At 49.2% G+C, this 68,266-nt stretch overlaps 1 protein-coding gene and 5 pseudogenes across 1 annotated transcript; all 6 read right to left on the bottom strand.

Moving 5' to 3' along the window:
• Positions 1-15,185: 15,185 nt before the first annotated feature.
• On the bottom strand, positions 15,186-16,151 carry LOC140192270 (cytosolic iron-sulfur assembly component 2A pseudogene; annotated as a pseudogene).
• Positions 16,152-20,626: 4,475 nt separating this feature from the next.
• LOC140192264 (cytosolic iron-sulfur assembly component 2A-like) lies at positions 20,627-21,589 on the bottom strand. The gene is given in 2 exon segments (XM_072249936.1): positions 20,627-21,502; positions 21,505-21,589. Coding segments are annotated over 2 exon segments (483 nt in total). The 3' UTR covers positions 20,627-21,104.
• A 17,462-nt stretch (positions 21,590-39,051) lies between these two features.
• Positions 39,052-40,017, bottom strand: LOC140192267 (cytosolic iron-sulfur assembly component 2A pseudogene; annotated as a pseudogene).
• A 4,475-nt stretch (positions 40,018-44,492) lies between these two features.
• LOC140192266 (cytosolic iron-sulfur assembly component 2A pseudogene) lies at positions 44,493-45,458 on the bottom strand (annotated as a pseudogene).
• A 9,412-nt stretch (positions 45,459-54,870) lies between these two features.
• On the bottom strand, positions 54,871-55,836 carry LOC140192268 (cytosolic iron-sulfur assembly component 2A pseudogene; annotated as a pseudogene).
• A 9,409-nt stretch (positions 55,837-65,245) lies between these two features.
• LOC140192269 (cytosolic iron-sulfur assembly component 2A pseudogene) lies at positions 65,246-66,211 on the bottom strand (annotated as a pseudogene).
• Positions 66,212-68,266: the final 2,055 nt, after the last annotated feature.

The raw sequence follows: 68,266 nt of genomic DNA, 5'->3' as shown, positions 1-68,266 counted from the left end.
GTTTCTGAGGTGTGGATCAGACCTGTGTGTGAGTGTTTCTGAGGAGGTGACAGACCTGTGTGTGAGTGTTTCTGCGTTGGAGACAGACTTGTGTGTGAGTGTTTCTGAGGTGTGGATCAGACCTGTGTGTGAATGTTTCTGAGGTGTGGATCAGAGCTGTGTGTGAGTGTTTCTGAGGAGGTAACAGACATGTTTGTGAGTGTTTCTGAGGTGTTGATTAGACCTGCGTGTGAGTGTTTCTGAGGTGTGGATCAGACCTGTATGCGAGGTTTTCTGAGGAGTGGATCAGACCTGTGTGTGAGTGCTTCTGAGGAGCTGACAGATGAGTGTGTGAGAGTTTCTGAGGAGAGAACAGATCTGTGTCTGAGTGTTTCTGAGGTGTGGATCAGACCTGTGTGTGAGTGTTTCTGAGGTGTGGATCAGACCTGTGTGTGAGTGTTTCTGAGGAGGTGACAGACCTGTGCGTGAGTGTTTCTGAGGTGTGGATCAGACCTGTGTGTGAGTATTTCTGAGGTGTGGATCAGACCTGTGTGTGAGTGTTTCTGAGGTGTGGATGAGACCTGTGTGTGAGTGTTTCTGAGGTGGGGATCAGACCTGTGTGTGAGTGTTTCTGAGGTGTGGATCAGACCTGTGTGTGAGTGTTACTGAGGTGTGGATCTGATCTGTGTGTGAGTGTTTCTGAGGAGGTGAGGAACCTGTGTGTGAGTGTTTCTGAGGAGTGGATCAGACCTGTGTGTGAGTGTTTCTGAGGAGGTGACAGACCAGTGTGTGAGAGTTTCTGAGGTGTGGATCAGATCTTCGTGTGAGTGTTTCTGAGGAGTGGATCAGACCTGTGTGTGAGTGTTTCTGAGGTGTGTATCAGACCTGTGTGTGAGTGTTTCTGAGTAGGTGACAGACCTGTGTGTGAGTGTTTCTGACGTGTGGATCAGACCTGTGTGTGAGTATGTCTGAGGTGTGGATCAGACCTGTGTGTGAGTGTTTCTGAGGTGTGGATGAGACCTGTGTGTGAGTGTTTCTGAGGTGTGGATCAGACCTGTGTGTGAGTGTTTCTGAGGTGTGGATCAGACCTGTGTGTGAGTGTTTCTGAGGAGGTGACAGACCTGTGGGTGAGTGTTTCTGAGGAGTGGATGGATCAGTGTGTGAGTGTTTCTGAGGAGGTGACAGAACTGTGTGTGAGTGTTTTTGAGCTGTGGATCAGACCTGTGTCTGAGTGTTTCTGAGGAGGTGACCGACCTGTGTGTGAGTATTTCTGAGGTGTGGATCAGATGTGCGTGTGAGTGTGTCTGAGGTGTGTATCCGACCTGTGTGTGAGTGTTTCTGAGGAGGTGACAGACCTGTGTGTGAGTGTTTCTGAGGTGTGGATCAGACCTGTGTGTGTGTATTTCTGAGGTGTGGATCAGACCTGTGTGTGAGTGTTTCTGAGGTGTGGATGAGACCTGTGTGTGAGTGTTTCTGAGGTGGGGATCAGACCTGTGTGTGAGTGTTTCTGAGGTGTGGATCAGACCTGTGTGTTAGTGTTTCTGAGGAGGTAACAGACATGTGTGTGAGTGTTTCTGAGGTGTTGATTAGACCTGTGTGTGAGTGTTTCTGAGGTGTGGATCAGACCTGTATGCGAGGGTTTCTTAGGAGTGGATCAGACCTGTGTGTGAGTGCTTCTGCGGAGCTGACAGATGAGTGTGTGAGAGTTTCTGAGGAGAGAACAGACCTGTGTGTGAGTGTTTTTGAGGTGTGGATCAGACCTGTGTGTGAGTGTTTCTGAGGTGTGGATCAGACCTGTGTGTGAGTGTTTCTGAGGAGGTGACAGACCTGTGTGTGAGTGTTTCTAAAGAGGTGGCAGACCTGTGTATGAGAGTTTCTGAGGAGGTGAAAACCTGTGTGTGAGTGTTTCTGAGGTGTGGATCAGACCTGTGTGTGAGTGTTTCTCAGGAGCAGACAGACCAGTGTCTGAGTGTTTCTGAGGAGGTGACAGACCTGTGTGTGAGTGTTTCTGAGGAGTGGATGGATCAGTGTGTGAGTGCTTCTGAGGAGGTGACAGACCTGTGTGAGTGTTTCTGAGGTGTGCATCAGATCTGTGTGTGAGTGTTTCTGAGGAGTGGATCAGACCTGTGTGTGAGTGTATCTGAGGAGGTGACAGAACTGTGTGTGAGTGTTTTTGAGCTGTGGATCAGACCTGTGTCTGAGTGTTTCTGAGGAGGTGACAGCCCTGTGTGTGAGTGTTTCTGAGGAGGTGAGGGACCTGTGTGTGAGTGTTTCTGAGGAGTGGATCGGACCTGTGTGTGAGTGTTTCTGAGGAGGTGAGGGACCTGTGTGTGAGTGTTTCTGAGGAGTGGATCAGACATGTGTGTCAGTGTTTCTGAGGTGTGGATCAGACCTGTGTCTGAGTGTTTCTGAGGAGGTGAGGGACCTGTGTGTGAGGGTTTCTGAGGAGCTGACAGACGAGTGCGTGAGGGTTTCTGAGGAGAGAACAGATCTGTGTGTGAGTGTTTCTGAGGAATTGACAGACCTGTGTGTGAGTGTTTCTGAGGTGTGGATCAGACCTCTGTGTGAGTGTTTCTGAGGTGTGGATCAGACCTGTGTGTGAGTGTTTCTGAGGAGGTGACAGACCTGTGTGTGAGTGTTTCTGAGGAGGAGACAGACTTGTGTGTGAGTGTTTCTGAGGTGTGGATCAGACCTGTGTGTGAATGTTTCTGAGGTGTGGATCAGACCTGTGTGTGAGTGTTTCTGAGGAGGTAACAGACATGTGTGTGAGTGTTTCTGAGGTGTTGATTAGACCTGCGTGTGAGTGTTTCTGAGGTGTGGATCAGACCTGTATGCGAGGGTTTCTGAGGAGTGGATCAGACCTGTGTGTGAGTGCTTCTGAGGAGCTGACAGATGAGTGTGTGAGAGTTTCTGAGGAGAGAACAGATCTGTGTCTGAGTGTTTCTGAGGTGTGGATCAGACCTGTGTGTGAGTGTTTCTGAGGTGTGGATCAGACCTGTGTGTGAGTGTTTCTGAAGAGGTGACAGACCTGTGTACGAGTGTTTCTGAGGAGGTGAGGAACCTGTGTGTGAGTGTTTCTGAGGAGTGGATCAGACCTGTGTGTGAGTGTTTCTGAGGAGGTGACAGACCAGTGTGTGAGAGTTTCTGAGGTGTGGATCAGATCTGCGTGTGAGTGTTTCTGAGGAGTGGATCAGACCTGTGTGTGAGTGTTTCTGAGGAGGTGACAGACCTGTGTGTGAGTGTTTCTGAGGTGTGGATCAGACCTGTTTGTCAGTGTTTCTGAGGAGGAGACAGACAAGTGTCTGAGTGTTTCTGAGGAGGTGACAGACCTGTGTGTGAGTGTTTCTGAGCAGGTGACAGACCTGTGAGTGAGTGTTTCTGAGGAGGTGACAGACCTGTGTGTGAGTGTTTATGAGGAGTGGATGGATCAGTGTGTGAGTGTTTCTGAGGAGGTGACAGACCTGTGTGAGTGTTTCTGAGGTGTGCATCAGAACTGTGTGTGAGTGTTTCTGAGGAGTGGATCAGACCTGTGTGTGAGTGTTTCTGTGGAGGTGACAGAACTCTGTGTGAGTGTTTTTGAGCTGTGGATCAGACCTGTGTCTGAGTGTTTCTGAGGAGGTGACAGCCCTGTGTGTGAGTGTTTCTGAGGAGGTGAGGGACCTGTGTGTGAGTGTTTCTGAGGAGTGGATCAGACCTGTGTGTGAGCGTTTCTCAGGAAGTTACAGACCTGTGTGTGAGCGTTTCTGAGGTGTGGATCTGATCTGTGTGTGAGTGTTTCTGAGGTGTGGATCAGACCTGTGTGTGAGTGTTTCTGAGGTGTGGATCAGACCTGTGTGTGAGTGTTTCTGAAGAGGTGACAGACCTGTGTATGAGTGTTTCTGAGGAGGTGAGGAACCTGTGTGTGAGTGTTTCTGAGGAGTGGATCAGACCTGTGTGTGAGTGTTTCTGAGGAGGTGACAGACCAGTGTGTGAGAGTTTCTGAGGTGTGGATCAGATCTGCGTGTGAGTGTTTCTGAGGTGTGGATCAGACCTGTGTGTGAGTGTTTCTGAGGAGGTGACAGACCTGTGTGTGAGTGTTTCTGAGGTGTGGATCAGACCTGTTTGTCAGTGTTTCTGAGGAGGAGACAGACAAGTGTCTGAGTGTTTCTGAGGAGGTGACAGACCTGTGTGTGAGTGTTTCTGAGCAGGTGACAGACCTGTGAGTGAGTGTTTCTGAGGAGGTGACAGACCTGTGTGTGAGTGTTTATGAGGAGTGGATGGATCAGTGTGTGAGTGTTTCTGAGGAGGTGACAGGCCTGTGTGAGTGTTTCTGAGGTGTGCATCAGAACTGTGTGTGAGTGTTTCTGAGGAGTGGATCAGACCTGTGTGTGAGTGTTTCTGTGGAGGTGACAGAACTCTGTGTGAGTGTTTTTGAGCTGTGGATCAGACCTGTGTCTGAGTGTTTCTGAGGAGGTGACAGCCCTGTGTGTGAGTGTTTCTGAGGAGGTGAGGGACCTGTGTGTGAGTGTTTCTGAGGAGTGGATCAGCCCTGTGTGTGAGTGTTTCTGAGGAGTGGATCAGACCTGTGTGTGAGTGTTTCTGAGGAGGTGACAGACCAGTGTGTGAGAGTTTCTGAGGTGTGGATCAGATCTGCGTGTGAGTGTTTCTGAGGAGTGGATCAGACCTGTGTGTGAGTGTTTCTGAGGAGGTGACAGACCTGTGTGTGAGTGTTTCTGAGGTGTGGATCAGACCTGTTTGTCAGTGTTTCTGAGGAGGAGACAGACAAGTGTCTGAGTGTTTCTGAGGAGGTGACAGACCTGTGTGTGAGTGTTTCTGAGCAGGTGACAGACCTGTGAGTGAGTGTTTCTGAGGAGGTGACAGACCTGTGTGTGAGTGTTTATGAGGAGTGGATGGATCAGTGTGTGAGTGTTTCTGAGGAGGTGACAGACCTGTGTGAGTGTTTCTGAGGTGTGCATCAGAACTGTGTGTGAGTGTTTCTGAGGAGTGGATCAGACCTGTGTGTGAGTGTTTCTGTGGAGGTGACAGAACTCTGTGTGAGTGTTTTTGAGCTGTGGATCAGACCTGTGTCTGAGTGTTTCTGAGGAGGTGACAGCCCTGTGTGTGAGTGTTTCTGAGGAGGTGAGGGACCTGTGTGTGAGTGTTTCTGAGGAGTGGATCAGACCTGTGTGTGAGTGTTTCTGTGGAGGTGACAGAACTCTGTGTGAGTGTTTTTGAGCTGTGGATCAGACCTGTGTCTGAGTGTTTCTGAGGAGGTGACAGCCCTGTGTCTGAGTGTTTCTGAGGAGGTGAGGGACCTGTGTGTGAGGGTTTCTGAGGAGTGGATCAGACCTGTGCGTGAGTGCTTCTGAGGAGCTGACAGACGAGTGTGTGAGGGTTTCTGAGGAGAGAACAGATCTGTGTGTGAGTGTTTCTGAGGAATTGACAGACCTGTGTGTGAGTGTTTCTGAGGTGTGGATCAGACCTCTGTGTGAGTGTTTCTGAGGTGTGGATCAGACCTGTGTGTGAGTGTTTCTGAGGAGGTGACAGACCTGTGTGTGAGTGTTTCTGAGGAGGAGACAGACTTGTGTGTGAGTGTTTCTGAGGTGTGGATCAGACCTGTGTGTGAATGTTTCTGAGGTGTGGATCAGACCTGTGTGTGAGTGTTTCTGAGGAGGTAACAGACATGTGTGTGAGTGTTTCTGAGGTGTTGATTAGACCTGCGTGTGAGTGTTTCTGAGGTGTGGATCAGACCTGTATGCGAGGGTTTCTGAGGAGTGGATCAGACCTGTGTGTGAGTGCTTCTGAGGAGCTGACAGATGAGTGTGTGAGAGTTTCTGAGGAGAGAACAGATCTGTGTCTGAGTGTTTCTGAGGTGTGGATCAGACCTGTGTGTGAGTGTTTCTGAGGTGTGGATCAGACCTGTGTGTGAGTGTTTCTGAAGAGGTGACAGACCTGTGTATGAGTGTTTCTGAGGAGGTGAGGAACCTGTGTGTGAGTGTTTCTGAGGAGTGGATCAGACCTGTGTGTGAGTGTTTCTGAGGAGGTGACAGACCAGTGTGTGAGAGTTTCTGAGGTGTGGATCAGATCTGCGTGTGAGTGTTTCTGAGGAGTGGATCAGACCTGTGTGTGAGTGTTTCTGAGGAGGTGACAGACCCGTGTGTGAGTGTTTCTGAGGAGTGGCTGGATCAGTGTGTGAGTGTTTCTGAGGAGGTGACAGACCTGTGAGTGAGTGTTTCGGAGGAGGTGACAGAACTGTGTGGGAGTGTTTCTGAGGTTCGGATCAGACCTGTGTGTTAGTGTTTCTGAGGAGGTAACAGACATGTGTGTGAGTGTTTCTGAGGTGTTGATTGGACCTGTGTGTGCGTGTTTCTGAGGTGTTGATTAGACCTGTGTGTGAGTGTTTCTGAGGTGTGGATCAGACCTGTATGCGAGGGTTTCTGAGGAGTGGATCAGACCTGTGTGTGAGTGTTTCTGAGGAGGTGACAGACCTGTGTGGGACTGTTTCTGAAGAGGAGACAGACCTGTGTATGAGTGTTTCTGAGGAGGTGAGGAACCTGTGTGTGAGTGTTTCTGAGGAGTGCATCAGACCTGTGTATGAGTGTTTCTGAGGAGGTGACAGACCTGTGTGTGAGAGTTTCTGAGGTGTGGATCAAACCTGTGTGTGAGTGTTTCTGAGGAGTGGATCAGACCTGTGTGTGAGTGTTTTTGAGGAGGTGACAGAACTGTGTGTGAGTGTTTTTGAGCTGTGGATCAGACCTGTGTCTGAGTGTTTCCGAGGAGGTGACAGCCCTGTGTGTGAGTGTTTCTGAGGAGGTGTGGGATCTGTGAGTGAGTGTTTCTGAGGAGTGGATCAGACCTGTGTGTGAGTGCTTCTGAGGAGCTGACAGATGAGTGTGTGAGGGTTTCTGAGGGGAGAACTGATCTGTGTGTGAGTGTTTCTGAGGAGTGGATCAGACCTGTGTGTGAGCGTTTCTGAGGAAGTGACAGACCTGTGTGTGAGTGTGTCTGAGGTGTGGATCAGACCTGTGTGTGAGTGTTTTTGAGGTGTGGATCAGACCTGTGTGTGAGTGTTTCTGAGGTGTGAATCAGACCTGTGTGTGAGTGTTTCTGAGGAGGTGACAGACCTGTGTGTGAGTGTTTCTGAAGAGGTGACAGACCTGTGTATGAGAGTTTCTGAGGAGGTGAGGAACCTGTGTGTGAATGTTTCTGAGGTGTGGATCAGACCTGTGTGTGAGTGTTTCTGAGGAGGTGACAGACCTGTGAGTTAGTGTTTCGGAGGAGGTGACCGAACTGTGTGTGAGTGTTTGTGAGGTGTGGATCAGACCTGTGTGTGAGTGTTTCTGAGGTGTTGATTAGACCTGTGTGTGAGTGTTTCTGAGGTGTGGATCAGACCTGTATGCGAGGGTTTCTGAGGAGTAGATCAGACCTGTGTGTGAGTGTTTCTGAGGAGGTGACAGACCTGTGTGTGAGTGTTTCTGAAGAGGTGACAGAACTGTGTGTGAATTTTTCAGAGGTGTGGATCAGACCTGTGTGTGAGTGTTTCTGAGGAGGTGACAGACCTGTGTGTGAGTGTTTCTGAGGTGTGGATAAGACCTGTGTGTGAGTGTTTCTGAGGAGGTGACAGACCTGTGTGTGAGTGTTTCTGAGGAGGTGACAGACCTGTGTGTGAGTGTTTCTGAGGAGTGGATGGTTCAGTGTGTGAGTGTTTCTGAGGAGGTGACAGACCTGTGTGAGTGTTTCTGAGGTGTGCATCAGATCTGTGTGTGAGTGTTTCTGAGGAGTGGATCAGACCTGTGTGTGAGTGTTTCTGAGGAGGTGACAGACCTGTGTGTGAGTGTTTCTGAAATGTGGATCAGACCGCTGTGTGAGTGTTTCTGAGGAGGTGACAGACCTGTGTGTGAGTGTTTCTGAGGTGTGGATCAGACCTGTGTGTGAGTGTTTCTGAGGAGGTGACAGACCTGTGTGTGAGTGTTTCTGAGGAGTGGATGGATCAGTGTGTGAGTGTTTCTGAGGATGTGACAGACCTGTGAGTGAGTGTTTCGGAGGAGGTGACTGAACTGTGTGTGAGTGTTTCTGAGGTGTGGATCAGACCTGTGTGTGAGTGTTTCTCAGGAGCTGACAGACCAGTGTCTGAGTGTTTCTGTGGAGGTGACAGACCTGTGTGTGAGTGTTTCTGAGGAGGTGACAGACCTGTGAGTGAGTGTTTCGGAGGAGGTGACCGAACTGTGTGTGAGTGTTTGTGAGGTGTGGATCAGACCTGTGTGTGAGTGTTTCTGAGGTGTTGATTAGACCTGTGTGTGAGTGTTTCTGAGGTGTGGATCAGACCTGTATGCGAGGGTTTCTGAGGAGTGGATCAGACCTGTGTGTGAGTGTTTCTGAGGAGGTGACAGACCTGTGTGTGAGTGTTTCTGAAGAGGTGACAGAACTGTGCGTGAATTTTTCTGAGGTGTGGATCAGACCTGTGTGTGAGTGTTTCTGAGGAGGTGACAGACCTGTGTGTGAGTGTTTCTGAGGTGTGGATAAGACCTGTGTGTGAGTGTTTCTGAGGAGGTGACAGACCTGTGTGTGAGTGTTTCTGAGGAGGTGACAGACCTGTGTGTGAGTGTTTCTGAGGAGTTGATGGATCAGTGTGTGAGTGTTTCTGAGGAGGTGACAGACCTGTGTGAGTGTTTCTGAGGTGTGCATCAGATCTGTGTGTGAGTGTTTCTGAGGAGTGGATCAGACCTGTGTGTGAGTGTTTCTGAGGAGGTGACAGACCTGTGTGTGAGTGTTTCTGAAATGTGGATCAGACCGCTGTGTGAGTGTTTCTGAGGAGGTGACAGACCTGTGTGTGAGTGTTTCTGAGGTGTGGATCAGACCTGTGTGTGAGTGTTTCTGAGGAGGTGACAGACCTGTGTGTGAGTGTTTCTGAGGAGTGGATGGATCAGTGTGTGAGTGTTTCTGAGGATGTGACAGACCTGTGAGTGAGTGTTTCGGAGGAGGTGACTGAACTGTGTGTGAGTGTTTCTGAGGTGTGGATCAGACCTGTGTGTGAGTGTTTCTGAGGAGTGGATCACCCCTGTGTGTGAGTGTTTCTGAGCAGGTGACAGACCAGTGTGTGAGAGTTTCTCAGGAGGGAAGAGATCTGTGTGTGAGTGTTTCTGAGGTGTGGATGAGACCTGTGTGTGAGTGTTTCTGAGGAGGTGACAGACCTGTGTGTGAGAGTTTCTGAGGTGTGGATCAAACCTGTGTGTGAGTGTTTCTGAGGAGTGGATCAGACCTGTGTGTGAGTGTTTCTGAGGAAGTGACAGAACTGTGTGTGAGTGTTTTTGAGCTGTGGATCTGACCTGTGTCTGAGTGTTTCTGAGGAGGTGACAGCCCTGTGTGTGAGTGTTTCTGAGGAGGTGAGGGATCTGTGTGTGAGTGTTTCTGAAGTGGTGACAGACCTGTGTATGAGAGTTTCTGAGGAGGTGAAGAACCTGTGTGTGAGTGTTTCTGAGGTGTGGATCAGACCTGTGTGTGAGTGTTTCTCAGGAGCAGACAGACCAGTGTCTGAGTGTTTCTGAGGAGGTGACAGCCCTGTGTGTGAGTGTTTCTGAGGATGTGACAGACCTGTGAGTGAGTGTTTCGGAGGAGGTGACAGAACTGTGTGTGAGTGTTTCTGAGGTGTGGATCAGACCTCTGTGTGAATGTTTCTGAGGTGTGGATCAGACCTGTGTGTGAGTGTTTCTGAGGAGGTAACAGACATGTGTGTGAGTGTTTCTGAGGTGTGGATCAGATCTGTATGCGAGGGTTTCTGAGGAGTGGATCAGACCTGTGTGTGAGTGTTTCTGAGGAGGTGACAGACCTGTGTGTGAGTGTTTCTGAGGTGTTGATTAGACCTGTGTGTGAGTGTTTCTGAGGTGTGGATCAGACCTGTATGCGAGGGTTTCTGAGGAGTGGATCAGACCTGTGTGTGCGTGTTTCTGAGGAGGTGACACACCTGTGTGTGAGTGTTTCTGAAGAGCTGACAGACCTGTGTATGAGTGTTTCTGAGGAGGTGAGGAACCTGTGTGTGAGTGTTTCTGAGGAGTGGATCAGACCTGTGTGTGAGTGTTTCTGAGGAGGTGACAGACCTGTGTGTGAGAGTTTCTGAGGTGTGGATCAAACCTGTGTGTGAGTGTTTCTGAGGAGTGGATTAGACCTGTGTGTGAGTGTTTCTGAGGAAGTGACAGAACTGTGTGTGAGTGTTTTTGAGCTGTGGATCAGACCTGTGTCTGAGTGTTTCTGAGGAGGTGACAGCCCTGTGTGTGAGTGTTTCTGAGGAGGTGAGGGATCTGTGTGTGAGTGTTTCTGTGGAGTGGATCAGACCTGTGTGTGAGTGCTTCTGAGGAGCTGACAGATGAGTGTGTGAGGGTTTCTGAGGAGAGAACAGATCTGTGTGTCAGTGTTTCTGAGGAGTGGATCAGACCTGTGTGTGAGCGTTTCTGAGGAAGTGACAGACCTGTGTGTGAGTGTGTCTGAGGTGTGGATCAGACCTGTGTGTGAGTGCTTTTGAGGTGTGGATCAGACCTATGTGTGAGTGTTTCTGAGGTGTGGATCAGACCTGTGTGTGAGTGTTTCTGAGGAGGTGACAGACCTGTGTGTGAGTGTTTCTGAAGAGGTGACAGACCTGTGTATGAGAGTTTCTGAGGAGGTGAGGAACCTGTGTGTGAGTGTTTCTGAGGTGTGGATCAGACCTGTGTGTGAGTGTTTCTCAGGAGCAGACAGACCAGTGTCTGAGTGTTTCTGAGGAGGTGACAGCCTTGTGTGTGAGTGTTTCTGAGGATGTGACAGACCTGTGAGTGAGTGTTTCGGAGGAGGTGACAGAACTGTGTGTGAGTGTTTCTGAGGTGTGGATCAGACCTCTGTGTGAATGTTTCTGAGGTGTGGATCAGACCTGTGTGTGAGTGTTTCTGAGGAGGTAACAGACATGTGTGTGAGTGTTTCTGAGGTGTGGATCAGACCTGTATGCGAGGGTTTCTGAGGAGTGGATCAGACCTGTGTGTGAGTGTTTCTGAGGAGGTGACAGACCTGTGTGTGAGTGTTTCTGAGGTGTTGATTAGACCTGTGTGTGAGTGTTTCTGAGGTGTGGATCAGACCTGTATGCGAGGGTTTCTGAGGAGTGGATCAGACCTGTGTGTGCGTGTTTCTGAGGAGGTGACACACCTGTGTGTGAGTGTTTCTGAAGAGCTGACAGACCTGTGTATGAGTGTTTCTGAGGAGGTGAGGAACCTGTGTGTGAGTGTTTCTGAGGAGTGGATCAGACCTGTGTGTGAGTGTTTCTGAGGAGGTGACAGACCTGTGTGTGAGAGTTTCTGAGGTGTGGATCAAACCTGTGTGTGAGTGTTTCTGAGGAGTGGATTAGACCTGTGTGTGAGTGTTTCTGAGGAAGTGACAGAACTGTGTGTGAGTGTTTTTGAGCTGTGGATCAGACCTGTGTCTGAGTGTTTCTGAGGAGGTGACAGCCCTGTGTGTGAGTGTTTCTGAGGAGGTGAGGGATCTGTGTGTGAGTGTTTCTGTGGAGTGGATCAGACCTGTGTGTGAGTGCTTCTGAGGAGCTGACAGATGAGTGTGTGAGGGTTTCTGAGGAGAGAACAGATCTGTGTGTCAGTGTTTCTGAGGAGTGGATCAGACCTGTGTGTGAGCGTTTCTGAGGAAGTGACAGACCTGTGTGTGAGTGTGTCTGAGGTGTGGATCAGACCTTTGTGTGAGTGCTTTTGAGGTGTGGATCAGACCTATGTGTGAGTGTTTCTGAGGTGTGGATCAGACCTGTGTGTGAGTGTTTCTGAGGAGGTGACAGACCTGTGTGTGAGTGTTTCTGAAGAGGTGACAGACCTGTGTATGAGAGTTTCTGAGGAGGTGAGGAACCTGTGTGTGAGTGTTTCTGAGGTGTGGATCAGACCTGTGTGTGAGTGTTTTTCAGGAGCAGACAGACCAGTGTCTGAGTGTTTCTGAGGAGGTGACAGACCTGTGTGTGAGTGTTTCTGAGGAGGTGACAGACCTGCGAGTGAGTGTTTCGGAGTAGGTGACAGAACTGTGAGTGAGTGTTTCTGAGCTGTGGATCAGACCTGTGTGTGAATGTTTCTGAGGTGTGGATCAGACCTGTGTGTGAGTGTTTCTGAGGAGGTAACAGACATGTGTGTGAGTGTTTCTGAGGACGTGACAGAACTGTGTGTGAGTGTTTTTGAGCTTTGGATCAGACCTGTGTCTGAGTGTTTCTGAGGAGGTGACAGCCCTGTGTGTGGGTGTTTCTGAGGAGGTGAGGGATCTATGTGTGAGTGTTTCTGAGGAGTGGATGAGACCTGTGTGTGAGCGCTTCTGAGGTGCTGACAGATGAGTGTGTGAGGGTTTCTGAGGAGAGAACAGATCTGTGTGTGAGTGTTTCTGAGGAGTGGATCAGACCTGTGTGTTGGAGTTTCTGAGGAAGTGACAGACCTGTGTGTGAGTGTGTCTGAGGTGTGGATCAGACCTGTGTGTGATTGTTTCTCAGGAGCAGACAGACCAGTGTCTGTGTGTTTCTGAGGAGGTGACAGACCTGTGTGTGAGTGTTTCTGAGGAGGTGACAGACCTGTGAGTGATTGTTTCGGAGGAGGTGACAGAACTGTGTGTGAGTGTTTCTGAGGTGTGGATCAGACATGTGTGTGAATGTTTCTGAGGTGTGGATCAGACCTGTGTGTGAGTGTTTCTGAGGAGGTAACAGACATTTGTGTGAGTGTTTCTGAGGTGTTGATTAGACCTGTGTGTGAGTGTTTCTGAGGTGTGGATCAGACCTGTATGCGAGGGTTTCTGAGGAGTGGATCAGACCTGTGTGTGAGTGCTTCTGAGGAGCTGACAGATGAGTCTGTGAGAGTTTCTGAGGAGAGAACAGATCTGTGTGTGAATGTTTCTGAGGTGTGGATCAGACCTGTGTGTGAGTGTTTCTGAGGAGGTGACAGACCTGTGTGTGAGTGTTTCTGAGGTGTGGATCAGACCTGTGTGTGAGTGTTTCTGAGGAGGTGACAGACCTGTGTGAGAGTGTTTCTGAGGTGTGGATCAGACCTGTGTGTGAGTGTTTCTGAGGAGGTGACAGACCTGTGTGTGAGTGTTTCTGAGGAGTGGATGGATCAGTGTGTGAGTGTTTCTGAGGAGGTGACAGACCTGTGTGAGTGTTTCTGAGGTGTGCATCAGATCTGTGTGTGAGTGTTTCTTAGGAGTGGATCAGACCTGTGAGTGAGTGTTTCTGAGGAGGTGACAGCCCTGTGTGTGAGTGTTTCTGAGGAGGTGAGGGACCTGTGTGTCAGTGTTTCTGAGGAGTGGAGCAGACCTGTGTGTGAGTGTTTCTGAGGAGGAGACAGACCAGTGTCTGAGTGTTTCTGAGGAGGTGACAGACCTGTGTGTGAGTGTTTCTGAGGAGGTGACAGACCTGTGAGTGAGTGTTTCGGAGGAGGTGACAGACCTGTGTGTGAGTGTTTCTGAGGTGTGGATCAGACCTGTGTGTGAATGTTTCTGAGATGTGGATCAGACCTGTGTGTGAGTGTTTCTGAGGAGGCAACAGACATGTGTGTGAACGCTTCTGAGGTGTTGATTAGACCTGCGTGTGAGTGTTTCTGAGGTGTGGATCAGACCTGTATGCGAGGGTTTCTGAGGAGTGGAACAGACCTGTGTGTGAGTGCTTCTGAGGAGCTGACAGATGAGTGTGTGAGAGTTTCTGAGGAGAGAACAGATCTGTGTCTGAGTGTTTCTGAGGTGTGGATCAGACCTGTGTGTGAGTGTTTCTGAGGTGTGGATCAGACCTGTGTGTGAGTGTTTCTGAAGAGGTGACAGACCTGTGTATGAGTGTTTCTGAGGAGGTGAGGAACCTGTGTGTGAGTGTTTCTGAGGAGTGGATCAGACCTGTGTGTGAGTGTTTCTGAGGAGGTGACAGACCAGTGTGTGAGAGTTTCTGAGGTGTGGATCAGATCTGCGTGTGAGTGTTTCTGAGGAGTGGATCAGACCTGTGTGTGAGTGTTTCTGAGGAGGTGACAGACCTGTGTGTGAGTGTTTCTGAGGTGTGGATCAGACCTGTGTGTCAGTGTTTCTGAGGAGGAGACAGACAAGTGTCTGAGTGTTTCTGAGGAGGTGACAGACCTGTGTGTGAGTGTTTCTGAGCAGGTGACAGACCTGTGAGTGAGTGTTTCTGAGGAGGTGACAGACCTGTGTGTGAGTGTTTATGAGGAGTGGATGGATCAGTGTGTGAGTGTTTCTGAGGAGGTGACAGACCTGTGTGAGTGTTTCTGAGGTGTGCATCAGAACTGTGTGTGAGTGTTTCTGAGGAGTGGATCAGACCTGTGTGTGAGTGTTTCTGAGGAGGTGACAGAACTCTGTGTGAGTGTTTTTGAGCTGTGGATCAGACCTGTGTCTGAGTGTTTCTGAGGAGGTGACAGCCCTGTGTGTGAGTGTTTCTGAGGAGGTGAGGGACCTGTGTGTGAGTGTTTCTGAGGAGTGGATCAGACCTGTGTGTGAGCGTTTCTGAGGAAGTGACAGACCTGTGTGTGCGTGTTTCTGAGGTGTGGATCAGACCTGTGTGTGAGTGTTTCTGAGGTGTGGATCTGATCTGTGTGTGAGAGTTTCTGAGGTGTGGATCAGACCTGCGTGTGAGTGTTTCTCAGGAGGTGACAGACCTGTGTGTGAGTGTTTCTGAAGAGGTGACAGACCTGTGTATGAGTGTTTCTGAGGAGGTGAGGAACCTGTGTGTGAGTGTTTCTGAGGTGTGGATCAGACCTGTGTGTGAGTGTTTCTCAGGAGGAGACAGACCAGTGTCTGAGTGTTTCTGAGGAGCTGACAGACCTGTGTGTGAGTGTTTCTGAGGAGGTGACAGACCTGTGAATGAGTGTTTCGGAGGAGGTGACAGACCCGTGTATGAGTGTTTCTGAGGTGTGGATCAGACCTGTGTGTGAATGTTTCTGAGGAGTGGTTCAGACCTGTGTGTGAGTGTTTCTGAGGAGGTAACAGACATGTGTGTGAGTGTTTCTGAGGTGTGGATCAGACCTGTATGCGAGGGTTTCTTAGGAGTGGATCAGACCTGTGTGTGAGTGCTTCTGAGCAGCTGACAGATGAGTGTGTGAGAGTTTCTGAGCAGAGAACAGACCTGTGTGTGAGTGTTTTTGAGGTGTGGATCAGACCTGTGTGTGAGTGTTTCTGAGGTGTGCATCAGACCTGTGTGTGAGTGTCTCTGAGGAGGTGACAGACCTTTTTTTTTTTTTTACAAGGAACACATTTTATTTTTCAAAAATCACAGTACAGGAATTGCATGTATACAACAATTCTGATCTTTTTCAGTTTCCACAGATACCTTCCCTCTCTCACAGACAGGGACCACCACAATTGGGATCAGTAGTCACCATTCCTCAGTGTTATCTTTTGTGCTCTCCTTAAGAATAATGTTTTAACAATTGGATACTAAAGCAATTCAGAGTAAAATTCTGAAGTACTGCTGGTTATTTTTTCATGCTTCAAGTCCTGTGACGATATATTAAAAAGACTCTTGTTCAGAGCGAAATTCTCAGCGTAAAACGATAGAAGTAACAGAGTAATCTCAGCATATACAACAAGGGTGTGTTTCTATAAATGATTGCCACCGCATTATTATTATTGTTCATTGCACAGAGTGGAGGCGATCCCTGCGTGTCCTATTTCAGACAGGCAGTCCTGGTGCCAGAGTCCCATCTCCTGCAGGCCCGGGGGTCGTTAGTCATCGGGCTCCACAACGCACTGCTCCACAATCTCCCGCAAATTTGGGTTCTCCATAGCTGCTGCCACACGTTCCTTATCGTTGATCTGCTTGTTAATATCTTCCTCGGTGGTGTGAGACCCCTCAGCAATGTAGATCTCTAACTTGTGTTTAAAAGGTAAACATCGTTGTAACTTGACCCGTAGACAGAGACCAATCAGAGTGGCTAAAGAGCAGTGAGGGACGGTCGGTGTGAATCGAATAATGATGAGATATTCGTCATCAGCGAGTAATTTCACATCGATACACTCTTCAGTGACCACGTCCAACTCCTCCAGGGTGTTTGGCTTTTCTGGGTCACGAATTGTACGAATAATGTCATAGACTTCTAGCGTTTTCTCTTCCATTTTCCTGATTTTTTCCGCATCTTCTTTAACCGACAGCCGCGAAAGAAGGAGGAACTTTGCCAGGGCATAGGACGCGAGCCCAGAGACTATCTCCATTCCTCTGTGTGTGAGAGTTTCTGAGGTGTGGATCAGACCTGCGTGTGAGTGTTTCTGAGGAGGTGACAGACCTGTGTGTGAGTGTTTCTGAAGAGGTGACAGACCTGTGTACGAGTGTTTCTGAGGACGTGAGGAACCTGTGTGTGAGTGTTTCTGAGGTGTGGATCAGACCTGTGTGTGAGTGTTTCTCAGGAGGAGACAGACCAGTGTCTGAGTGTTTCTGAGGAGCTGACAGACCTGTGTGTGAGTGTTTCTGAGGAGGTGACAGACCTGTGAATGAGTGTTTCGGAGGAGGTGACAGACCCGTGTATGAGTGTTTCTGAGGTGTGGATCAGACCTGTGTGTGAATGTTTCTGAGGAGTGGATCAGACCTGTGTGTGAGTGTTTCTGAGGAGGTAACAGACATGTGTGTGAGTGTTTCTGAGGTGTTGATTAGACCTGTGTGTGAGTGTTTCTGAGGTGTGGATCAGACCTGTATGCGAGGGTTTCTTAGGAGTGGATCAGAACTGTGTGTGAGTGCTTCTGAAGAGCTGACAGATGAGTGTGTGAGAGTTTCTGAGCAGAGAACAGACCTGTGTGTGAGTGTTTTTGAGGTGTGGATCAGACCTGTGTGTGAGTGTTTCTGATGTGTGCATCAGACCTGTGTGTGAGTGTCTCTGAGGAGGTGAGGGACCTGTGTGTGAGTGTTTCTGAGGAGTGGATCAGACCTGTGTGTGAGTGCTTCTGAGGAGCTGACAGACGAGTGTGTGAGGGTTTCTGAGGAGAGAACAGATCTGCGTGTGAGTGTTTCTGAGGAGTGGATCAGACCTGTGTGTGAGTGTTTCTGAGGAATTGACAGACCTGTGTGTGAGTGTTTCTGAGGTGTGGATCAGACCTCTGTGTGAGTGTTTCTGAGGTGTGGATCAGACCTGTGTGTGAGTGTTTCTGAGGAGGTGACAGACCTGTGTGTGAGTGTTTCTGAGGAGGAGACAGACTTGTGTGTGAGTGTTTCTGAGGTGTGGATCAGACCTGTGTGTGAATGTTTCTGAGGTGTGGATCAGACCTGTGTGTGAGTGTTTCTGAGGAGGTAACAGACATGTGTGTGAGTGTTTCTGAGGTGTTGATTAGACCTGCGTGTGAGTGTTTCTGAGGTGTGGATCAGACCTGTATGCGAGGGTTTCTGAGGAGTGGATCAGACCTGTGTGTGAGTGCTTCTGAGGAGCTGACAGATGAGTGTGTGAGAGTTTCTGAGGAGAGAACAGATCTGTGTCTGAGTGTTTCTGAGGTGTGGATCAGACCTGTGTGTGAGTGTTTCTGAGGTGTGGATCAGACCTGTGTGTGAGTGTTTCTGAAGAGGTGACAGACCTGTGTATGAGTGTTTCTGAGGAGGTGAGGAACCTGTGTGTGAGTGTTTCTGAGGAGTGGATCAGACCTGTGTGTGAGTGTTTCTGAGGAGGTGACAGACCAGTGTGTGAGAGTTTCTGAGGTGTGGATCAGATCTGCGTGTGAGTGTTTCTGAGGAGTGGATCAGAACTGTGTGTGAGTGTTTCTGAGGAGGTGACAGACCCGTGTGTGAGTGTTTCTGAGGAGTGGCTGGATCAGTGTGTGAGTGTTTCTGAGGAGGTGACAGACCTGTGAGTGAGTGTTTCGGAGGAGGTGACAGAACTGTGTGGGAGTGTTTCTGAGGTTTGGATCAGACCTGTGTGTTAGTGTTTCTGAGGAGGTAACAGACATGTGTGTGAGTGTTTCTGAGGTGTTGATTGGACCTGTGTGTGCGTGTTTCTGAGGTGTTGATTAGACCTGTGTGTGAGTGTTTCTGAGGTGTGGATCAGACCTGTATGCGAGGGTTTCTGAGGAGTGGATCAGACCTGTGTGTGAGTGTTTCTGAGGAGGTGACAGACCTGTGTGGGACTGTTTCTGAAGAGGAGACAGACCTGTGTATGAGTGTTTCTGAGGAGGTGAGGAACCTGTGTGTGAGTGTTTCTGAGGAGTGCATCAGACCTGTGTATGAGTGTTTCTGAGGAGGTGACAGACCTGTGTGTGAGAGTTTCTGAGGTGTGGATCAAACCTGTGTGTGAGTGTTTCTGAGGAGTGGATCAGACCTGTGTGTGAGTGTTTTTGAGGAGGTGACAGAACTGTGTGTGAGTGTTTTTGAGCTGTGGATCAGACCTGTGTCTGAGTGTTTCCGAGGAGGTGACAGCCCTGTGTGTGAGTGTTTCTGAGGAGGTGTGGGATCTGTGAGTGAGTGTTTCTGAGGAGTGGATCAGACCTGTGTGTGAGTGCTTCTGAGGAGCTGACAGATGAGTGTGTGAGGGTTTCTGAGGAGAGAACTGATCTGTGTGTGAGTGTTTCTGAGGAGTGGATCAGACCTGTGTGTGAGCGTTTCTGAGGAAGTGACAGACCTGTGTGTGAGTGTGTCTGAGGTGTGGATCAGACCTGTGTGTGAGTGTTTTTGAGGTGTGGATCAGACCTGTGTGTGAGTGTTTCTGAGGTGTGAATCAGACCTGTGTGTGAGTGTTTCTGAGGAGGTGACAGACCTGTGTGTGAGTGTTTCTGAAGAGGTGACAGACCTGTGTATGAGAGTTTCTGAGGAGGTGAGGAACCTGTGTGTGAATGTTTCTGAGGTGTGGATCAGACCTGTGTGTGAGTGTTTCTGAGGAGGTGACAGACCTGTGAGTTAGTGTTTCGGAGGAGGTGACCGAACTGTGTGTGAGTGTTTGTGAGGTGTGGATCAGACCTGTGTGTGAGTGTTTCTGAGGTGTTGATTAGACCTGTGTGTGAGTGTTTCTGAGGTGTGGATCAGACCTGTATGCGAGGGTTTCTGAGGAGTAGATCAGACCTGCGTGTGAGTGTTTCTGAGGTGTGGATCAGACCTGTATGCGAGGGTTTCTGAGGAGTGGAACAGACCTGTGTGTGAGTGCTTCTGAGGAGCTGACAGATGAGTGTGTGAGAGTTTCTGAGGAGAGAACAGATCTGTGTCTGAGTGTTTCTGAGGTGTGGATCAGACCTGTGTGTGAGTGTTTCTGAGGTGTGGATCAGACCTGTGTGTGAGTGTTTCTGAAGAGGTGACAGACCTGTGTATGAGTGTTTCTGAGGAGGTGAGGAACCTGTGTGTGAGTGTTTCTGAGGAGTGGATCAGACCTGTGTGTGAGTGTTTCTGAGGAGGTGACAGACCAGTGTGTGAGAGTTTCTGAGGTGTGGATCAGATCTGCGTGTGAGTGTTTCTGAGGAGTGGATCAGACCTGTGTGTGAGTGTTTCTGAGGAGGTGACAGACCTGTGTGTGAGTGTTTCTGAGGTGTGGATCAGACCTGTGTGTCAGTGTTTCTGAGGAGGAGACAGACAAGTGTCTGAGTGTTTCTGAGGAGGTGACAGACCTGTGTGTGAGTGTTTCTGAGCAGGTGACAGACCTGTGAGTGAGTGTTTCTGAGGAGGTGACAGACCTGTGTGTGAGTGTTTATGAGGAGTGGATGGATCAGTGTGTGAGTGTTTCTGAGGAGGTGACAGACCTGTGTGAGTGTTTCTGAGGTGTGCATCAGAACTGTGTGTGAGTGTTTCTGAGGAGTGGATCAGACCTGTGTGTGAGTGTTTCTGAGGAGGTGACAGAACTCTGTGTGAGTGTTTTTGAGCTGTGGATCAGACCTGTGTCTGAGTGTTTCTGAGGAGGTGACAGCCCTGTGTGTGAGTGTTTCTGAGGAGGTGAGGGACCTGTGTGTGAGTGTTTCTGAGGAGTGGATCAGACCTGTGTGTGAGCGTTTCTGAGGAAGTGACAGACCTGTGTGTGCGTGTTTCTGAGGTGTGGATCAGACCTGTGTGTGAGTGTTTCTGAGGTGTGGATCTGATCTGTGTGTGAGAGTTTCTGAGGTGTGGATCAGACCTGCGTGTGAGTGTTTCTCAGGAGGTGACAGACCTGTGTGTGAGTGTTTCTGAAGAGGTGACAGACCTGTGTATGAGTGTTTCTGAGGAGGTGAGGAACCTGTGTGTGAGTGTTTCTGAGGTGTGGATCAGACCTGTGTGTGAGTGTTTCTCAGGAGGAGACAGACCAGTGTCTGAGTGTTTCTGAGGAGCTGACAGACCTGTGTGTGAGTGTTTCTGAGGAGGTGACAGACCTGTGAATGAGTGTTTCGGAGGAGGTGACAGACCCGTGTATGAGTGTTTCTGAGGTGTGGATCAGACCTGTGTGTGAATGTTTCTGAGGAGTGGTTCAGACCTGTGTGTGAGTGTTTCTGAGGAGGTAACAGACATGTGTGTGAGTGTTTCTGAGGTGTGGATCAGACCTGTATGCGAGGGTTTCTTAGGAGTGGATCAGACCTGTGTGTGAGTGCTTCTGAGCAGCTGACAGATGAGTGTGTGAGAGTTTCTGAGCAGAGAACAGACCTGTGTGTGAGTGTTTTTGAGGTGTGGATCAGACCTGTGTGTGAGTGTTTCTGAGGTGTGCATCAGACCTGTGTGTGAGTGTCTCTGAGGAGGTGACAGACCTTTTTTTTTTTTTTTTACAAGGAACACATTTTATTTTTCAAAAATCACAGTACAGGAATTGCATGTATACAACAATTCTGATCTTTTTCAGTTTCCACAGATACCTTCCCTCTCTCACAGACAGGGACCACCACAATTGGGATCAGTAGTCACCATTCCTCAGTGTTATCTTTTGTGCTCTCCTTAAGAATAATGTTTTAACAATTGGATACTAAAGCAATTCAGAGTAAAATTCTGAAGTACTGCTGGTTATTTTTTCATGCTTCAAGTCCTGTGACGATATATTAAAAAGACTCTTGTTCAGAGCGAAATTCTCAGCGTAAAACGATAGAAGTAACAGAGTAATCTCAGCATATACAACAAGGGTGTGTTTCTATAAATGATTGCCACCGCATTATTATTATTGTTCATTGCACAGAGTGGAGGCGATCCCTGCGTGTCCTATTTCAGACAGGCAGTCCTGGTGCCAGAGTCCCATCTCCTGCAGGCCCGGGGGTCGTTAGTCATCGGGCTCCACAACGCACTGCTCCACAATCTCCCGCAAATTTGGGTTCTCCATAGCTGCTGCCACACGTTCCTTATCGTTGATCTGCTTGTTAATATCTTCCTCGGTGGTGTGAGACCCCTCAGCAATGTAGATCTCTAACTTGTGTTTAAAAGGTAAACATCGTTGTAACTTGACCCGTAGACAGAGACCAATCAGAGTGGCTAAAGAGCAGTGAGGGACGGTCGGTGTGAATCGAATAATGATGAGATATTCGTCATCAGCGAGTAATTTCACATCGATACACTCTTCAGTGACCACGTCCAACTCCTCCAGGGTGTTTGGCTTTTCTGGGTCACGAATTGTACGAATAATGTCATAGACTTCTAGCGTTTTCTCTTCCATTTTCCTGATTTTTCCGCATCTTCTTTAACCGACAGCCGCGAAAGAAGGAGGAACTTTGCCAGGGCATAGGACGCGAGCCCAGAGACTATCTCCATTCCTCTGTGTGTGAGAGTTTCTGAGGTGTGGATCAGACCTGCGTGTGAGTGTTTCTGAGGAGGTGACAGACCTGTGTGTGAGTGTTTCTGAAGAGGTGACAGACCTGTGTACGAGTGTTTCTGAGGACGTGAGGAACCTGTGTGTGAGTGTTTCTGAGGTGTGGATCAGACCTGTGTGTGAGTGTTTCTCAGGAGGAGACAGACCAGTGTCTGAGTGTTTCTGAGGAGCTGACAGACCTGTGTGTGAGTGTTTCTGAGGATGGTGACAGACCTGTGAATGAGTGTTTCGGAGGAGGTGACAGACCCGTGTATGAGTGTTTCTGAGGTGTGGATCAGACCTGTGTGTGAATGTTTCTGAGGAGTGGATCAGACCTGTGTGTGAGTGTTTCTGAGGAGGTAACAGACATGTGTGTGAGTGTTTCTGAGGTGTTGATTAGACCTGTGTGTGAGTGTTTCTGAGGTGTGGATCAGACCTGTATGCGAGGGTTTCTTAGGAGTGGATCAGAACTGTGTGTGAGTGCTTCTGAAGAGCTGACAGATGAGTGTGTGAGAGTTTCTGAGCAGAGAACAGACCTGTGTGTGAGTGTTTTTGAGGTGTGGATCAGACCTGTGTGTGAGTGTTTCTGATGTGTGCATCAGACCTGTGTGTGAGTGTCTCTGAGGAGGTGAGGGACCTGTGTGTGAGTGTTTCTGAGGAGTGGATCAGACCTGTGTGTGAGTGCTTCTGAGGAGCTGACAGACGAGTGTGTGAGGGTTTCTGAGGAGAGAACAGATCTGCGTGTGAGTGTTTCTGAGGAGTGGATCAGACCTGTGTGTGAGTGTTTCTGAGGAATTGACAGACCTGTGTGTGAGTGTTTCTGAGGTGTGGATCAGACCTCTGTGTGAGTGTTTCTGAGGTGTGGATCAGACCTGTGTGTGAGTGTTTCTGAGGAGGTGACAGACCTGTGTGTGAGTGTTTCTGAGGAGGAGACAGACTTGTGTGTGAGTGTTTCTGAGGTGTGGATCAGACCTGTGTGTGAATGTTTCTGAGGTGTGGATCAGACCTGTGTGTGAGTGTTTCTGAGGAGGTAACAGACATGTGTGTGAGTGTTTCTGAGGTGTTGATTAGACCTGCGTGTGAGTGTTTCTGAGGTGTGGATCAGACCTGTATGCGAGGGTTTCTGAGGAGTGGATCAGACCTGTGTGTGAGTGCTTCTGAGGAGCTGACAGATGAGTGTGTGAGAGTTTCTGAGGAGAGAACAGATCTGTGTCTGAGTGTTTCTGAGGTGTGGATCAGACCTGTGTGTGAGTGTTTCTGAGGTGTGGATCAGACCTGTGTGTGAGTGTTTCTGAAGAGGTGACAGACCTGTGTATGAGTGTTTCTGAGGAGGTGAGGAACCTGTGTGTGAGTGTTTCTGAGGAGTGGATCAGACCTGTGTGTGAGTGTTTCTGAGGAGGTGACAGACCAGTGTGTGAGAGTTTCTGAGGTGTGGATCAGATCTGCGTGTGAGTGTTTCTGAGGAGTGGATCAGAACTGTGTGTGAGTGTTTCTGAGGAGGTGACAGACCCGTGTGTGAGTGTTTCTGAGGAGTGGCTGGATCAGTGTGTGAGTGTTTCTGAGGAGGTGACAGACCTGTGAGTGAGTGTTTCGGAGGAGGTGACAGAACTGTGTGGGAGTGTTTCTGAGGTTTGGATCAGACCTGTGTGTTAGTGTTTCTGAGGAGGTAACAGACATGTGTGTGAGTGTTTCTGAGGTGTTGATTGGACCTGTGTGTGCGTGTTTCTGAGGTGTTGATTAGACCTGTGTGTGAGTGTTTCTGAGGTGTGGATCAGACCTGTATGCGAGGGTTTCTGAGGAGTGGATCAGACCTGTGTGTGAGTGTTTCTGAGGAGGTGACAGACCTGTGTGGGACTGTTTCTGAAGAGGAGACAGACCTGTGTATGAGTGTTTCTGAGGAGGTGAGGAACCTGTGTGTGAGTGTTTCTGAGGAGTGCATCAGACCTGTGTATGAGTGTTTCTGAGGAGGTGACAGACCTGTGTGTGAGAGTTTCTGAGGTGTGGATCAAACCTGTGTGTGAGTGTTTCTGAGGAGTGGATCAGACCTGTGTGTGAGTGTTTTTGAGGAGGTGACAGAACTGTGTGTGAGTGTTTTTGAGCTGTGGATCAGACCTGTGTCTGAGTGTTTCCGAGGAGGTGACAGCCCTGTGTGTGAGTGTTTCTGAGGAGGTGTGGGATCTGTGAGTGAGTGTTTCTGAGGAGTGGATCAGACCTGTGTGTGAGTGCTTCTGAGGAGCTGACAGATGAGTGTGTGAGGGTTTCTGAGGAGAGAACTGATCTGTGTGTGAGTGTTTCTGAGGAGTGGATCAGACCTGTGTGTGAGCGTTTCTGAGGAAGTGACAGACCTGTGTGTGAGTGTGTCTGAGGTGTGGATCAGACCTGTGTGTGAGTGTTTTTGAGGTGTGGATCAGACCTGTGTGTGAGTGTTTCTGAGGTGTGAATCAGACCTGTGTGTGAGTGTTTCTGAGGAGGTGACAGACCTGTGTGTGAGTGTTTCTGAAGAGGTGACAGACCTGTGTATGAGAGTTTCTGAGGAGGTGAGGAACCTGTGTGTGAATGTTTCTGAGGTGTGGATCAGACCTGTGTGTGAGTGTTTCTGAGGAGGTGACAGGCCTGTGAGTTAGTGTTTCGGAGGAGGTGACCGAACTGTGTGTGAGTGTTTGTGAGGTGTGGATCAGACCTGTGTGTGAGTGTTTCTGAGGTGTTGATTAGACCTGTGTGTGAGTGTTTCTGAGGTGTGGATCAGACCTGTATGCGAGGGTTTCTGAGGAGTAGATCAGACCTGTGTGTGAGTGTTTCTGAGGAGGTGACAGACCTGTGTGTGAGTGTTTCTGAAGAGGTGACAGAACTGTGTGTGAATTTTTCAGAGGTGTGGATCAGACCTGTGTGTGAGTGTTTCTGAGGAGGTGACAGACCTGTGTGTGAGTGTTTCTGAGGTGTGGATAAGACCTGTGTGTGAGTGTTTCTGAGGAGGTGACAGACCTGTGTGTGAGTGTTTCTGAGGAGGTGACAGACCTGTGTGTGAGTGTTTCTGAGGAGTGGATGGTTCAGTGTGTGAGTGTTTCTGAGGAGGTGACAGACCTGTGTGAGTGTTTCTGAGGTGTGCATCAGATCTGTGTGTGAGTGTTTCTGAGGAGTGGATCAGACCTGTGTGTGAGTGTTTCTGAGGAGGTGACAGACCTGTGTGTGAGTGTTTCTGAAATGTGGATCAGACCGCTGTGTGAGTGTTTCTGAGGAGGTGACAGACCTGTGTGTGAGTGTTTCTGAGGTGTGGATCAGACCTGTGTGTGAGTGTTTCTGAGGAGGTGACAGACCTGTGTGTGAGTGTTTCTGAGGAGTGGATGGATCAGTGTGTGAGTGTTTCTGAGGATGTGACAGACCTGTGAGTGAGTGTTTCGGAGGAGGTGACTGAACTGTGTGTGAGTGTTTCTGAGGTGTGGATCAGACCTGTGTGTGAGTGTTTCTCAGGAGCTGACAGACCAGTGTCTGAGTGTTTCTGTGGAGGTGACAGACCTGTGTGTGAGTGTTTCTGAGGAGGTGACAGACCTGTGAGTGAGTGTTTCGGAGGAGGTGACCGAACTGTGTGTGAGTGTTTGTGAGGTGTGGATCAGACCTGTGTGTGAGTGTTTCTGAGGTGTTGATTAGACCTGTGTGTGAGTGTTTCTGAGGTGTGGATCAGACCTGTATGCGAGGGTTTCTGAGGAGTGGATCAGACCTGTGTGTGAGTGTTTCTGAGGAGGTGACAGACCTGTGTGTGAGTGTTTCTGAAGAGGTGACAGAACTGTGCGTGAATTTTTCTGAGGTGTGGATCAGACCTGTGTGTGAGTGTTTCTGAGGAGGTGACAGACCTGTGTGTGAGTGTTTCTGAGGTGTGGATAAGACCTGTGTGTGAGTGTTTCTGAGGAGGTGACAGACCTGTGTGTGAGTGTTTCTGAGGAGGTGACAGACCTGTGTGTGAGTGTTTCTGAGGAGTTGATGGATCAGTGTGTGAGTGTTTCTGAGGAGGTGACAGACCTGTGTGAGTGTTTCTGAGGTGTGCATCAGATCTGTGTGTGAGTGTTTCTGAGGAGTGGATCAGACCTGTGTGTGAGTGTTTCTGAGGAGGTGACAGACCTGTGTGTGAGTGTTTCTGAAATGTGGATCAGACCGCTGTGTGAGTGTTTCTGAGGAGGTGACAGACCTGTGTGTGAGTGTTTCTGAGGTGTGGATCAGACCTGTGTGTGAGTGTTTCTGAGGAGGTGACAGACCTGTGTGTGAGTGTTTCTGAGGAGTGGATGGATCAGTGTGTGAGTGTTTCTGAGGATGTGACAGACCTGTGAGTGAGTGTTTCGGAGGAGGTGACTGAACTGTGTGTGAGTGTTTCTGAGGTGTGGATCAGACCTGTGTGTGAGTGTTTCTGAGGAGTGGATCACCCCTGTGTGTGAGTGTTTCTGAGCAGGTGACAGACCAGTGTGTGAGAGTTTCTCAGGAGGGAAGAGATCTGTGTGTGAGTGTTTCTGAGGTGTGGATGAGACCTGTGTGTGAGTGTTTCTGAGGAGGTGACAGACCTGTGTGTGAGAGTTTCTGAGGTGTGGATCAAACCTGTGTGTGAGTGTTTCTGAGGAGTGGATCAGACCTGTGTGTGAGTGTTTCTGAGGAAGTGACAGAACTGTGTGTGAGTGTTTTTGAGCTGTGGATCTGACCTGTGTCTGAGTGTTTCTGAGGAGGTGACAGCCCTGTGTGTGAGTATTTCTGAGGAGGTGAGGGATCTGTGTGTGAGTGTTTCTGAAGTGGTGACAGACCTGTGTATGAGAGTTTCTGAGGAGGTGAAGAACCTGTGTGTGAGTGTTTCTGAGGTGTGGATCAGACCTGTGTGTGAGTGTTTCTCAGGAGCAGACAGACCAGTGTCTGAGTGTTTCTGAGGAGGTGACAGCCCTGTGTGTGAGTGTTTCTGAGGATGTGACAGACCTGTGAGTGAGTGTTTCGGAGGAGGTGACAGAACTGTGTGTGAGTGTTTCTGAGGTGTGGATCAGACCTCTGTGTGAATGTTTCTGAGGTGTGGATCAGACCTGTGTGTGAGTGTTTCTGAGGAGGTAACAGACATGTGTGTGAGTGTTTCTGAGGTGTGGATCAGACCTGTATGCGAGGGTTTCTGAGGAGTGGATCAGACCTGTGTGTGAGTGTTTCTGAGGAGGTGACAGACCTGTGTGTGAGTGTTTCTGAGGTGTTGATTAGACCTGTGTGTGAGTGTTTCTGAGGTGTGGATCAGACCTGTATGCGAGGGTTTCTGAGGAGTGGATCAGACCTGTGTGTGCGTGTTTCTGAGGAGGTGACACACCTGTGTGTGAGTGTTTCTGAAGAGCTGACAGACCTGTGTATGAGTGTTTCTGAGGAGGTGAGGAACCTGTGTGTGAGTGTTTCTGAGGAGTGGATCAGACCTGTGTGTGAGTGTTTCTGAGGAGGTGACAGACCTGTGTGTGAGAGTTTCTGAGGTGTGGATCAAACCTGTGTGTGAGTGTTTCTGAGGAGTGGATTAGACCTGTGTGTGAGTGTTTCTGAGGAAGTGACAGAACTGTGTGTGAGTGTTTTTGAGCTGTGGATCAGACCTGTGTCTGAGTGTTTCTGAGGAGGTGACAGCCCTGTGTGTGAGTGTTTCTGAGGAGGTGAGGGATCTGTGTGTGAGTGTTTCTGTGGAGTGGATCAGACCTGTGTGTGAGTGCTTCTGAGGAGCTGACAGATGAGTGTGTGAGGGTTTCTGAGGAGAGAACAGATCTGTGTGTCAGTGTTTCTGAGGAGTGGATCAGACCTGTGTGTGAGCGTTTCTGAGGAAGTGACAGACCTGTGTGTGAGTGTGTCTGAGGTGTGGATCAGACCTTTGTGTGAGTGCTTTTGAGGTGTGGATCAGACCTATGTGTGAGTGTTTCTGAGGTGTGGATCAGACCTGTGTGTGAGTGTTTCTGAGGAGGTGACAGACCTGTGTGTGAGTGTTTCTGAAGAGGTGACAGACCTGTGTATGAGAGTTTCTGAGGAGGTGAGGAACCTGTGTGTGAGTGTTTCTGAGGTGTGGATCAGACCTGTGTGTGAGTGTTTTTCAGGAGCAGACAGACCAGTGTCTGAGTGTTTCTGAGGAGGTGACAGACCTGTGTGTGAGTGTTTCTGAGGAGGTGACAGACCTGCGAGTGAGTGTTTCGGAGTAGGTGACAGAACTGTGAGTGAGTGTTTCTGAGCTGTGGATCAGACCTGTGTGTGAATGTTTCTGAGGTGTGGATCAGACCTGTGTGTGAGTGTTTCTGAGGAGGTAACAGACATGTGTGTGAGTGTTTCTGAGGACGTGACAGAACTGTGTGTGAGTGTTTTTGAGCTTTGGATCAGACCTGTGTCTGAGTGTTTCTGAGGAGGTGACAGCCCTGTGTGTGGGTGTTTCTGAGGAGGTGAGGGATCTATGTGTGAGTGTTTCTGAGGAGTGGATGAGACCTGTGTGTGAGCGCTTCTGAGGTGCTGACAGATGAGTGTGTGAGGGTTTCTGAGGAGAGAACAGATCTGTGTGTGAGTGTTTCTGAGGAGTGGATCAGACCTGTGTGTTGGAGTTTCTGAGGAAGTGACAGACCTGTGTGTGAGTGTGTCTGAGGTGTGGATCAGACCTGTGTGTGATTGTTTCTCAGGAGCAGACAGACCAGTGTCTGTGTGTTTCTGAGGAGGTGACAGACCTGTGTGTGAGTGTTTCTGAGGAGGTGACAGACCTGTGAGTGATTGTTTCGGAGGAGGTGACAGAACTGTGTGTGAGTGTTTCTGAGGTGTGGATCAGACATGTGTGTGAATGTTTCTGAGGTGTGGATCAGACCTGTGTGTGAGTGTTTCTGAGGAGGTAACAGACATTTGTGTGAGTGTTTCTGAGGTGTTGATTAGACCTGTGTGTGAGTGTTTCTGAGGTGTGGATCAGACCTGTATGCGAGGGTTTCTGAGGAGTGGATCAGACCTGTGTGTGAGTGCTTCTGAGGAGCTGACAGATGAGTCTGTGAGAGTTTCTGAGGAGAGAACAGATCTGTGTGTGAATGTTTCTGAGGTGTGGATCAGACCTGTGTGTGAGTGTTTCTGAGGAGGTGACAGACCTGTGTGTGAGTGTTTCTGAGGTGTGGATCAGACCTGTGTGTGAGTGTTTCTGAGGAGGTGACAGACCTGTGTGAGAGTGTTTCTGAGGTGTGGATCAGACCTGTGTGTGAGTGTTTCTGAGGAGGTGACAGACCTGTGTGTGAGTGTTTCTGAGGAGTGGATGGATCAGTGTGTGAGTGTTTCTGAGGAGGTGACAGACCTGTGTGAGTGTTTCTGAGGTGTGCATCAGATCTGTGTGTGAGTGTTTCTTAGGAGTGGATCAGACCTGTGAGTGAGTGTTTCTGAGGAGGTGACAGCCCTGTGTGTGAGTGTTTCTGAGGAGGTGAGGGACCTGTGTGTCAGTGTTTCTGAGGAGTGGAGCAGACCTGTGTGTGAGTGTTTCTGAGGAGGAGACAGACCAGTGTCTGAGTGTTTCTGAGGAGGTGACAGACCTGTGTGTGAGTGTTTCTGAGGAGGTGACAGACCTGTGAGTGAGTGTTTCGGAGGAGGTGACAGACCTGTGTGTGAGTGTTTCTGAGGTGTGGATCAGACCTGTGTGTGAATGTTTCTGAGATGTGGATCAGACCTGTGTGTGAGTGTTTCTGAGGAGGCAACAGACATGTGTGTGAACGCTTCTGAGGTGTTGATTAGACCTGCGTGTGAGTGTTTCTGAGGTGTGGATCAGACCTGTATGCGAGGGTTTCTGAGGAGTGGAACAGACCTGTGTGTGAGTGCTTCTGAGGAGCTGACAGATGAGTGTGTGAGAGTTTCTGAGGAGAGAACAGATCTGTGTCTGAGTGTTTCTGAGGTGTGGATCAGACCTGTGTGTGAGTGTTTCTGAGGTGTGGATCAGACCTGTGTGTGAGTGTTTCTGAAGAGGTGACAGACCTGTGTATGAGTGTTTCTGAGGAGGTGAGGAACCTGTGTGTGAGTGTTTCTGAGGAGTGGATCAGACCTGTGTGTGAGTGTTTCTGAGGAGGTGACAGACCAGTGTGTGAGAGTTTCTGAGGTGTGGATCAGATCTGCGTGTGAGTGTTTCTGAGGAGTGGATCAGACCTGTGTGTGAGTGTTTCTGAGGAGGTGACAGACCTGTGTGTGAGTGTTTCTGAGGTGTGGATCAGACCTGTGTGTCAGTGTTTCTGAGGAGGAGACAGACAAGTGTCTGAGTGTTTCTGAGGAGGTGACAGACCTGTGTGTGAGTGTTTCTGAGCAGGTGACAGACCTGTGAGTGAGTGTTTCTGAGGAGGTGACAGACCTGTGTGTGAGTGTTTATGAGGAGTGGATGGATCAGTGTGTGAGTGTTTCTGAGGAGGTGACAGACCTGTGTGAGTGTTTCTGAGGTGTGCATCAGAACTGTGTGTGAGTGTTTCTGAGGAGTGGATCAGACCTGTGTGTGAGTGTTTCTGAGGAGGTGACAGAACTCTGTGTGAGTGTTTTTGAGCTGTGGATCAGACCTGTGTCTGAGTGTTTCTGAGGAGGTGACAGCCCTGTGTGTGAGTGTTTCTGAGGAGGTGAGGGACCTGTGTGTGAGTGTTTCTGAGGAGTGGATCAGACCTGTGTGTGAGCGTTTCTGAGGAAGTGACAGACCTGTGTGTGCGTGTTTCTGAGGTGTGGATCAGACCTGTGTGTGAGTGTTTCTGAGGTGTGGATCTGATCTGTGTGTGAGAGTTTCTGAGGTGTGGATCAGACCTGCGTGTGAGTGTTTCTCAGGAGGTGACAGACCTGTGTGTGAGTGTTTCTGAAGAGGTGACAGACCTGTGTATGAGTGTTTCTGACGAGGTGAGGAACCTGTGTGTGAGTGTTTCTGAGGTGTGGATCAGACCTGTGTGTGAGTGTTTCTCAGGAGGAGACAGACCAGTGTCTGAGTGTTTCTGAGGAGCTGACAGAGCTGTGTGTGAGTGTTTCTGAGGAGGTGACAGACCTGTGAATGAGTGTTTCGGAGGAGGTGACAGACCCGTGTATGAGTGTTTCTGAGGTGTGGATCAGACCTGTGTGTGAATGTTTCTGAGGAGTGGTTCAGACCTGTGTGTGAGTGTTTCTGAGGAGGTAACAGACATGTGTGTGAGTGTTTCTGAGGTGTGGATCAGACCTGTATGCGAGGGTTTCTTAGGAGTGGATCAGACCTGTGTGTGAGTGCTTCTGAGCAGCTGACAGATGAGTGTGTGAGAGTTTCTGAGCAGAGAACAGACCTGTGTGTGAGTGTTTTTGAGGTGTGGATCAGACCTGTGTGTGAGTGTTTCTGAGGTGTGGATCAGACCTGTGTGTGAGTGTTTCTGAAGAGGTGACAGACCTGTGTATGAGTGTTTCTGAGGAGGTGAGGAACCTGTGTGTGAGTGTTTCTGAGGAGTGGATCAGACCTGTGTGTGAGTGTTTCTGAGGAGGTGACAGACCAGTGTGTGAGAGTTTCTGAGGTGTGGATCAGATCTGCGTGTGAGTGTTTCTGAGGAGTGGATCAGAACTGTGTGTGAGTGTTTCTGAGGAGGTGACAGACCCGTGTGTGAGTGTTTCTGAGGAGTGGCTGGATCAGTGTGTGAGTGTTTCTGAGGAGGTGACAGACCTGTGAGTGAGTGTTTCGGAGGAGGTGACAGAACTGTGTGGGAGTGTTTCTGAGGTTTGGATCAGACCTGTGTGTTAGTGTTTCTGAGGAGGTAACAGACATGTGTGTGAGTGTTTCTGAGGTGTTGATTGGACCTGTGTGTGCGTGTTTCTGAGGTGTTGATTAGACCTGTGTGTGAGTGTTTCTGAGGTGTGGATCAGACCTGTATGCGAGGGTTTCTGAGGAGTGGATCAGACCTGTGTGTGAGTGTTTCTGAGGAGGTGACAGACCTGTGTGGGACTGTTTCTGAAGAGGAGACAGACCTGTGTATGAGTGTTTCTGAGGAGGTGAGGAACCTGTGTGTGAGTGTTTCTGAGGAGTGCATCAGACCTGTGTATGAGTGTTTCTGAGGAGGTGACAGACCTGTGTGTGAGAGTTTCTGAGGTGTGGATCAAACCTGTGTGTGAGTGTTTCTGAGGAGTGGATCAGACCTGTGTGTGAGTGTTTTTGAGGAGGTGACAGAACTGTGTGTGAGTGTTTTTGAGCTGTGGATCAGACCTGTGTCTGAGTGTTTCCGAGGAGGTGACAGCCCTGTGTGTGAGTGTTTCTGAGGAGGTGTGGGATCTGTGAGTGAGTGTTTCTGAGGAGTGGATCAGACCTGTGTGTGAGTGCTTCTGAGGAGCTGACAGATGAGTGTGTGAGGGTTTCTGAGGAGAGAACTGATCTGTGTGTGAGTGTTTCTGAGGAGTGGATCAGACCTGTGTGTGAGCGTTTCTGAGGAAGTGACAGACCTGTGTGTGAGTGTGTCTGAGGTGTGGATCAGACCTGTGTGTGAGTGTTTTTGAGGTGTGGATCAGACCTGTGTGTGAGTGTTTCTGAGGTGTGAATCAGACCTGTGTGTGAGTGTTTCTGAGGAGGTGACAGACCTGTGTGTGAGTGTTTCTGAAGAGGTGACAGACCTGTGTATGAGAGTTTCTGAGGAGGTGAGGAACCTGTGTGTGAATGTTTCTGAGGTGTGGATCAGACCTGTGTGTGAGTGTTTCTGAGGAGGTGACAGGCCTGTGAGTTAGTGTTTCGGAGGAGGTGACCGAACTGTGTGTGAGTGTTTGTGAGGTGTGGATCAGACCTGTGTGTGAGTGTTTCTGAGGTGTTGATTAGACCTGTGTGTGAGTGTTTCTGAGGTGTGGATCAGACCTGTATGCGAGGGTTTCTGAGGAGTAGATCAGACCTGTGTGTGAGTGTTTCTGAGGAGGTGACAGACCTGTGTGTGAGTGTTTCTGAAGAGGTGACAGAACTGTGTGTGAATTTTTCAGAGGTGTGGATCAGACCTGTGTGTGAGTGTTTCTGAGGAGGTGACAGACCTGTGTGTGAGTGTTTCTGAGGTGTGGATAAGACCTGTGTGTGAGTGTTTCTGAGGAGGTGACAGACCTGTGTGTGAGTGTTTCTGAGGAGGTGACAGACCTGTGTGTGAGTGTTTCTGAGGAGTGGATGGTTCAGTGTGTGAGTGTTTCTGAGGAGGTGACAGACCTGTGTGAGTGTTTCTGAGGTGTGCATCAGATCTGTGTGTGAGTGTTTCTGAGGAGTGGATCAGACCTGTGTGTGAGTGTTTCTGAGGAGGTGACAGACCTGTGTGTGAGTGTTTCTGAAATGTGGATCAGACCGCTGTGTGAGTGTTTCTGAGGAGGTGACAGACCTGTGTGTGAGTGTTTCTGAGGTGTGGATCAGACCTGTGTGTGAGTGTTTCTGAGGAGGTGACAGACCTGTGTGTGAGTGTTTCTGAGGAGTGGATGGATCAGTGTGTGAGTGTTTCTGAGGATGTGACAGACCTGTGAGTGAGTGTTTCGGAGGAGGTGACTGAACTGTGTGTGAGTGTTTCTGAGGTGTGGATCAGACCTGTGTGTGAGTGTTTCTCAGGAGCTGACAGACCAGTGTCTGAGTGTTTCTGTGGAGGTGACAGACCTGTGTGTGAGTGTTTCTGAGGAGGTGACAGACCTGTGAGTGAGTGTTTCGGAGGAGGTGACCGAACTGTGTGTGAGTGTTTGTGAGGTGTGGATCAGACCTGTGTGTGAGTGTTTCTGAGGTGTTGATTAGACCTGTGTGTGAGTGTTTCTGAGGTGTGGATCAGACCTGTATGCGAGGGTTTCTGAGGAGTGGATCAGACCTGTGTGTGAGTGTTTCTGAGGAGGTGACAGACCTGTGTGTGAGTGTTTCTGAAGAGGTGACAGAACTGTGCGTGAATTTTTCTGAGGTGTGGATCAGACCTGTGTGTGAGTGTTTCTGAGGAGGTGACAGACCTGTGTGTGAGTGTTTCTGAGGTGTGGATAAGACCTGTGTGTGAGTGTTTCTGAGGAGGTGACAGACCTGTGTGTGAGTGTTTCTGAGGAGGTGACAGACCTGTGTGTGAGTGTTTCTGAGGAGTTGATGGATCAGTGTGTGAGTGTTTCTGAGGAGGTGACAGACCTGTGTGAGTGTTTCTGAGGTGTGCATCAGATCTGTGTGTGAGTGTTTCTGAGGAGTGGATCAGACCTGTGTGTGAGTGTTTCTGAGGAGGTGACAGACCTGTGTGTGAGTGTTTCTGAAATGTGGATCAGACCGCTGTGTGAGTGTTTCTGAGGAGGTGACAGACCTGTGTGTGAGTGTTTCTGAGGTGTGGATCAGACCTGTGTGTGAGTGTTTCTGAGGAGGTGACAGACCTGTGTGTGAGTGTTTCTGAGGAGTGGATGGATCAGTGTGTGAGTGTTTCTGAGGATGTGACAGACCTGTGAGTGAGTGTTTCGGAGGAGGTGACTGAACTGTGTGTGAGTGTTTCTGAGGTGTGGATCAGACCTGTGTGTGAGTGTTTCTGAGGAGTGGATCACCCCTGTGTGTGAGTGTTTCTGAGCAGGTGACAGACCAGTGTGTGAGAGTTTCTCAGGAGGGAAGAGATCTGTGTGTGAGTGTTTCTGAGGTGTGGATGAGACCTGTGTGTGAGTGTTTCTGAGGAGGTGACAGACCTGTGTGTGAGAGTTTCTGAGGTGTGGATCAAACCTGTGTGTGAGTGTTTCTGAGGAGTGGATCAGACCTGTGTGTGAGTGTTTCTGAGGAAGTGACAGAACTGTGTGTGAGTGTTTTTGAGCTGTGGATCTGACCTGTGTCTGAGTGTTTCTGAGGAGGTGACAGCCCTGTGTGTGAGTATTTCTGAGGAGGTGAGGGATCTGTGTGTGAGTGTTTCTGAAGTGGTGACAGACCTGTGTATGAGAGTTTCTGAGGAGGTGAAGAACCTGTGTGTGAGTGTTTCTGAGGTGTGGATCAGACCTGTGTGTGAGTGTTTCTCAGGAGCAGACAGACCAGTGTCTGAGTGTTTCTGAGGAGGTGACAGCCCTGTGTGTGAGTGTTTCTGAGGATGTGACAGACCTGTGAGTGAGTGTTTCGGAGGAGGTGACAGAACTGTGTGTGAGTGTTTCTGAGGTGTGGATCAGACCTCTGTGTGAATGTTTCTGAGGTGTGGATCAGACCTGTGTGTGAGTGTTTCTGAGGAGGTAACAGACATGTGTGTGAGTGTTTCTGAGGTGTGGATCAGACCTGTATGCGAGGGTTTCTGAGGAGTGGATCAGACCTGTGTGTGAGTGTTTCTGAGGAGGTGACAGACCTGTGTGTGAGTGTTTCTGAGGTGTTGATTAGACCTGTGTGTGAGTGTTTCTGAGGTGTGGATCAGACCTGTATGCGAGGGTTTCTGAGGAGTGGATCAGACCTGTGTGTGCGTGTTTCTGAGGAGGTGACACACCTGTGTGTGAGTGTTTCTGAAGAGCTGACAGACCTGTGTATGAGTGTTTCTGAGGAGGTGAGGAACCTGTGTGTGAGTGTTTCTGAGGAGTGGATCAGACCTGTGTGTGAGTGTTTCTGAGGAGGTGACAGACCTGTGTGTGAGAGTTTCTGAGGTGTGGATCAAACCTGTGTGTGAGTGTTTCTGAGGAGTGGATTAGACCTGTGTGTGAGTGTTTCTGAGGAAGTGACAGAACTGTGTGTGAGTGTTTTTGAGCTGTGGATCAGACCTGTGTCTGAGTGTTTCTGAGGAGGTGACAGCCCTGTGTGTGAGTGTTTCTGAGGAGGTGAGGGATCTGTGTGTGAGTGTTTCTGTGGAGTGGATCAGACCTGTGTGTGAGTGCTTCTGAGGAGCTGACAGATGAGTGTGTGAGGGTTTCTGAGGAGAGAACAGATCTGTGTGTCAGTGTTTCTGAGGAGTGGATCAGACCTGTGTGTGAGCGTTTCTGAGGAAGTGACAGACCTGTGTGTGAGTGTGTCTGAGGTGTGGATCAGACCTTTGTGTGAGTGCTTTTGAGGTGTGGATCAGACCTATGTGTGAGTGTTTCTGAGGTGTGGATCAGACCTGTGTGTGAGTGTTTCTGAGGAGGTGACAGACCTGTGTGTGAGTGTTTCTGAAGAGGTGACAGACCTGTGTATGAGAGTTTCTGAGGAGGTGAGGAACCTGTGTGTGAGTGTTTCTGAGGTGTGGATCAGACCTGTGTGTGAGTGTTTTTCAGGAGCAGACAGACCAGTGTCTGAGTGTTTCTGAGGAGGTGACAGACCTGTGTGTGAGTGTTTCTGAGGAGGTGACAGACCTGCGAGTGAGTGTTTCGGAGTAGGTGACAGAACTGTGAGTGAGTGTTTCTGAGCTGTGGATCAGACCTGTGTGTGAATGTTTCTGAGGTGTGGATCAGACCTGTGTGTGAGTGTTTCTGAGGAGGTAACAGACATGTGTGTGAGTGTTTCTGAGGACGTGACAGAACTGTGTGTGAGTGTTTTTGAGCTTTGGATCAGACCTGTGTCTGAGTGTTTCTGAGGAGGTGACAGCCCTGTGTGTGGGTGTTTCTGAGGAGGTGAGGGATCTATGTGTGAGTGTTTCTGAGGAGTGGATGAGACCTGTGTGTGAGCGCTTCTGAGGTGCTGACAGATGAGTGTGTGAGGGTTTCTGAGGAGAGAACAGATCTGTGTGTGAGTGTTTCTGAGGAGTGGATCAGACCTGTGTGTTGGAGTTTCTGAGGAAGTGACAGACCTGTGTGTGAGTGTGTCTGAGGTGTGGATCAGACCTGTGTGTGATTGTTTCTCAGGAGCAGACAGACCAGTGTCTGTGTGTTTCTGAGGAGGTGACAGACCTGTGTGTGAGTGTTTCTGAGGAGGTGACAGACCTGTGAGTGATTGTTTCGGAGGAGGTGACAGAACTGTGTGTGAGTGTTTCTGAGGTGTGGATCAGACATGTGTGTGAATGTTTCTGAGGTGTGGATCAGACCTGTGTGTGAGTGTTTCTGAGGAGGTAACAGACATTTGTGTGAGTGTTTCTGAGGTGTTGATTAGACCTGTGTGTGAGTGTTTCTGAGGTGTGGATCAGACCTGTATGCGAGGGTTTCTGAGGAGTGGATCAGACCTGTGTGTGAGTGCTTCTGAGGAGCTGACAGATGAGTCTGTGAGAGTTTCTGAGGAGAGAACAGATCTGTGTGTGAATGTTTCTGAGGTGTGGATCAGACCTGTGTGTGAGTGTTTCTGAGGAGGTGACAGACCTGTGTGTGAGTGTTTCTGAGGTGTGGATCAGACCTGTGTGTGAGTGTTTCTGAGGAGGTGACAGACCTGTGTGAGAGTGTTTCTGAGGTGTGGATCAGACCTGTGTGTGAGTGTTTCTGAGGAGGTGACAGACCTGTGTGTGAGTGTTTCTGAGGAGTGGATGGATCAGTGTGTGAGTGTTTCTGAGGAGGTGACAGACCTGTGTGAGTGTTTCTGAGGTGTGCATCAGATCTGTGTGTGAGTGTTTCTTAGGAGTGGATCAGACCTGTGAGTGAGTGTTTCTGAGGAGGTGACAGCCCTGTGTGTGAGTGTTTCTGAGGAGGTGAGGGACCTGTGTGTCAGTGTTTCTGAGGAGTGGAGCAGACCTGTGTGTGAGTGTTTCTGAGGAGGAGACAGACCAGTGTCTGAGTGTTTCTGAGGAGGTGACAGACCTGTGTGTGAGTGTTTCTGAGGAGGTGACAGACCTGTGAGTGAGTGTTTCGGAGGAGGTGACAGACCTGTGTGTGAGTGTTTCTGAGGTGTGGATCAGACCTGTGTGTGAATGTTTCTGAGATGTGGATCAGACCTGTGTGTGAGTGTTTCTGAGGAGGCAACAGACATGTGTGTGAACGCTTCTGAGGTGTTGATTAGACCTGCGTGTGAGTGTTTCTGAGGTGTGGATCAGACCTGTATGCGAGGGTTTCTGAGGAGTGGAACAGACCTGTGTGTGAGTGCTTCTGAGGAGCTGACAGATGAGTGTGTGAGAGTTTCTGAGGAGAGAACAGATCTGTGTCTGAGTGTTTCTGAGGTGTGGATCAGACCTGTGTGTGAGTGTTTCTGAGGTGTGGATCAGACCTGTGTGTGAGTGTTTCTGAAGAGGTGACAGACCTGTGTATGAGTGTTTCTGAGGAGGTGAGGAACCTGTGTGTGAGTGTTTCTGAGGAGTGGATCAGACCTGTGTGTGAGTGTTTCTGAGGAGGTGACAGACCAGTGTGTGAGAGTTTCTGAGGTGTGGATCAGATCTGCGTGTGAGTGTTTCTGAGGAGTGGATCAGACCTGTGTGTGAGTGTTTCTGAGGAGGTGACAGACCTGTGTGTGAGTGTTTCTGAGGTGTGGATCAGACCTGTGTGTCAGTGTTTCTGAGGAGGAGACAGACAAGTGTCTGAGTGTTTCTGAGGAGGTGACAGACCTGTGTGTGAGTGTTTCTGAGCAGGTGACAGACCTGTGAGTGAGTGTTTCTGAGGAGGTGACAGACCTGTGTGTGAGTGTTTATGAGGAGTGGATGGATCAGTGTGTGAGTGTTTCTGAGGAGGTGACAGACCTGTGTGAGTGTTTCTGAGGTGTGCATCAGAACTGTGTGTGAGTGTTTCTGAGGAGTGGATCAGACCTGTGTGTGAGTGTTTCTGAGGAGGTGACAGAACTCTGTGTGAGTGTTTTTGAGCTGTGGATCAGACCTGTGTCTGAGTGTTTCTGAGGAGGTGACAGCCCTGTGTGTGAGTGTTTCTGAGGAGGTGAGGGACCTGTGTGTGAGTGTTTCTGAGGAGTGGATCAGACCTGTGTGTGAGCGTTTCTGAGGAAGTGACAGACCTGTGTGTGCGTGTTTCTGAGGTGTGGATCAGACCTGTGTGTGAGTGTTTCTGAGGTGTGGATCTGATCTGTGTGTGAGAGTTTCTGAGGTGTGGATCAGACCTGCGTGTGAGTGTTTCTCAGGAGGTGACAGACCTGTGTGTGAGTGTTTCTGAAGAGGTGACAGACCTGTGTATGAGTGTTTCTGAGGAGGTGAGGAACCTGTGTGTGAGTGTTTCTGAGGTGTGGATCAGACCTGTGTGTGAGTGTTTCTCAGGAGGAGACAGACCAGTGTCTGAGTGTTTCTGAGGAGCTGACAGAGCTGTGTGTGAGTGTTTCTGAGGAGGTGACAGACCTGTGAATGAGTGTTTCGGAGGAGGTGACAGACCCGTGTATGAGTGTTTCTGAGGTGTGGATCAGACCTGTGTGTGAATGTTTCTGAGGAGTGGTTCAGACCTGTGTGTGAGTGTTTCTGAGGAGGTAACAGACATGTGTGTGAGTGTTTCTGAGGTGTGGATCAGACCTGTATGCGAGGGTTTCTTAGGAGTGGATCAGACCTGTGTGTGAGTGCTTCTGAGCAGCTGACAGATGAGTGTGTGAGAGTTTCTGAGCAGAGAACAGACCTGTGTGTGAGTGTTTTTGAGGTGTGGATCAGACCTGTGTGTGAGTGTTTCTGAGGTGTGCATCAGACCTGTGTGTGAGTGTCTCTGAGGAGGTGACAGACCTTTTTTTTTTTACAAGGAACACATTTTATTTTTCAAAAATCACAGTACAGGAATTGCATGTATACAACAATTCTGATCTTTTTCAGTTTCCACAGATACCTTCCCTCTCTCACAGACAGGGACCACCACAATTGGGATCAGTAGTCACCATTCCTCAGTGTTATCTTTTGTGCTCTCCTTAAGAATAATGTTTTAACAATTGGATACTAAAGCAATTCAGAGTAAAATTCTGAAGTACTGCTGGTTATTTTTTCATGCTTCAAGTCCTGTGACGATATATTAAAAAGACTCTTGTTCAGAGCGAAATTCTCAGCGTAAAACGATAGAAGTAACAGAGTAATCTCAGCATATACAACAAGGGTGTGTTTCTATAAATGATTGCCACCGCATTATTATTATTGTTCATTGCACAGAGTGGAGGCGATCCCTGCGTGTCCTATTTCAGACAGGCAGTCCTGGTGCCAGAGTCCCATCTCCTGCAGGCCCGGGGGTCGTTAGTCATCGGGCTCCACAACGCACTGCTCCACAATCTCCCGCAAATTTGGGTTCTCCATAGCTGCTGCCACACGTTCCTTATCGTTGATCTGCTTGTTAATATCTTCCTCGGTGGTGTGAGACCCCTCAGCAATGTAGATCTCTAACTTGTGTTTAAAAGGTAAACATCGTTGTAACTTGACCCGTAGACAGAGACCAATCAGAGTGGCTAAAGAGCAGTGAGGGACGGTCGGTGTGAATCGAATAATGATGAGATATTCGTCATCAGCGAGTAATTTCACATCGATACACTCTTCAGTGACCACGTCCAACTCCTCCAGGGTGTTTGGCTTTTCTGGGTCACGAATTGTACGAATAATGTCATAGACTTCTAGCGTTTTCTCTTCCATTTTCCTGATTTTTTCCGCATCTTCTTTAACCGACAGCCGCGAAAGAAGGAGGAACTTTGCCAGGGCATAGGACGCGAGCCCAGAGACTATCTCCATTCCTCTGTGTGTGAGAGTTTCTGAGGTGTGGATCAGACCTGCGTGTGAGTGTTTCTGAGGAGGTGACAGACCTGTGTGTGAGTGTTTCTGAAGAGGTGACAGACCTGTGTACGAGTGTTTCTGAGGACGTGAGGAACCTGTGTGTGAGTGTTTCTGAGGTGTGGATCAGACCTGTGTGTGAGTGTTTCTCAGGAGGAGACAGACCAGTGTCTGAGTGTTTCTGAGGAGCTGACAGACCTGTGTGTGAGTGTTTCTGAGGAGGTGACAGACCTGTGAATGAGTGTTTCGGAGGAGGTGACAGACCCGTGTATGAGTGTTTCTGAGGTGTGGATCAGACCTGTGTGTGAATGTTTCTGAGGAGTGGATCAGACCTGTGTGTGAGTGTTTCTGAGGAGGTAACAGACATGTGTGTGAGTGTTTCTGAGGTGTTGATTAGACCTGTGTGTGAGTGTTTCTGAGGTGTGGATCAGACCTGTATGCGAGGGTTTCTTAGGAGTGGATCAGAACTGTGTGTGAGTGCTTCTGAAGAGCTGACAGATGAGTGTGTGAGAGTTTCTGAGCAGAGAACAGACCTGTGTGTGAGTGTTTTTGAGGTGTGGATCAGACCTGTGTGTGAGTGTTTCTGATGTGTGCATCAGACCTGTGTGTGAGTGTCTCTGAGGAGGTGAGGGACCTGTGTGTGAGTGTTTCTGAGGAATTGACAGACCTGTGTGTGAGTGTTTCTGAGGTGTGGATCAGACCTCTGTGTGAGTGTTTCTGAGGTGTGGATCAGACCTGTGTGTGAGTGTTTCTGAGGAGGTGACAGACCTGTGTGTGAGTGTTTCTGAGGAGGAGACAGACTTGTGTGTGAGTGTTTCTGAGGTGTGGATCAGACCTGTGTGTGAATGTTTCTGAGGTGTGGATCAGACCTGTGTGTGAGTGTTTCTGAGGAGGTAACAGACATGTGTGTGAGTGTTTCTGAGGTGTTGATTAGACCTGCGTGTGAGTGTTTCTGAGGTGTGGATCAGACCTGTATGCGAGGGTTTCTGAGGAGTGGATCAGACCTGTGTGTGAGTGCTTCTGAGGAGCTGACAGATGAGTGTGTGAGAGTTTCTGAGGAGAGAACAGATCTGTGTCTGAGTGTTTCTGAGGTGTGGATCAGACCTGTGTGTGAGTGTTTCTGAGGTGTGGATCAGACCTGTGTGTGAGTGTTTCTGAAGAGGTGACAGACCTGTGTATGAGTGTTTCTGAGGAGGTGAGGAACCTGTGTGTGAGTGTTTCTGAGGAGTGGATCAGACCTGTGTGTGAGTGTTTCTGAGGAGGTGACAGACCAGTGTGTGAGAGTTTCTGAGGTGTGGATCAGATCTGCGTGTGAGTGTTTCTGAGGAGTGGATCAGAACTGTGTGTGAGTGTTTCTGAGGAGGTGACAGACCCGTGTGTGAGTGTTTCTGAGGAGTGGCTGGATCAGTGTGTGAGTGTTTCTGAGGAGGTGACAGACCTGTGAGTGAGTGTTTCGGAGGAGGTGGATCAGAACTGTGTGTGAGTGTTTCTGAGGAGGTGACAGACCCGTGTGTGAGTGTTTCTGAGGAGTGGCTGGATCAGTGTGTGAGTGTTTCTGAGGAGGTGACAGACCTGTGAGTGAGTGTTTCGGAGGAGGTGACAGAACTGTGTGGGAGTGTTTCTGAGGTTTGGATCAGACCTGTGTGTTAGTGTTTCTGAGGAGGTAACAGACATGTGTGTGAGTGTTTCTGAGGTGTTGATTGGACCTGTGTGTGCGTGTTTCTGAGGTGTTGATTAGACCTGTGTGTGAGTGTTTCTGAGGTGTGGATCAGACCTGTATGCGAGGGTTTCTGAGGAGTGGATCAGACCTGTGTGTGAGTGTTTCTGAGGAGGTGACAGACCTGTGTGGGACTGTTTCTGAAGAGGAGACAGACCTGTGTATGAGTGTTTCTGAGGAGGTGAGGAACCTGTGTGTGAGTGTTTCTGAGGAGTGCATCAGACCTGTGTATGAGTGTTTCTGAGGAGGTGACAGACCTGTGTGTGAGAGTTTCTGAGGTGTGGATCAAACCTGTGTGTGAGTGTTTCTGAGGAGTGGATCAGACCTGTGTGTGAGTGTTTTTGAGGAGGTGACAGAACTGTGTGTGAGTGTTTTTGAGCTGTGGATCAGACCTGTGTCTGAGTGTTTCCGAGGAGGTGACAGCCCTGTGTGTGAGTGTTTCTGAGGAGGTGTGGGATCTGTGAGTGAGTGTTTCTGAGGAGTGGATCAGACCTGTGTGTGAGTGCTTCTGAGGAGCTGACAGATGAGTGTGTGAGGGTTTCTGAGGAGAGAACTGATCTGTGTGTGAGTGTTTCTGAGGAGTGGATCAGACCTGTGTGTGAGCGTTTCTGAGGAAGTGACAGACCTGTGTGTGAGTGTGTCTGAGGTGTGGATCAGACCTGTGTGTGAGTGTTTTTGAGGTGTGGATCAGACCTGTGTGTGAGTGTTTCTGAGGTGTGAATCAGACCTGTGTGTGAGTGTTTCTGAGGAGGTGACAGACCTGTGTGTGAGTGTTTCTGAAGAGGTGACAGACCTGTGTATGAGAGTTTCTGAGGAGGTGAGGAACCTGTGTGTGAATGTTTCTGAGGTGTGGATCAGACCTGTGTGTGAGTGTTTCTGAGGAGGTGACAGACCTGTGAGTTAGTGTTTCGGAGGAGGTGACCGAACTGTGTGTGAGTGTTTGTGAGGTGTGGATCAGACCTGTGTGTGAGTGTTTCTGAGGTGTTGATTAGACCTGTGTGTGAGTGTTTCTGAGGTGTGGATCAGACCTGTATGCGAGGGTTTCTGAGGAGTAGATCAGACCTGCGTGTGAGTGTTTCTGAGGTGTGGATCAGACCTGTATGCGAGGGTTTCTGAGGAGTGGAACAGACCTGTGTGTGAGTGCTTCTGAGGAGCTGACAGATGAGTGTGTGAGAGTTTCTGAGGAGAGAACAGATCTGTGTCTGAGTGTTTCTGAGGTGTGGATCAGACCTGTGTGTGAGTGTTTCTGAGGTGTGGATCAGACCTGTGTGTGAGTGTTTCTGAAGAGGTGACAGACCTGTGTATGAGTGTTTCTGAGGAGGTGAGGAACCTGTGTGTGAGTGTTTCTGAGGAGTGGATCAGACCTGTGTGTGAGTGTTTCTGAGGAGGTGACAGACCAGTGTGTGAGAGTTTCTGAGGTGTGGATCAGATCTGCGTGTGAGTGTTTCTGAGGAGTGGATCAGACCTGTGTGTGAGTGTTTCTGAGGAGGTGACAGACCTGTGTGTGAGTGTTTCTGAGGTGTGGATCAGACCTGTGTGTCAGTGTTTCTGAGGAGGAGACAGACAAGTGTCTGAGTGTTTCTGAGGAGGTGACAGACCTGTGTGTGAGTGTTTCTGAGCAGGTGACAGACCTGTGAGTGAGTGTTTCTGAGGAGGTGACAGACCTGTGTGTGAGTGTTTATGAGGAGTGGATGGATCAGTGTGTGAGTGTTTCTGAGGAGGTGACAGACCTGTGTGAGTGTTTCTGAGGTGTGCATCAGAACTGTGTGTGAGTGTTTCTGAGGAGTGGATCAGACCTGTGTGTGAGTGTTTCTGAGGAGGTGACAGAACTCTGTGTGAGTGTTTTTGAGCTGTGGATCAGACCTGTGTCTGAGTGTTTCTGAGGAGGTGACAGCCCTGTGTGTGAGTGTTTCTGAGGAGGTGAGGGACCTGTGTGTGAGTGTTTCTGAGGAGTGGATCAGACCTGTGTGTGAGCGTTTCTGAGGAAGTGACAGACCTGTGTGTGCGTGTTTCTGAGGTGTGGATCAGACCTGTGTGTGAGTGTTTCTGAGGTGTGGATCTGATCTGTGTGTGAGAGTTTCTGAGGTGTGGATCAGACCTGCGTGTGAGTGTTTCTCAGGAGGTGACAGACCTGTGTGTGAGTGTTTCTGAAGAGGTGACAGACCTGTGTATGAGTGTTTCTGAGGAGGTGAGGAACCTGTGTGTGAGTGTTTCTGAGGTGTGGATCAGACCTGTGTGTGAGTGTTTCTCAGGAGGAGACAGACCAGTGTCTGAGTGTTTCTGAGGAGCTGACAGACCTGTGTGTGAGTGTTTCTGAGGAGGTGACAGACCTGTGAATGAGTGTTTCGGAGGAGGTGACAGACCCGTGTATGAGTGTTTCTGAGGTGTGGATCAGACCTGTGTGTGAATGTTTCTGAGGAGTGGTTCAGACCTGTGTGTGAGTGTTTCTGAGGAGGTAACAGACATGTGTGTGAGTGTTTCTGAGGTGTGGATCAGACCTGTATGCGAGGGTTTCTTAGGAGTGGATCAGACCTGTGTGTGAGTGCTTCTGAGCAGCTGACAGATGAGTGTGTGAGAGTTTCTGAGCAGAGAACAGACCTGTGTGTGAGTGTTTTTGAGGTGTGGATCAGACCTGTGTGTGAGTGTTTCTGAGGTGTGCATCAGACCTGTGTGTGAGTGTCTCTGAGGAGGTGACAGACCTTTTTTTTTTTTTTTTACAAGGAACACATTTTATTTTTCAAAAATCACAGTACAGGAATTGCATGTATACAACAATTCTGATCTTTTTCAGTTTCCACAGATACCTTCCCTCTCTCACAGACAGGGACCACCACAATTGGGATCAGTAGTCACCATTCCTCAGTGTTATCTTTTGTGCTCTCCTTAAGAATAATGTTTTAACAATTGGATACTAAAGCAATTCAGAGTAAAATTCTGAAGTACTGCTGGTTATTTTTTCATGCTTCAAGTCCTGTGACGATATATTAAAAAGACTCTTGTTCAGAGCGAAATTCTCAGCGTAAAACGATAGAAGTAACAGAGTAATCTCAGCATATACAACAAGGGTGTGTTTCTATAAATGATTGCCACCGCATTATTATTATTGTTCATTGCACAGAGTGGAGGCGATCCCTGCGTGTCCTATTTCAGACAGGCAGTCCTGGTGCCAGAGTCCCATCTCCTGCAGGCCCGGGGGTCGTTAGTCATCGGGCTCCACAACGCACTGCTCCACAATCTCCCGCAAATTTGGGTTCTCCATAGCTGCTGCCACACGTTCCTTATCGTTGATCTGCTTGTTAATATCTTCCTCGGTGGTGTGAGACCCCTCAGCAATGTAGATCTCTAACTTGTGTTTAAAAGGTAAACATCGTTGTAACTTGACCCGTAGACAGAGACCAATCAGAGTGGCTAAAGAGCAGTGAGGGACGGTCGGTGTGAATCGAATAATGATGAGATATTCGTCATCAGCGAGTAATTTCACATCGATACACTCTTCAGTGACCACGTCCAACTCCTCCAGGGTGTTTGGCTTTTCTGGGTCACGAATTGTACGAATAATGTCATAGACTTCTAGCGTTTTCTCTTCCATTTTCCTGATTTTTTCCGCATCTTCTTTAACCGACAGCCGCGAAAGAAGGAGGAACTTTGCCAGGGCATAGGACGCGAGCCCAGAGACTATCTCCATTCCTCTGTGTGTGAGAGTTTCTGAGGTGTGGATCAGACCTGCGTGTGAGTGTTTCTGAGGAGGTGACAGACCTGTGTGTGAGTGTTTCTGAAGAGGTGACAGACCTGTGTACGAGTGTTTCTGAGGACGTGAGGAACCTGTGTGTGAGTGTTTCTGAGGTGTGGATCAGACCTGTGTGTGAGTGTTTCTCAGGAGGAGACAGACCAGTGTCTGAGTGTTTCTGAGGAGCTGACAGACCTGTGTGTGAGTGTTTCTGAGGAGGTGACAGACCTGTGAATGAGTGTTTCGGAGGAGGTGACAGACCCGTGTATGAGTGTTTCTGAGGTGTGGATCAGACCTGTGTGTGAATGTTTCTGAGGAGTGGATCAGACCTGTGTGTGAGTGTTTCTGAGGAGGTAACAGACATGTGTGTGAGTGTTTCTGAGGTGTTGATTAGACCTGTGTGTGAGTGTTTCTGAGGTGTGGATCAGACCTGTATGCGAGGGTTTCTTAGGAGTGGATCAGAACTGTGTGTGAGTGCTTCTGAAGAGCTGACAGATGAGTGTGTGAGAGTTTCTGAGCAGAGAACAGACCTGTGTGTGAGTGTTTTTGAGGTGTGGATCAGACCTGTGTGTGAGTGTTTCTGATGTGTGCATCAGACCTGTGTGTGAGTGTCTCTGAGGAGGTGAGGGACCTGTGTGTGAGTGTTTCTGAGGAGTGGATCAGACCTGTGTGTGAGTGCTTCTGAGGAGCTGACAGACGAGTGTGTGAGGGTTTCTGAGGAGAGAACAGATCTGCGTGTGAGTGTTTCTGAGGAGTGGATCAGACCTGTGTGTGAGTGTTTCTGAGGAATTGACAGACCTGTGTGTGAGTGTTTCTGAGGTGTGGATCAGACCTCTGTGTGAGTGTTTCTGAGGTGTGGATCAGACCTGTGTGTGAGTGTTTCTGAGGAGGTGACAGACCTGTGTGTGAGTGTTTCTGAGGAGGAGACAGACTTGTGTGTGAGTGTTTCTGAGGTGTGGATCAGACCTGTGTGTGAATGTTTCTGAGGTGTGGATCAGACCTGTGTGTGAGTGTTTCTGAGGAGGTAACAGACATGTGTGTGAGTGTTTCTGAGGTGTTGATTAGACCTGCGTGTGAGTGTTTCTGAGGTGTGGATCAGACCTGTATGCGAGGGTTTCTGAGGAGTGGATCAGACCTGTGTGTGAGTGCTTCTGAGGAGCTGACAGATGAGTGTGTGAGAGTTTCTGAGGAGAGAACAGATCTGTGTCTGAGTGTTTCTGAGGTGTGGATCAGACCTGTGTGTGAGTGTTTCTGAGGTGTGGATCAGACCTGTGTGTGAGTGTTTCTGAAGAGGTGACAGACCTGTGTATGAGTGTTTCTGAGGAGGTGAGGAACCTGTGTGTGAGTGTTTCTGAGGAGTGGATCAGACCTGTGTGTGAGTGTTTCTGAGGAGGTGACAGACCAGTGTGTGAGAGTTTCTGAGGTGTGGATCAGATCTGCGTGTGAGTGTTTCTGAGGAGTGGATCAGAACTGTGTGTGAGTGTTTCTGAGGAGGTGACAGACCCGTGTGTGAGTGTTTCTGAGGAGTGGCTGGATCAGTGTGTGAGTGTTTCTGAGGAGGTGACAGACCTGTGAGTGAGTGTTTCGGAGGAGGTGACAGAACTGTGTGGGAGTGTTTCTGAGGTTTGGATCAGACCTGTGTGTTAGTGTTTCTGAGGAGGTAACAGACATGTGTGTGAGTGTTTCTGAGGTGTTGATTGGACCTGTGTGTGCGTGTTTCTGAGGTGTTGATTAGACCTGTGTGTGAGTGTTTCTGAGGTGTGGATCAGACCTGTATGCGAGGGTTTCTGAGGAGTGGATCAGACCTGTGTGTGAGTGTTTCTGAGGAGGTGACAGACCTGTGTGGGACTGTTTCTGAAGAGGAGACAGACCTGTGTATGAGTGTTTCTGAGGAGGTGAGGAACCTGTGTGTGAGTGTTTCTGAGGAGTGCATCAGACCTGTGTATGAGTGTTTCTGAGGAGGTGACAGACCTGTGTGTGAGAGTTTCTGAGGTGTGGATCAAACCTGTGTGTGAGTGTTTCTGAGGAGTGGATCAGACCTGTGTGTGAGTGTTTTTGAGGAGGTGACAGAACTGTGTGTGAGTGTTTTTGAGCTGTGGATCAGACCTGTGTCTGAGTGTTTCCGAGGAGGTGACAGCCCTGTGTGTGAGTGTTTCTGAGGAGGTGTGGGATCTGTGAGTGAGTGTTTCTGAGGAGTGGATCAGACCTGTGTGTGAGTGCTTCTGAGGAGCTGACAGATGAGTGTGTGAGGGTTTCTGAGGAGAGAACTGATCTGTGTGTGAGTGTTTCTGAGGAGTGGATCAGACCTGTGTGTGAGCGTTTCTGAGGAAGTGACAGACCTGTGTGTGAGTGTGTCTGAGGTGTGGATCAGACCTGTGTGTGAGTGTTTTTGAGGTGTGGATCAGACCTGTGTGTGAGTGTTTCTGAGGTGTGAATCAGACCTGTGTGTGAGTGTTTCTGAGGAGGTGACAGACCTGTGTGTGAGTGTTTCTGAAGAGGTGACAGACCTGTGTATGAGAGTTTCTGAGGAGGTGAGGAACCTGTGTGTGAATGTTTCTGAGGTGTGGATCAGACCTGTGTGTGAGTGTTTCTGAGGAGGTGACAGGCCTGTGAGTTAGTGTTTCGGAGGAGGTGACCGAACTGTGTGTGAGTGTTTGTGAGGTGTGGATCAGACCTGTGTGTGAGTGTTTCTGAGGTGTTGATTAGACCTGTGTGTGAGTGTTTCTGAGGTGTGGATCAGACCTGTATGCGAGGGTTTCTGAGGAGTAGATCAGACCTGTGTGTGAGTGTTTCTGAGGAGGTGACAGACCTGTGTGTGAGTGTTTCTGAAGAGGTGACAGAACTGTGTGTGAATTTTTCAGAGGTGTGGATCAGACCTGTGTGTGAGTGTTTCTGAGGAGGTGACAGACCTGTGTGTGAGTGTTTCTGAGGTGTGGATAAGACCTGTGTGTGAGTGTTTCTGAGGAGGTGACAGACCTGTGTGTGAGTGTTTCTGAGGAGGTGACAGACCTGTGTGTGAGTGTTTCTGAGGAGTGGATGGTTCAGTGTGTGAGTGTTTCTGAGGAGGTGACAGACCTGTGTGAGTGTTTCTGAGGTGTGCATCAGATCTGTGTGTGAGTGTTTCTGAGGAGTGGATCAGACCTGTGTGTGAGTGTTTCTGAGGAGGTGACAGACCTGTGTGTGAGTGTTTCTGAAATGTGGATCAGACCGCTGTGTGAGTGTTTCTGAGGAGGTGACAGACCTGTGTGTGAGTGTTTCTGAGGTGTGGATCAGACCTGTGTGTGAGTGTTTCTGAGGAGGTGACAGACCTGTGTGTGAGTGTTTCTGAGGAGTGGATGGATCAGTGTGTGAGTGTTTCTGAGGATGTGACAGACCTGTGAGTGAGTGTTTCGGAGGAGGTGACTGAACTGTGTGTGAGTGTTTCTGAGGTGTGGATCAGACCTGTGTGTGAGTGTTTCTCAGGAGCTGACAGACCAGTGTCTGAGTGTTTCTGTGGAGGTGACAGACCTGTGTGTGAGTGTTTCTGAGGAGGTGACAGACCTGTGAGTGAGTGTTTCGGAGGAGGTGACCGAACTGTGTGTGAGTGTTTGTGAGGTGTGGATCAGACCTGTGTGTGAGTGTTTCTGAGGTGTTGATTAGACCTGTGTGTGAGTGTTTCTGAGGTGTGGATCAGACCTGTATGCGAGGGTTTCTGAGGAGTGGATCAGACCTGTGTGTGAGTGTTTCTGAGGAGGTGACAGACCTGTGTGTGAGTGTTTCTGAAGAGGTGACAGAACTGTGCGTGAATTTTTCTGAGGTGTGGATCAGACCTGTGTGTGAGTGTTTCTGAGGAGGTGACAGACCTGTGTGTGAGTGTTTCTGAGGTGTGGATAAGACCTGTGTGTGAGTGTTTCTGAGGAGGTGACAGACCTGTGTGTGAGTGTTTCTGAGGAGGTGACAGACCTGTGTGTGAGTGTTTCTGAGGAGTTGATGGATCAGTGTGTGAGTGTTTCTGAGGAGGTGACAGACCTGTGTGAGTGTTTCTGAGGTGTGCATCAGATCTGTGTGTGAGTGTTTCTGAGGAGTGGATCAGACCTGTGTGTGAGTGTTTCTGAGGAGGTGACAGACCTGTGTGTGAGTGTTTCTGAAATGTGGATCAGACCGCTGTGTGAGTGTTTCTGAGGAGGTGACAGACCTGTGTGTGAGTGTTTCTGAGGTGTGGATCAGACCTGTGTGTGAGTGTTTCTGAGGAGGTGACAGACCTGTGTGTGAGTGTTTCTGAGGAGTGGATGGATCAGTGTGTGAGTGTTTCTGAGGATGTGACAGACCTGTGAGTGAGTGTTTCGGAGGAGGTGACTGAACTGTGTGTGAGTGTTTCTGAGGTGTGGATCAGACCTGTGTGTGAGTGTTTCTGAGGAGTGGATCACCCCTGTGTGTGAGTGTTTCTGAGCAGGTGACAGACCAGTGTGTGAGAGTTTCTCAGGAGGGAAGAGATCTGTGTGTGAGTGTTTCTGAGGTGTGGATGAGACCTGTGTGTGAGTGTTTCTGAGGAGGTGACAGACCTGTGTGTGAGAGTTTCTGAGGTGTGGATCAAACCTGTGTGTGAGTGTTTCTGAGGAGTGGATCAGACCTGTGTGTGAGTGTTTCTGAGGAAGTGACAGAACTGTGTGTGAGTGTTTTTGAGCTGTGGATCTGACCTGTGTCTGAGTGTTTCTGAGGAGGTGACAGCCCTGTGTGTGAGTATTTCTGAGGAGGTGAGGGATCTGTGTGTGAGTGTTTCTGAAGTGGTGACAGACCTGTGTATGAGAGTTTCTGAGGAGGTGAAGAACCTGTGTGTGAGTGTTTCTGAGGTGTGGATCAGACCTGTGTGTGAGTGTTTCTCAGGAGCAGACAGACCAGTGTCTGAGTGTTTCTGAGGAGGTGACAGCCCTGTGTGTGAGTGTTTCTGAGGATGTGACAGACCTGTGAGTGAGTGTTTCGGAGGAGGTGACAGAACTGTGTGTGAGTGTTTCTGAGGTGTGGATCAGACCTCTGTGTGAATGTTTCTGAGGTGTGGATCAGACCTGTGTGTGAGTGTTTCTGAGGAGGTAACAGACATGTGTGTGAGTGTTTCTGAGGTGTGGATCAGACCTGTATGCGAGGGTTTCTGAGGAGTGGATCAGACCTGTGTGTGAGTGTTTCTGAGGAGGTGACAGACCTGTGTGTGAGTGTTTCTGAGGTGTTGATTAGACCTGTGTGTGAGTGTTTCTGAGGTGTGGATCAGACCTGTATGCGAGGGTTTCTGAGGAGTGGATCAGACCTGTGTGTGCGTGTTTCTGAGGAGGTGACACACCTGTGTGTGAGTGTTTCTGAAGAGCTGACAGACCTGTGTATGAGTGTTTCTGAGGAGGTGAGGAACCTGTGTGTGAGTGTTTCTGAGGAGTGGATCAGACCTGTGTGTGAGTGTTTCTGAGGAGGTGACAGACCTGTGTGTGAGAGTTTCTGAGGTGTGGATCAAACCTGTGTGTGAGTGTTTCTGAGGAGTGGATTAGACCTGTGTGTGAGTGTTTCTGAGGAAGTGACAGAACTGTGTGTGAGTGTTTTTGAGCTGTGGATCAGACCTGTGTCTGAGTGTTTCTGAGGAGGTGACAGCCCTGTGTGTGAGTGTTTCTGAGGAGGTGAGGGATCTGTGTGTGAGTGTTTCTGTGGAGTGGATCAGACCTGTGTGTGAGTGCTTCTGAGGAGCTGACAGATGAGTGTGTGAGGGTTTCTGAGGAGAGAACAGATCTGTGTGTCAGTGTTTCTGAGGAGTGGATCAGACCTGTGTGTGAGCGTTTCTGAGGAAGTGACAGACCTGTGTGTGAGTGTGTCTGAGGTGTGGATCAGACCTTTGTGTGAGTGCTTTTGAGGTGTGGATCAGACCTATGTGTGAGTGTTTCTGAGGTGTGGATCAGACCTGTGTGTGAGTGTTTCTGAGGAGGTGACAGACCTGTGTGTGAGTGTTTCTGAAGAGGTGACAGACCTGTGTATGAGAGTTTCTGAGGAGGTGAGGAACCTGTGTGTGAGTGTTTCTGAGGTGTGGATCAGACCTGTGTGTGAGTGTTTTTCAGGAGCAGACAGACCAGTGTCTGAGTGTTTCTGAGGAGGTGACAGACCTGTGTGTGAGTGTTTCTGAGGAGGTGACAGACCTGCGAGTGAGTGTTTCGGAGTAGGTGACAGAACTGTGAGTGAGTGTTTCTGAGCTGTGGATCAGACCTGTGTGTGAATGTTTCTGAGGTGTGGATCAGACCTGTGTGTGAGTGTTTCTGAGGAGGTAACAGACATGTGTGTGAGTGTTTCTGAGGACGTGACAGAACTGTGTGTGAGTGTTTTTGAGCTTTGGATCAGACCTGTGTCTGAGTGTTTCTGAGGAGGTGACAGCCCTGTGTGTGGGTGTTTCTGAGGAGGTGAGGGATCTATGTGTGAGTGTTTCTGAGGAGTGGATGAGACCTGTGTGTGAGCGCTTCTGAGGTGCTGACAGATGAGTGTGTGAGGGTTTCTGAGGAGAGAACAGATCTGTGTGTGAGTGTTTCTGAGGAGTGGATCAGACCTGTGTGTTGGAGTTTCTGAGGAAGTGACAGACCTGTGTGTGAGTGTGTCTGAGGTGTGGATCAGACCTGTGTGTGATTGTTTCTCAGGAGCAGACAGACCAGTGTCTGTGTGTTTCTGAGGAGGTGACAGACCTGTGTGTGAGTGTTTCTGAGGAGGTGACAGACCTGTGAGTGATTGTTTCGGAGGAGGTGACAGAACTGTGTGTGAGTGTTTCTGAGGTGTGGATCAGACATGTGTGTGAATGTTTCTGAGGTGTGGATCAGACCTGTGTGTGAGTGTTTCTGAGGAGGTAACAGACATTTGTGTGAGTGTTTCTGAGGTGTTGATTAGACCTGTGTGTGAGTGTTTCTGAGGTGTGGATCAGACCTGTATGCGAGGGTTTCTGAGGAGTGGATCAGACCTGTGTGTGAGTGCTTCTGAGGAGCTGACAGATGAGTCTGTGAGAGTTTCTGAGGAGAGAACAGATCTGTGTGTGAATGTTTCTGAGGTGTGGATCAGACCTGTGTGTGAGTGTTTCTGAGGAGGTGACAGACCTGTGTGTGAGTGTTTCTGAGGTGTGGATCAGACCTGTGTGTGAGTGTTTCTGAGGAGGTGACAGACCTGTGTGAGAGTGTTTCTGAGGTGTGGATCAGACCTGTGTGTGAGTGTTTCTGAGGAGGTGACAGACCTGTGTGTGAGTGTTTCTGAGGAGTGGATGGATCAGTGTGTGAGTGTTTCTGAGGAGGTGACAGACCTGTGTGAGTGTTTCTGAGGTGTGCATCAGATCTGTGTGTGAGTGTTTCTTAGGAGTGGATCAGACCTGTGAGTGAGTGTTTCTGAGGAGGTGACAGCCCTGTGTGTGAGTGTTTCTGAGGAGGTGAGGGACCTGTGTGTCAGTGTTTCTGAGGAGTGGAGCAGACCTGTGTGTGAGTGTTTCTGAGGAGGAGACAGACCAGTGTCTGAGTGTTTCTGAGGAGGTGACAGACCTGTGTGTGAGTGTTTCTGAGGAGGTGACAGACCTGTGAGTGAGTGTTTCGGAGGAGGTGACAGACCTGTGTGTGAGTGTTTCTGAGGTGTGGATCAGACCTGTGTGTGAATGTTTCTGAGATGTGGATCAGACCTGTGTGTGAGTGTTTCTGAGGAGGCAACAGACATGTGTGTGAACGCTTCTGAGGTGTTGATTAGACCTGCGTGTGAGTGTTTCTGAGGTGTGGATCAGACCTGTATGCGAGGGTTTCTGAGGAGTGGAACAGACCTGTGTGTGAGTGCTTCTGAGGAGCTGACAGATGAGTGTGTGAGAGTTTCTGAGGAGAGAACAGATCTGTGTCTGAGTGTTTCTGAGGTGTGGATCAGACCTGTGTGTGAGTGTTTCTGAGGTGTGGATCAGACCTGTGTGTGAGTGTTTCTGAAGAGGTGACAGACCTGTGTATGAGTGTTTCTGAGGAGGTGAGGAACCTGTGTGTGAGTGTTTCTGAGGAGTGGATCAGACCTGTGTGTGAGTGTTTCTGAGGAGGTGACAGACCAGTGTGTGAGAGTTTCTGAGGTGTGGATCAGATCTGCGTGTGAGTGTTTCTGAGGAGTGGATCAGACCTGTGTGTGAGTGTTTCTGAGGAGGTGACAGACCTGTGTGTGAGTGTTTCTGAGGTGTGGATCAGACCTGTGTGTCAGTGTTTCTGAGGAGGAGACAGACAAGTGTCTGAGTGTTTCTGAGGAGGTGACAGACCTGTGTGTGAGTGTTTCTGAGCAGGTGACAGACCTGTGAGTGAGTGTTTCTGAGGAGGTGACAGACCTGTGTGTGAGTGTTTATGAGGAGTGGATGGATCAGTGTGTGAGTGTTTCTGAGGAGGTGACAGACCTGTGTGAGTGTTTCTGAGGTGTGCATCAGAACTGTGTGTGAGTGTTTCTGAGGAGTGGATCAGACCTGTGTGTGAGTGTTTCTGAGGAGGTGACAGAACTCTGTGTGAGTGTTTTTGAGCTGTGGATCAGACCTGTGTCTGAGTGTTTCTGAGGAGGTGACAGCCCTGTGTGTGAGTGTTTCTGAGGAGGTGAGGGACCTGTGTGTGAGTGTTTCTGAGGAGTGGATCAGACCTGTGTGTGAGCGTTTCTGAGGAAGTGACAGACCTGTGTGTGCGTGTTTCTGAGGTGTGGATCAGACCTGTGTGTGAGTGTTTCTGAGGTGTGGATCTGATCTGTGTGTGAGAGTTTCTGAGGTGTGGATCAGACCTGCGTGTGAGTGTTTCTCAGGAGGTGACAGACCTGTGTGTGAGTGTTTCTGAAGAGGTGACAGACCTGTGTATGAGTGTTTCTGACGAGGTGAGGAACCTGTGTGTGAGTGTTTCTGAGGTGTGGATCAGACCTGTGTGTGAGTGTTTCTCAGGAGGAGACAGACCAGTGTCTGAGTGTTTCTGAGGAGCTGACAGAGCTGTGTGTGAGTGTTTCTGAGGAGGTGACAGACCTGTGAATGAGTGTTTCGGAGGAGGTGACAGACCCGTGTATGAGTGTTTCTGAGGTGTGGATCAGACCTGTGTGTGAATGTTTCTGAGGAGTGGTTCAGACCTGTGTGTGAGTGTTTCTGAGGAGGTAACAGACATGTGTGTGAGTGTTTCTGAGGTGTGGATCAGACCTGTATGCGAGGGTTTCTTAGGAGTGGATCAGACCTGTGTGTGAGTGCTTCTGAGCAGCTGACAGATGAGTGTGTGAGAGTTTCTGAGCAGAGAACAGACCTGTGTGTGAGTGTTTTTGAGGTGTGGATCAGACCTGTGTGTGAGTGTTTCTGAGGTGTGCATCAGACCTGTGTGTGAGTGTCTCTGAGGAGGTGACAGACCTTTTTTTTTTTTTTACAAGGAACACATTTTATTTTTCAAAAATCACAGTACAGGAATTGCATGTATACAACAATTCTGATCTTTTTCAGTTTCCACAGATACCTTCCCTCTCTCACAGACAGGGACCACCACAATTGGGATCAGTAGTCACCATTCCTCAGTGTTATCTTTTGTGCTCTCCTTAAGAATAATGTTTTAACAATTGGATACTAAAGCAATTCAGAGTAAAATTCTGAAGTACTGCTGGTTATTTTTTCATGCTTCAAGTCCTGTGACGATATATTAAAAAGACTCTTGTTCAGAGCGAAATTCTCAGCGTAAAACGATAGAAGTAACAGAGTAATCTCAGCATATACAACAAGGGTGTGTTTCTATAAATGATTGCCACCGCATTATTATTATTGTTCATTGCACAGAGTGGAGGCGATCCCTGCGTGTCCTATTTCAGACAGGCAGTCCTGGTGCCAGAGTCCCATCTCCTGCAGGCCCGGGGGTCGTTAGTCATCGGGCTCCACAACGCACTGCTCCACAATCTCCCGCAAATTTGGGTTCTCCATAGCTGCTGCCACACGTTCCTTATCGTTGATCTGCTTGTTAATATCTTCCTCGGTGGTGTGAGACCCCTCAGCAATGTAGATCTCTAACTTGTGTTTAAAAGGTAAACATCGTTGTAACTTGACCCGTAGACAGAGACCAATCAGAGTGGCTAAAGAGCAGTGAGGGACGGTCGGTGTGAATCGAATAATGATGAGATATTCGTCATCAGCGAGTAATTTCACATCGATACACTCTTCAGTGACCACGTCCAACTCCTCCAGGGTGTTTGGCTTTTCTGGGTCACGAATTGTACGAATAATGTCATAGACTTCTAGCGTTTTCTCTTCCATTTTCCTGATTTTTTCCGCATCTTCTTTAACCGACAGCCGCGAAAGAAGGAGGAACTTTGCCAGGGCATAGGACGCGAGCCCAGAGACTATCTCCATTCCTCTGTGTGTGAGAGTTTCTGAGGTGTGGATCAGACCTGCGTGTGAGTGTTTCTGAGGAGGTGACAGACCTGTGTGTGAGTGTTTCTGAAGAGGTGACAGACCTGTGTACGAGTGTTTCTGAGGACGTGAGGAACCTGTGTGTGAGTGTTTCTGAGGTGTGGATCAGACCTGTGTGTGAGTGTTTCTCAGGAGGAGACAGACCAGTGTCTGAGTGTTTCTGAGGAGCTGACAGACCTGTGTGTGAGTGTTTCTGAGGAGGTGACAGACCTGTGAATGAGTGTTTCGGAGGAGGTGACAGACCCGTGTATGAGTGTTTCTGAGGTGTGGATCAGACCTGTGTGTGAATGTTTCTGAGGAGTGGATCAGACCTGTGTGTGAGTGTTTCTGAGGAGGTAACAGACATGTGTGTGAGTGTTTCTGAGGTGTTGATTAGACCTGTGTGTGAGTGTTTCTGAGGTGTGGATCAGACCTGTATGCGAGGGTTTCTTAGGAGTGGATCAGAACTGTGTGTGAGTGCTTCTGAAGAGCTGACAGATGAGTGTGTGAGAGTTTCTGAGCAGAGAACAGACCTGTGTGTGAGTGTTTTTGAGGTGTGGATCAGACCTGTGTGTGAGTGTTTCTGATGTGTGCATCAGACCTGTGTGTGAGTGTCTCTGAGGAGGTGAGGGACCTGTGTGTGAGTGTTTCTGAGGAGTGGATCAGACCTGTGTGTGAGTGCTTCTGAGGAGCTGACAGACGAGTGTGTGAGGGTTTCTGAGGAGAGAACAGATCTGCGTGTGAGTGTTTCTGAGGAGTGGATCAGACCTGTGTGTGAGTGTTTCTGAGGAATTGACAGACCTGTGTGTGAGTGTTTCTGAGGTGTGGATCAGACCTCTGTGTGAGTGTTTCTGAGGTGTGGATCAGACCTGTGTGTGAGTGTTTCTGAGGAGGTGACAGACCTGTGTGTGAGTGTTTCTGAGGAGGAGACAGACTTGTGTGTGAGTGTTTCTGAGGTGTGGATCAGACCTGTGTGTGAATGTTTCTGAGGTGTGGATCAGACCTGTGTGTGAGTGTTTCTGAGGAGGTAACAGACATGTGTGTGAGTGTTTCTGAGGTGTTGATTAGACCTGCGTGTGAGTGTTTCTGAGGTGTGGATCAGACCTGTATGCGAGGGTTTCTGAGGAGTGGATCAGACCTGTGTGTGAGTGCTTCTGAGGAGCTGACAGATGAGTGTGTGAGAGTTTCTGAGGAGAGAACAGATCTGTGTCTGAGTGTTTCTGAGGTGTGGATCAGACCTGTGTGTGAGTGTTTCTGAGGTGTGGATCAGACCTGTGTGTGAGTGTTTCTGAAGAGGTGACAGACCTGTGTATGAGTGTTTCTGAGGAGGTGAGGAACCTGTGTGTGAGTGTTTCTGAGGAGTGGATCAGACCTGTGTGTGAGTGTTTCTGAGGAGGTGACAGACCAGTGTGTGAGAGTTTCTGAGGTGTGGATCAGATCTGCGTGTGAGTGTTTCTGAGGAGTGGATCAGAACTGTGTGTGAGTGTTTCTGAGGAGGTGACAGACCCGTGTGTGAGTGTTTCTGAGGAGTGGCTGGATCAGTGTGTGAGTGTTTCTGAGGAGGTGACAGACCTGTGAGTGAGTGTTTCGGAGGAGGTGACAGAACTGTGTGGGAGTGTTTCTGAGGTTTGGATCAGACCTGTGTGTTAGTGTTTCTGAGGAGGTAACAGACATGTGTGTGAGTGTTTCTGAGGTGTTGATTGGACCTGTGTGTGCGTGTTTCTGAGGTGTTGATTAGACCTGTGTGTGAGTGTTTCTGAGGTGTGGATCAGACCTGTATGCGAGGGTTTCTGAGGAGTGGATCAGACCTGTGTGTGAGTGTTTCTGAGGAGGTGACAGACCTGTGTGGGACTGTTTCTGAAGAGGAGACAGACCTGTGTATGAGTGTTTCTGAGGAGGTGAGGAACCTGTGTGTGAGTGTTTCTGAGGAGTGCATCAGACCTGTGTATGAGTGTTTCTGAGGAGGTGACAGACCTGTGTGTGAGAGTTTCTGAGGTGTGGATCAAACCTGTGTGTGAGTGTTTCTGAGGAGTGGATCAGACCTGTGTGTGAGTGTTTTTGAGGAGGTGACAGAACTGTGTGTGAGTGTTTTTGAGCTGTGGATCAGACCTGTGTCTGAGTGTTTCCGAGGAGGTGACAGCCCTGTGTGTGAGTGTTTCTGAGGAGGTGTGGGATCTGTGAGTGAGTGTTTCTGAGGAGTGGATCAGACCTGTGTGTGAGTGCTTCTGAGGAGCTGACAGATGAGTGTGTGAGGGTTTCTGAGGAGAGAACTGATCTGTGTGTGAGTGTTTCTGAGGAGTGGATCAGACCTGTGTGTGAGCGTTTCTGAGGAAGTGACAGACCTGTGTGTGAGTGTGTCTGAGGTGTGGATCAGACCTGTGTGTGAGTGTTTTTGAGGTGTGGATCAGACCTGTGTGTGAGTGTTTCTGAGGTGTGAATCAGACCTGTGTGTGAGTGTTTCTGAGGAGGTGACAGACCTGTGTGTGAGTGTTTCTGAAGAGGTGACAGACCTGTGTATGAGAGTTTCTGAGGAGGTGAGGAACCTGTGTGTGAATGTTTCTGAGGTGTGGATCAGACCTGTGTGTGAGTGTTTCTGAGGAGGTGACAGACCTGTGAGTTAGTGTTTCGGAGGAGGTGACCGAACTGTGTGTGAGTGTTTGTGAGGTGTGGATCAGACCTGTGTGTGAGTGTTTCTGAGGTGTTGATTAGACCTGTGTGTGAGTGTTTCTGAGGTGTGGATCAGACCTGTATGCGAGGGTTTCTGAGGAGTAGATCAGACCTGTGTGTGAGTGTTTCTGAGGAGGTGACAGACCTGTGTGTGAGTGTTTCTGAAGAGGTGACAGAACTGTGTGTGAATTTTTCAGAGGTGTGGATCAGACCTGTGTGTGAGTGTTTCTGAGGAGGTGACAGACCTGTGTGTGAGTGTTTCTGAGGTGTGGATAAGACCTGTGTGTGAGTGTTTCTGAGGAGGTGACAGACCTGTGTGTGAGTGTTTCTGAGGAGGTGACAGACCTGTGTGTGAGTGTTTCTGAGGAGTGGATGGTTCAGTGTGTGAGTGTTTCTGAGGAGGTGACAGACCTGTGTGAGTGTTTCTGAGGTGTGCATCAGATCTGTGTGTGAGTGTTTCTGAGGAGTGGATCAGACCTGTGTGTGAGTGTTTCTGAGGAGGTGACAGACCTGTGTGTGAGTGTTTCTGAAATGTGGATCAGACCGCTGTGTGAGTGTTTCTGAGGAGGTGACAGACCTGTGTGTGAGTGTTTCTGAGGTGTGGATCAGACCTGTGTGTGAGTGTTTCTGAGGAGGTGACAGACCTGTGTGTGAGTGTTTCTGAGGAGTGGATGGATCAGTGTGTGAGTGTTTCTGAGGATGTGACAGACCTGTGAGTGAGTGTTTCGGAGGAGGTGACTGAACTGTGTGTGAGTGTTTCTGAGGTGTGGATCAGACCTGTGTGTGAGTGTTTCTCAGGAGCTGACAGACCAGTGTCTGAGTGTTTCTGTGGAGGTGACAGACCTGTGTGTGAGTGTTTCTGAGGAGGTGACAGACCTGTGAGTGAGTGTTTCGGAGGAGGTGACCGAACTGTGTGTGAGTGTTTGTGAGGTGTGGATCAGACCTGTGTGTGAGTGTTTCTGAGGTGTTGATTAGACCTGTGTGTGAGTGTTTCTGAGGTGTGGATCAGACCTGTATGCGAGGGTTTCTGAGGAGTGGATCAGACCTGTGTGTGAGTGTTTCTGAGGAGGTGACAGACCTGTGTGTGAGTGTTTCTGAAGAGGTGACAGAACTGTGCGTGAATTTTTCTGAGGTGTGGATCAGACCTGTGTGTGAGTGTTTCTGAGGAGGTGACAGACCTGTGTGTGAGTGTTTCTGAGGTGTGGATAAGACCTGTGTGTGAGTGTTTCTGAGGAGGTGACAGACCTGTGTGTGAGTGTTTCTGAGGAGGTGACAGACCTGTGTGTGAGTGTTTCTGAGGAGTTGATGGATCAGTGTGTGAGTGTTTCTGAGGAGGTGACAGACCTGTGTGAGTGTTTCTGAGGTGTGCATCAGATCTGTGTGTGAGTGTTTCTGAGGAGTGGATCAGACCTGTGTGTGAGTGTTTCTGAGGAGGTGACAGACCTGTGTGTGAGTGTTTCTGAAATGTGGATCAGACCGCTGTGTGAGTGTTTCTGAGGAGGTGACAGGCCTGTGTGTGAGTGTTTCTGAGGTGTGGATCAGACCTGTGTGTGAGTGTTTCTGAGGAGGTGACAGACCTGTGTGTGAGTGTTTCTGAGGAGTGGATGGATCAGTGTGTGAGTGTTTCTGAGGATGTGACAGACCTGTGAGTGAGTGTTTCGGAGGAGGTGACTGAACTGTGTGTGAGTGTTTCTGAGGTGTGGATCAGACCTGTGTGTGAGTGTTTCTGAGGAGTGGATCACCCCTGTGTGTGAGTGTTTCTGAGCAGGTGACAGACCAGTGTGTGAGAGTTTCTCAGGAGGGAAGAGATCTGTGTGTGAGTGTTTCTGAGGTGTGGATGAGACCTGTGTGTGAGTGTTTCTGAGGAGGTGACAGACCTGTGTGTGAGAGTTTCTGAGGTGTGGATCAAACCTGTGTGTGAGTGTTTCTGAGGAGTGGATCAGACCTGTGTGTGAGTGTTTCTGAGGAAGTGACAGAACTGTGTGTGAGTGTTTTTGAGCTGTGGATCTGACCTGTGTCTGAGTGTTTCTGAGGAGGTGACAGCCCTGTGTGTGAGTATTTCTGAGGAGGTGAGGGATCTGTGTGTGAGTGTTTCTGAAGTGGTGACAGACCTGTGTATGAGAGTTTCTGAGGAGGTGAAGAACCTGTGTGTGAGTGTTTCTGAGGTGTGGATCAGACCTGTGTGTGAGTGTTTCTCAGGAGCAGACAGACCAGTGTCTGAGTGTTTCTGAGGAGGTGACAGCCCTGTGTGTGAGTGTTTCTGAGGATGTGACAGACCTGTGAGTGAGTGTTTCGGAGGAGGTGACAGAACTGTGTGTGAGTGTTTCTGAGGTGTGGATCAGACCTCTGTGTGAATGTTTCTGAGGTGTGGATCAGACCTGTGTGTGAGTGTTTCTGAGGAGGTAACAGACATGTGTGTGAGTGTTTCTGAGGTGTGGATCAGACCTGTATGCGAGGGTTTCTGAGGAGTGGATCAGACCTGTGTGTGAGTGTTTCTGAGGAGGTGACAGACCTGTGTGTGAGTGTTTCTGAGGTGTTGATTAGACCTGTGTGTGAGTGTTTCTGAGGTGTGGATCAGACCTGTATGCGAGGGTTTCTGAGGAGTGGATCAGACCTGTGTGTGCGTGTTTCTGAGGAGGTGACACACCTGTGTGTGAGTGTTTCTGAAGAGCTGACAGACCTGTGTATGAGTGTTTCTGAGGAGGTGAGGAACCTGTGTGTGAGTGTTTCTGAGGAGTGGATCAGACCTGTGTGTGAGTGTTTCTGAGGAGGTGACAGACCTGTGTGTGAGAGTTTCTGAGGTGTGGATCAAACCTGTGTGTGAGTGTTTCTGAGGAGTGGATTAGACCTGTGTGTGAGTGTTTCTGAGGAAGTGACAGAACTGTGTGTGAGTGTTTTTGAGCTGTGGATCAGACCTGTGTCTGAGTGTTTCTGAGGAGGTGACAGCCCTGTGTGTGAGTGTTTCTGAGGAGGTGAGGGATCTGTGTGTGAGTGTTTCTGTGGAGTGGATCAGACCTGTGTGTGAGTGCTTCTGAGGAGCTGACAGATGAGTGTGTGAGGGTTTCTGAGGAGAGAACAGATCTGTGTGTCAGTGTTTCTGAGGAGTGGATCAGACCTGTGTGTGAGCGTTTCTGAGGAAGTGACAGACCTGTGTGTGAGTGTGTCTGAGGTGTGGATCAGACCTTTGTGTGAGTGCTTTTGAGGTGTGGATCAGACCTATGTGTGAGTGTTTCTGAGGTGTGGATCAGACCTGTGTGTGAGTGTTTCTGAGGAGGTGACAGACCTGTGTGTGAGTGTTTCTGAAGAGGTGACAGACCTGTGTATGAGAGTTTCTGAGGAGGTGAGGAACCTGTGTGTGAGTGTTTCTGAGGTGTGGATCAGACCTGTGTGTGAGTGTTTTTCAGGAGCAGACAGACCAGTGTCTGAGTGTTTCTGAGGAGGTGACAGACCTGTGTGTGAGTGTTTCTGAGGAGGTGACAGACCTGCGAGTGAGTGTTTCGGAGTAGGTGACAGAACTGTGAGTGAGTGTTTCTGAGCTGTGGATCAGACCTGTGTGTGAATGTTTCTGAGGTGTGGATCAGACCTGTGTGTGAGTGTTTCTGAGGAGGTAACAGACATGTGTGTGAGTGTTTCTGAGGACGTGACAGAACTGTGTGTGAGTGTTTTTGAGCTTTGGATCAGACCTGTGTCTGAGTGTTTCTGAGGAGGTGACAGCCCTGTGTGTGGGTGTTTCTGAGGAGGTGAGGGATCTATGTGTGAGTGTTTCTGAGGAGTGGATGAGACCTGTGTGTGAGCGCTTCTGAGGTGCTGACAGATGAGTGTGTGAGGGTTTCTGAGGAGAGAACAGATCTGTGTGTGAGTGTTTCTGAGGAGTGGATCAGACCTGTGTGTTGGAGTTTCTGAGGAAGTGACAGACCTGTGTGTGAGTGTGTCTGAGGTGTGGATCAGACCTGTGTGTGATTGTTTCTCAGGAGCAGACAGACCAGTGTCTGTGTGTTTCTGAGGAGGTGACAGACCTGTGTGTGAGTGTTTCTGAGGAGGTGACAGACCTGTGAGTGATTGTTTCGGAGGAGGTGACAGAACTGTGTGTGAGTGTTTCTGAGGTGTGGATCAGACATGTGTGTGAATGTTTCTGAGGTGTGGATCAGACCTGTGTGTGAGTGTTTCTGAGGAGGTAACAGACATTTGTGTGAGTGTTTCTGAGGTGTTGATTAGACCTGTGTGTGAGTGTTTCTGAGGTGTGGATCAGACCTGTATGCGAGGGTTTCTGAGGAGTGGATCAGACCTGTGTGTGAGTGCTTCTGAGGAGCTGACAGATGAGTCTGTGAGAGTTTCTGAGGAGAGAACAGATCTGTGTGTGAATGTTTCTGAGGTGTGGATCAGACCTGTGTGTGAGTGTTTCTGAGGAGGTGACAGACCTGTGTGTGAGTGTTTCTGAGGTGTGGATCAGACCTGTGTGTGAGTGTTTCTGAGGAGGTGACAGACCTGTGTGAGAGTGTTTCTGAGGTGTGGATCAGACCTGTGTGTGAGTGTTTCTGAGGAGGTGACAGACCTGTGTGTGAGTGTTTCTGAGGAGTGGATGGATCAGTGTGTGAGTGTTTCTGAGGAGGTGACAGACCTGTGTGAGTGTTTCTGAGGTGTGCATCAGATCTGTGTGTGAGTGTTTCTTAGGAGTGGATCAGACCTGTGAGTGAGTGTTTCTGAGGAGGTGACAGCCCTGTGTGTGAGTGTTTCTGAGGAGGTGAGGGACCTGTGTGTCAGTGTTTCTGAGGAGTGGAGCAGACCTGTGTGTGAGTGTTTCTGAGGAGGAGACAGACCAGTGTCTGAGTGTTTCTGAGGAGGTGACAGACCTGTGTGTGAGTGTTTCTGAGGAGGTGACAGACCTGTGAGTGAGTGTTTCGGAGGAGGTGACAGACCTGTGTGTGAGTGTTTCTGAGGTGTGGATCAGACCTGTGTGTGAATGTTTCTGAGATGTGGATCAGACCTGTGTGTGAGTGTTTCTGAGGAGGCAACAGACATGTGTGTGAACGCTTCTGAGGTGTTGATTAGACCTGCGTGTGAGTGTTTCTGAGGTGTGGATCAGACCTGTATGCGAGGGTTTCTGAGGAGTGGAACAGACCTGTGTGTGAGTGCTTCTGAGGAGCTGACAGATGAGTGTGTGAGAGTTTCTGAGGAGAGAACAGATCTGTGTCTGAGTGTTTCTGAGGTGTGGATCAGACCTGTGTGTGAGTGTTTCTGAGGTGTGGATCAGACCTGTGTGTGAGTGTTTCTGAAGAGGTGACAGACCTGTGTATGAGTGTTTCTGAGGAGGTGAGGAACCTGTGTGTGAGTGTTTCTGAGGAGTGGATCAGACCTGTGTGTGAGTGTTTCTGAGGAGGTGACAGACCAGTGTGTGAGAGTTTCTGAGGTGTGGATCAGATCTGCGTGTGAGTGTTTCTGAGGAGTGGATCAGACCTGTGTGTGAGTGTTTCTGAGGAGGTGACAGACCTGTGTGTGAGTGTTTCTGAGGTGTGGATCAGACCTGTGTGTCAGTGTTTCTGAGGAGGAGACAGACAAGTGTCTGAGTGTTTCTGAGGAGGTGACAGACCTGTGTGTGAGTGTTTCTGAGCAGGTGACAGACCTGTGAGTGAGTGTTTCTGAGGAGGTGACAGACCTGTGTGTGAGTGTTTATGAGGAGTGGATGGATCAGTGTGTGAGTGTTTCTGAGGAGGTGACAGACCTGTGTGAGTGTTTCTGAGGTGTGCATCAGAACTGTGTGTGAGTGTTTCTGAGGAGTGGATCAGACCTGTGTGTGAGTGTTTCTGAGGAGGTGACAGAACTCTGTGTGAGTGTTTTTGAGCTGTGGATCAGACCTGTGTCTGAGTGTTTCTGAGGAGGTGACAGCCCTGTGTGTGAGTGTTTCTGAGGAGGTGAGGGACCTGTGTGTGAGTGTTTCTGAGGAGTGGATCAGACCTGTGTGTGAGCGTTTCTGAGGAAGTGACAGACCTGTGTGTGCGTGTTTCTGAGGTGTGGATCAGACCTGTGTGTGAGTGTTTCTGAGGTGTGGATCTGATCTGTGTGTGAGAGTTTCTGAGGTGTGGATCAGACCTGCGTGTGAGTGTTTCTCAGGAGGTGACAGACCTGTGTGTGAGTGTTTCTGAAGAGGTGACAGACCTGTGTATGAGTGTTTCTGAGGAGGTGAGGAACCTGTGTGTGAGTGTTTCTGAGGTGTGGATCAGACCTGTGTGTGAGTGTTTCTCAGGAGGAGACAGACCAGTGTCTGAGTGTTTCTGAGGAGCTGACAGACCTGTGTGTGAGTGTTTCTGAGGAGGTGACAGACCTGTGAATGAGTGTTTCGGAGGAGGTGACAGACCCGTGTATGAGTGTTTCTGAGGTGTGGATCAGACCTGTGTGTGAATGTTTCTGAGGAGTGGTTCAGACCTGTGTGTGAGTGTTTCTGAGGAGGTAACAGACATGTGTGTGAGTGTTTCTGAGGTGTGGATCAGACCTGTATGCGAGGGTTTCTTAGGAGTGGATCAGACCTGTGTGTGAGTGCTTCTGAGCAGCTGACAGATGAGTGTGTGAGAGTTTCTGAGCAGAGAACAGACCTGTGTGTGAGTGTTTTTGAGGTGTGGATCAGACCTGTGTGTGAGTGTTTCTGAGGTGTGCATCAGACCTGTGTGTGAGTGTCTCTGAGGAGGTGACAGACCTTTTTTTTTTTACAAGGAACACATTTTATTTTTCAAAAATCACAGTACAGGAATTGCATGTATACAACAATTCTGATCTTTTTCAGTTTCCACAGATACCTTCCCTCTCTCACAGACAGGGACCACCACAATTGGGATCAGTAGTCACCATTCCTCAGTGTTATCTTTTGTGCTCTCCTTAAGAATAATGTTTTAACAATTGGATACTAAAGCAATTCAGAGTAAAATTCTGAAGTACTGCTGGTTATTTTTTCATGCTTCAAGTCCTGTGACGATATATTAAAAAGACTCTTGTTCAGAGCGAAATTCTCAGCGTAAAACGATAGAAGTAACAGAGTAATCTCAGCATATACAACAAGGGTGTGTTTCTATAAATGATTGCCACCGCATTATTATTATTGTTCATTGCACAGAGTGGAGGCGATCCCTGCGTGTCCTATTTCAGACAGGCAGTCCTGGTGCCAGAGTCCCATCTCCTGCAGGCCCGGGGGTCGTTAGTCATCGGGCTCCACAACGCACTGCTCCACAATCTCCCGCAAATTTGGGTTCTCCATAGCTGCTGCCACACGTTCCTTATCGTTGATCTGCTTGTTAATATCTTCCTCGGTGGTGTGAGACCCCTCAGCAATGTAGATCTCTAACTTGTGTTTAAAAGGTAAACATCGTTGTAACTTGACCCGTAGACAGAGACCAATCAGAGTGGCTAAAGAGCAGTGAGGGACGGTCGGTGTGAATCGAATAATGATGAGATATTCGTCATCAGCGAGTAATTTCACATCGATACACTCTTCAGTGACCACGTCCAACTCCTCCAGGGTGTTTGGCTTTTCTGGGTCACGAATTGTACGAATAATGTCATAGACTTCTAGCGTTTTCTCTTCCATTTTCCTGATTTTTTCCGCATCTTCTTTAACCGACAGCCGCGAAAGAAGGAGGAACTTTGCCAGGGCATAGGACGCGAGCCCAGAGACTATCTCCATTCCTCTGTGTGTGAGAGTTTCTGAGGTGTGGATCAGACCTGCGTGTGAGTGTTTCTGAGGAGGTGACAGACCTGTGTGTGAGTGTTTCTGAAGAGGTGACAGACCTGTGTACGAGTGTTTCTGAGGACGTGAGGAACCTGTGTGTGAGTGTTTCTGAGGTGTGGATCAGACCTGTGTGTGAGTGTTTCTCAGGAGGAGACAGACCAGTGTCTGAGTGTTTCTGAGGAGCTGACAGACCTGTGTGTGAGTGTTTCTGAGGAGGTGACAGACCTGTGAATGAGTGTTTCGGAGGAGGTGACAGACCCGTGTATGAGTGTTTCTGAGGTGTGGATCAGACCTGTGTGTGAATGTTTCTGAGGAGTGGATCAGACCTGTGTGTGAGTGTTTCTGAGGAGGTAACAGACATGTGTGTGAGTGTTTCTGAGGTGTTGATTAGACCTGTGTGTGAGTGTTTCTGAGGTGTGGATCAGACCTGTATGCGAGGGTTTCTTAGGAGTGGATCAGAACTGTGTGTGAGTGCTTCTGAAGAGCTGACAGATGAGTGTGTGAGAGTTTCTGAGCAGAGAACAGACCTGTGTGTGAGTGTTTTTGAGGTGTGGATCAGACCTGTGTGTGAGTGTTTCTGATGTGTGCATCAGACCTGTGTGTGAGTGTCTCTGAGGAGGTGAGGGACCTGTGTGTGAGTGTTTCTGAGGAGTGGATCAGACCTGTGTGTGAGTGCTTCTGAGGAGCTGACAGACGAGTGTGTGAGGGTTTCTGAGGAGAGAACAGATCTGCGTGTGAGTGTTTCTGAGGAGTGGATCAGACCTGTGTGTGAGTGTTTCTGAGGAATTGACAGACCTGTGTGTGAGTGTTTCTGAGGTGTGGATCAGACCTCTGTGTGAGTGTTTCTGAGGTGTGGATCAGACCTGTGTGTGAGTGTTTCTGAGGAGGTGACAGACCTGTGTGTGAGTGTTTCTGAGGAGGAGACAGACTTGTGTGTGAGTGTTTCTGAGGTGTGGATCAGACCTGTGTGTGAATGTTTCTGAGGTGTGGATCAGACCTGTGTGTGAGTGTTTCTGAGGAGGTAACAGACATGTGTGTGAGTGTTTCTGAGGTGTTGATTAGACCTGCGTGTGAGTGTTTCTGAGGTGTGGATCAGACCTGTATGCGAGGGTTTCTGAGGAGTGGATCAGACCTGTGTGTGAGTGCTTCTGAGGAGCTGACAGATGAGTGTGTGAGAGTTTCTGAGGAGAGAACAGATCTGTGTCTGAGTGTTTCTGAGGTGTGGATCAGACCTGTGTGTGAGTGTTTCTGAGGTGTGGATCAGACCTGTGTGTGAGTGTTTCTGAAGAGGTGACAGACCTGTGTATGAGTGTTTCTGAGGAGGTGAGGAACCTGTGTGTGAGTGTTTCTGAGGTGTGGATCAGACCTGTGTGTGAGTGTTTCTCAGGAGGAGACAGACCAGTGTCTGAGTGTTTCTGAGGAGCTGACAGACCTGTGTGTGAGTGTTTCTGAGGAGGTGACAGACCTGTGAATGAGTGTTTCGGAGGAGGTGACAGACCCGTGTATGAGTGTTTCTGAGGTGTGGATCAGACCTGTGTGTGAATGTTTCTGAGGAGTGGATCAGACCTGTGTGTGAGTGTTTCTGAGGAGGTAACAGACATGTGTGTGAGTGTTTCTGAGGTGTTGATTAGACCTGTGAGTGAGTGTTTCTGAGGTGTGGATCAGACCTGTATGCGAGGGTTTCTTAGGAGTGGATCAGAACTGTGTGTGAGTGCTTCTGAAGAGCTGACAGATGAGTGTGTGAGAGTTTCTGAGCAGAGAACAGACCTGTGTGTGAGTGTTTTTGAGGTGTGGATCAGACCTGTGTGTGAGTGTTTCTGATGTGTGCATCAGACCTGTGTGTGAGTGTCTCTGAGGAGGTGAGGGACCTGTGTGTGAGTGTTTCTGAGGAGTGGATCAGACCTGTGTGTGAGTGCTTCTGAGGAGCTGACAGACGAGTGTGTGAGGGTTTCTGAGGAGAGAACAGATCTGCGTGTGAGTGTTTCTGAGGAGTGGATCAGACCTGTGTGTGA

Source organism: Mobula birostris, unplaced genomic scaffold, assembly GCF_030028105.1.
Source record: "Mobula birostris isolate sMobBir1 unplaced genomic scaffold, sMobBir1.hap1 scaffold_1002, whole genome shotgun sequence".
Classification (NCBI taxonomy): Eukaryota; Metazoa; Chordata; class Chondrichthyes; order Myliobatiformes; family Myliobatidae; genus Mobula; species Mobula birostris.
The sequence above is the reverse complement of the archived record's forward strand: the minus strand, read 5'-3'. Positions and strand labels throughout refer to the sequence as shown.